Consider the following 71,651-nt stretch of genomic DNA (forward strand, 5'->3'; position numbering starts at 1 on the left):
ACCCCCAAAATCCCCAAATCAGACAAACCGAGCTGCTTCTTCTTCCTGGCACTCTTCTTCTTCGTTACGCCGCCAAGCTCCTGTTACGCCGGTGATAGCGGCGTTATCCAAGCTCCTGTTTCGCCGCCATCACCGACCCCTTTCCACCATCAACTCGTCTTCTTTCTTCGATTTCAATCTGAGCTTGCCTTCTCCTCATGGAGGTTGGGGTTTTCGTTTGGTGTGGATTTGGGGTTTTTGAGGTTGACGTTTCGGGTGGGGGTGGGGTGAGGTTGCAGAACTGACAGTGCTTCTGCGGCCATGGGTGAGGTTGCGGGTTGGGGTTTGGGGTTTGCGGGTGAGGGTTTGAGGGTGAGGTTGTAGGTTGAGGTTTGGGGGTGGGGGTGAGGTTGCAGGTGGGTGAGGATTGCTGAGTTTGATTGCTAGGTTGCATGTGGTGGGGTGGGTTGCGATGGGTTCTGGGGTGAGGAGGGAAAAAAGGAGAAGAAATTGGGGGTTTTGTTGTAGCAGATCAGAAGCAGAAAGAAATTGGGGTTTTTTCTTTCTCATTTCTTCTGTTAACCTCTTTCTCTTCTAGACTCTGCAAGTCTTTCTCTTATCTTATAGATTCCACCCCACTTATGGCTTGCTTCCTCTATCTCCTTCACTGGATCTTCAACAAAGGTGGGTTTGGAGGTTTAACAGCGTGACTTCATGAAGGCAGAGGATGACCAGCGTGAGGTTCTTCTTCCGATTGATCTCCCTTTTTCAACATAGCGAGATTCTTTGCCACCACCACAAGATTCTTTCTTCTGAGTTTCTTGGCCACCACCACCACTTCTGGGTCTCACTCTCCTAGGTTTCTTCTTCCATGGGGCGGTTATGGTGGGGATTGGGGTTTTTTGTTTTCTGGAAATTGATTTATGTGTTTCTGGGTTTCTGTTATGATGTTGAAGATCAGAAGCAGGAAGAAATGGCTTCGGTTCAACGTGGTTCCAGTTCGGGATCAGAAGGAGGAAGAGGATGGTGTCGCTGATTCACCTCCTTTGATCTGGCTATTGACAACAGGAAGAGGAAGAGGGTGGTGTCGCTGATTGAGCGAGCGAGAGAGATGGAGGATCTCGAGGAGGAAGATAACAGAGGAGAGGAGGTGCTAAGGTCTACCTTGACCATGGAGAAGGTTGCGGCAGCTAAGAAGTTCATCGAGAATCATTACAGGGAAGAAGAACTGGTTGTTAATTGTTTTGATTAATTTAATAATTGGTATTAGTTTTGTTATTTGTTTTTATTTTTTAAATAAAATAAAAATTTCTTATCTGTTAATTTTTTAAAATATTTTTTAATCCACGTCACCTCATTAAACCCAGTCAGCATGTCATTTAAGCACTCGCCGGAGCTCCGACCTCCGGCGAGGATTCGCTCCAAAAATATTTCAAAGACGAGGACCAAATGCAATAAATTTTCCGGGGAGGGACTTATCTCAGACGGCGAGACAAAGACAGGGACCAATCTGATAGTTAACCCTTTCTTTTATTAACATGTGTGTATAGAGATAGGGATAGTTACGGTGACTTTCAGCATGTATAGCAATATTTTAGAGTGGCTTGTAGTTGTACCCTGACATCACTTTAAAATTTTAATTAATTTATTTTATCCTATATCCACAATAATATGATCAATTTTAAAATTTAGTCATCAAATTCAAGTGGAAGGAAACAACAGGAACAAACATATATGAAATTTATCTTTTTTTATTACATGCTTAATATAGATGGATCCACTAAAATTATCTAATCTGTCATCCAAAACAGGTACCATCTCTGTTTTTTGTTTTCTCATTCTTCTTTCTCTTTCCAGGCAAGAGTGAAAAAAAAGGGAATGAAAATTTTGACTTGGCACGGTGATCACTAGAATTCTTCTATCTATATATTTTTATAGAGATAATTCTTCTATCTATTGTATCATATGATAATGGCAACTATATAAAAACAACATTTGATTCTTTCAAAAAAAAAAACTTTTGATTAAAACTTGTTAATTTGCATCTAATATATTGACAGTTCACCCCGTCGATAATTATGTTGCAATTTTTCCTACTAAAATGTGTCTATTACCGACGACCTAAGTCGTTGAAACCGTTTTTTATTTTATTTTACTTTCCCGAACATTAAGTTGTTGGTATTACCGATGGTTTCTTGGCTATTGGTAAATAACAATTTTTTTGTAGTCACATTTCACTCTTCTATTTCTATCTCAACCCGAGTGTGGATGGACTTGAGGTGTGAAGAAATGTTTTTCCCACGGTCCTAGTCAAGTTACAAATCTTTGCCAGCATAGGGTATTTTAGCTAGCTTTTTAGCTCACGCCAAATTTGGGAAGCAGTTGAGTGAAATTCAGACAAACAAGAGACTATGAATTGAAATTTGAAACTTCAAGGTCCACTATACTTTTATGAACTTCACCTTTGTTTTTTGAAGACAGTAGTGTATATGTCAAACTAACAATAATGGCCTTTCATCTGCTTTGAATTAGATTGTTTATGATTACATTGTCTTACAATATAGCACTCTAATTGCAGAAGAAAGCGGTTCCAGTATAAAATTTTCGCCCTACCTTGATGACCTATTAAACAAATTTAATATAGCTATTTGTCATAATCATATGATCATAACAGAAAAAGATTCTCGGTAAACAAGTTTGCCTACAACATTATGATTATGATTGATCAAGTTTTGACTTGGCAATGGCAATTATTAAAATACAGTTTGACTTAGTGAATTGTTCTCATCTGAAAATGATAAGTTTCCTTTCACTACAGAATATTTTGGCTTGCTGTTGCTGCATAACTCACAAAAACACCAAATTTTGTGAAGCAGTTGAGTGAAGTTCAAATGGAAAGCTTCAAGGTACTACTTCTGGTATCCTTGTTGTTTTACTTCACGCCCCGGCTCAACGCGTTGGACACCATCTCTGCAGGACAATCTCTCAAAGGTAATGAGACTCTAATCTCACAAGCAGGAACTTTTGAAGCTGGATTCTTCAGCTTTGGAGATTCAAATAGCTTCTTGCACTTTGGTGTATGGTACAAGAATATTTCTCCTAGAACAGTTGTGTGGGTGGCCAATAGAGATACCCCGCTAGGAAACTCCTCATGTGTTTTGCAGTTGAAAAATGGAAGAAAACTTGCTATTCTTGACAGCAAAGGAGCAACCATCTGGGCCTCCAATTTATCAGCAACTGCAAGGAAGCCAGTTATGCAGCTTTTGCAGTCAGGAAACCTTGTTGTGAAAGAAGCAAATAGTTCTGCCGCCGGGAATTTTCTGTGGCAAAGCTTTGATTATCCTGGTGACACTCTACTTCCAGGGATGAGGCTCAGAAGTAGCAAGGTAAGTGGCCAGATTACATCTTTGACATCTTGGAGAAACACACAAGATCCTGCCATAGGGCCGTATTCATTCTTTATCGATACTCATGGCCTTCCTCAAGCAGTTATTACATATGGAGGGACTTTGTTGTTCAGAGCAGGATCATGGAATGGCTATTTTTTTGCGGGGATTCCGTCGAACACGCTGAATAAGTACTTTAATTTCACAGGGATTGTGTTAACTGGGACGAATGTTTCTTATAGATATGAAATTTTGAGTAGTTCCATTATTTCAAGGTTCATCCTCACTTCAACAGGGATTGTGCAGAGTTTTTTGTGGTCAGATCAGACAGAGAGTTGGCAGCTTCTACTAGCTGGCCCTGGTGACCAGTGTGACAATTACGCAATTTGCGGCGCAAATGCTAATTGTGATGTTAACAACAGTCCAATATGTGAGTGCCTGCATGGTTTCATTCTCATGTCACTAGAAAAATGGAACTCTTTAAATTGGTCTGGTGGGTGTGTTAGGAGAACAAAATTGGAGTGTGATAGCAGAGATGGGTTTCTGAAGGTTCCAAGTGTGAAGCTTCCCAACACGTCTCACTCGTGGTTTGACGTGAAGATGAACCTGAAACAGTGTGAGAACAAGTGTTTGAAAACCTGCTCTTGCACTGCATATGCATATTTGGATGTTAGAGATGGTGGAAGTGGTTGCTTGCTTTGGTTTAGTGACATTGTAGATATGAGAACTCTATCACCTGGAGCACAAGACCTTTATGTAAAAGTGGCAGCTTCAGAACTAGGTGCTGCTTTTTTAATTCCATCTACTTATCTTATATCTTCCTTTTCATTCAATCACAAGTGAAATTAAATGAGCTCTAGCCTTTAGGTTATATTATGATTATCATCCCGTTTGTAAGAGCTTTTTTGTGTTGATCTTGTAGCATAATGCTTTATCCAAGTGTTTGGAACTTATTTGAGTTTTGAGCTTATTTTCATAAGCTGTTGATATTAGCTTATGAATAAGCAGTTGTACATACTATAACCTATTTTGAGGTTATTTCAATAAGTTTATCAAAATAGCTTATGAATGAGCACTTATGCGATAAGCGCTTAATTATGCTATTTACCCAAATGAAGCATATATCTTGAACAAAATGATGGAACCTTGAACTCAGTTTTTAGGATGGATGTTGTACATATCACTCTTCTTACAGGTAGAAAGAAAAAAAAGGAATAGAATGAATTTGCTCCATGTCAAACATATATAATTATATATACTAGTTAGTGTTTGATGCCATGGGATGCTAGCTTGCTCTATGTCATACATGTATACTGAATCTTCCATGTTCTGCATAAATAGTGACAAAATTATATTGAAGCATCCAGTTATAAACTTTGCTGTGAAAAATGTGCTTTAGAAACTAGTTTCCTTAGCTTTACTTTTGCTTTGAGATTTTTGAACTCCTCCAAATTTCTTATGGGTTGACTAAAAGTGCTTTTGATCTCCCAGGCCATAAAGGGAACAAAAAGCTTCTGGCAGGAATTCTAGCAGGCTCCATTTCCCTAATCTTGGTTATAATTGTAATAGTAACTGGAGTGGTCATCCTGTGGTGGAGAATGAAACTTAAGAAGAAAGGTAATTAACTAATTATTTAGATACTTGAAATGATCTATCATGTTCTTATGGTTATTGCTAATGTTACACACAAAAGTTATAACACTTCAGATTGCTATATTCTCTATTGAAATTTATGGTTTGGTTACCAATAGATTTTGCCTTGATGATATCACTATCTTTCGACTATTTTTTCAGATAAGAACAAAACAAAAATATGGAGTCACACTGATGTGAAAGAAAATGAAGATATTGACATACCAATATTTGATTTTTCAACCATAGCCAAAGCTACTAACCACTTCTCTATTACTAACAAATTGGGAGAAGGTGGATTTGGTCCAGTTTATAAGGTAATATAATTGTATTTTTTATCTTACCACTGAATTTATCTTCAAATCATAATTTTCAAAATAATTATTATCAGGGAACACTTACAAATGGGCAAGAAATAGCTGTAAAGAGACTTAGCAACAATTCAGGTCAAGGATCAGAAGAGTTCCTAAACGAAGTTGCGCTCATAGCAAATCTTGTTGGTCAAAGACTCTACACTATAGCCTTGCCACCCATTCTATAAACTAGCCTTGGAAATTCATGGAAGGAAATTAATGCATTGTCAGAGGGATAGATGGACGGTGCAGCAATGTTGAAAATGCTAATATGCATACACACACAAATGCATAGAAATTGGTTTCATTTCAGCTTCTATAAATAGCAACGCAAGCTGAAGGAAATATTCATTAGAGCATTTTCAGTATTGAGAGTTAGAGAGAAATTTTCAAGTGTGAGAAAAATTTCTGTGAGAGAAACTCTTGGGGTGTAATTGGGTTGTGGGTTTGTGAGAGAGTGTGAGTGTTTGTAAACACAGTGTATATTTCTCCTTTCTATAAAAGGTCTGCAGCAGCCCGGACACGTAGGCATAATTGGCCGAACTCCGTTATCAATTTGTGTGTGTGCTATTATTCCGCATTTAATCGCTATTCCACGAATCTGATTATGGGGAAATTTTGCGTAGTTTCCTAACAACTGGCATCAGAGCTGGTTGGTTCTTTATGCTAATTTTCCGGGGAGAGTAATGTTCATGTGAATGGTAATTTTCGTGAATAGTGAAAATTGGTTAGTGTTACCAATCTTTCCGGAGGTTTTCATAAATTGTCAGAAGCGATCCAAAGGAGTCAGATTCGAGTGGGAGCAGTGTTATCAAATAGCGGCTATAGCGGTCGCGACCCGCTATAGCGTAGCGGATTTTAGGGCCACCGCAATCGCTACGCCGCGACATAGCGGCCACCGCGAGAAACGCAATTGCGGCCGCGACAGCTGTAGCGGCGCTGGAAGCTGAAGCGGAAATAGCGGATTTTGAGGAATACTGCACGTTTTTTTAATTTTTTAGGGTTTTTAAATATGGTAATTCTTGACTATTGGGCCACCAACTTCCCAATTAACTCCCCATTAATTCTTTTTTTCTATATTTATGCTTCATCATGAAGAAGAATCACGGCAGGATTGAAAAGGTTTTCAAAATCCTAATTCTCCTTCTCTCATCCTCCTTCTACAAGCCCAATTAACTCCCCATTAATTCTTTTTTATTGCATTTCCTTTTTCGGTTTCACTGTTTTAAGAATTGTGTTTGGTTTATGTTGTTTTATGTCTTTTGACATTTGTTTTGAGCTGGTGGCAGCCTTTAATAATTAACATTTGGTTGTTAAAAATGATGATTTTATGCAGTTTTTTATTGTTATGTGATAAGCTGCTGTTTTTTATGCAGTTTTTATTTGTTCATTTCAAATGTTTCTGCTCTAGTATTGCAATAGATGTCTGATAAGCCACTGTTTTCTTATAATATTTTACTTATTTTAACCGCTATGCGGTTTTCGCTATTTGCCCGCGACGCTATCCGCTATATGAAATAGCGGATTTTGGTCTCACCGCGATGGTCCGCGATCGCGATTTGATAACACTGAGTGGGAGCGATGACAGTTGACGAAGGAAAGGTGAAAATTGAGAAGTTCGATGGTGCGGACTTCGGCTTTTGGAAGATGCAAATAGAAGATTATTTGTATCAGAAAAGCATGCATCAACCTCTCACGAGCACCAAACCAACAGATATGAAGGAAGATGACTGGAATCTTCTTGATAGAAAAGCTCTTGGAGTCATTCGATTGACGTTATCCCGTAACGTTGCTTTCAACATTGCAAAAGAAAAGACTACGGCTGGTCTTATGAAGACCCTTGCCAACATGTATGAAAAGCCATCGGCCTCAAACAAAGTTCATTTGATGAGGCGACTGTTCAACTTACGGATGACAGAAGGTGCGTCAACGGCGCAACATCTAAACGAACTCAGTACAGTTACAACCCAGTTGAGTTCAGTTGGAATCGACTTTGATGATGAAGTACGGGCTTTGATACTTTTGTCTTCCCTACCAGATATTTGGAATGCTACTGTCACAGCTGTGAGTAGCTCACACTACTAAAAAAAGCAAATTAGCGAGGGACAAAATCCGTCGCTAAACAAGGAAAATTCCGTCGCTAAAAATTTAGCGACGGAACTCCATCCGCCGTATAAAGTGGCGTCGATAAATATTTAACGACGGATTCTTAAATCCGTCGCTATCGGCGACGGAATATTTCCGTCGCTGGTTTATATATTTCCGTCGCTAACTTGTTTGCCGTATTAGGCCTCTTTCCGTCGCTATTTGCGACGGAACAGTCCGTCGCTATTAGCGAAGGAGAATGATAATCCGTAGCTATTTGCGACGGATGTTTCCGTCGCTATTTCAGACGGAACAGACACCGTCGCTATTTCAGACGGAACAGACACCGTCGCTATTTCAGACGGAACAGACAGTCCGTCGCTAACTGCCTAACATTTTTATTTCCATTCCCTTGCTAATTCCCTCGCTAAATCCCAAAACTAAGCTCATGACTAGAACACAAAATCACCCCTCAACTACAAGAAATTCTTCAGACCATGAGATTGCAGCAAATACCATTTTCGAGACATGTCATCATGGATTGGGAAATTTTTCCATTTGAATAAAAAAGATTATGAACAAAGGGGTATATACCAATAACAGATGGCTAAATGAGAAGAGAGGTTTAATGATATGCATATGACAGATTTTGACAAATTAAACATACTGGATGTTCAAAGAAATTCTTCAGTACCTTGTCTGTGAGATAGCTTTTAATTTGTCAAATAGACAATAGACACCACAGGGAATGCAACATACTGGATGTTTTTCTCCTTTGCAACCGACAAACTATTCCTGCAAATTAATTTTGAAAAAGGAACATCTCATTCAAACACATTCATTTACCAAGGGAATCAAAATGATAGAAAGAAATTGGCATTGAAACTTGGATTATTTTGTTATATGCGTAGTTGCATACTACCCAAGCACTCTAACAAAGGACAGCTAAAAAGAAAAGTTCACATGTAAAAGAAATAGAAGTTTCCATCTCAATAGGTAGGAGATTAGTATAAAATCATGAATTCAATTCACGGTTGGAAAGGAACATCAGAACTATGCTACTAATGGTCAGATTATATGCTCCAGAGTATATGAAGAGAAGTTTAAGAAATCACTTCAAAGTCTGACAAATCTAAAATCATAATACCCAATACAAGTGTACATGTATATGAAGTGGAGAAAATATGGTTAATACATTAAACCTGCAACTTGTGAATTAAAAAATAGAACTATGATGAAAGATCACCTAAAGAAGGCTGTCAATAGCTCTATGTACAAATTGTACCAAATTCAGAATTACATTCAAGTAACAAGAATTAACAAGAGATCATCGTTAGCAGGGAAAGGGTACTAGATCTAAAACATAACAAGGATTTCAAGCTAAAATAAACTTTGAAGGCTTGAATCCTCATATTTAACTCATGCAAGCAAGGTTTTAAAGCAACATATGGTAGCAGTTTAGTAAAGATTGTTGCTGAAAATAGTGAGAACCCATAAAGTTAAGTCCCAACAACAATTTTACACACAAGCACATGTGTCAAACCCTTCAGTAGCTTCAAACTTAGACAGATAAGGATGTACCTCTTGATTCAAGAAGCTTCACATCCACAGAAGGGAAACACAAAGCAGATTGTTCCCTCTATCCAGAGATGTCGAGGCTTATAGAGGAGATGAAACCGCAAGTTCCAACCCAAAGCACTTTGGCGCACGACATCTTAATAAGATGGCTGCTATGCAAAATATTATGCGCACAATTATTTACCACACATTTAAATGCTCAAAAACAGAGAACTGAACAAAACTAAATACATCTTAATCATAGGCAATAATCAAACAGAGCAAAATTGAACCAGGAATATGGGCTGGAAATAGAACTATAAGAAGGGAACTAGTTGAAATTAAACTAATAATGAATGAAACTACTGTGAAAAAAACTAGCTCACCAGCAGGGTAAACTTGACACTTCAGTGTTCTAAGAAACTATGACATTTGTATCATCCTTCTTCAGGATACCGGGTTCATGTTCGCCAAGAAAAAATAACCAATAAGATCAAAAATTTCATATAATAAATGTAAAATGCTATCAAAGATAATAAAGTCCATTTAAAAATTGAGACACTGATTAACCATGAAACAAGTTAGCAAGTCCTATATTGTCAAAGCTTAAAAAACCAAAAAATATCAAGATTCATGGATTCTGAGCAGCTGGAAACTTGGGTAGTTTACCTGAAAGGTCCATTAGAAAGGTATAAAGCTACAATGTCCAGCTAGGAATCACGCTGGACTTGTCATAATTCAGCAAAGCATATAGAAGTGGCCCTCCCTGAAAACAGTAGTTTGATGCCGAGCCAATCATAATCTTGATGAGGAAAAACAGGTTGAAAATTAGCTTCTAGAAATCTGCAGAAAAGGATCAATGCTTCCAGTTATGATTTAAGCCCAGGCAACTACTTGGATTGCATTCCCACTCATAGGATAGCTGATACATGAACCTGAAATAGTTAAATTAATCACCATTTAGATCCTCCTATGTACTCGGTCTAACTAGTTCTTAAATAAGGAAACCATGAAGCACGAAGTATGTGGTAGCTATAGATTTTAATATAATAATCAAAGGTGAAACAACGGATAATCAAACAGAAGTTAAACACCAATAGTTCAATATGCATAAAAGTGTCACTTACCTACTCTGGGAAAACCTAATGCAAAGAGCATTAGGCCAGTCAAAGTGACAAGGGTCGGACTAAGAGCTGAGAAACTTGCCAAATCAACCATTAATAAAACTGAGTTCTTCAACTACATGAAAACTTAAGCATTTATGTTGTCTAGGTGCCTATTTTCAAAGAAATCTCAGTTCATCTTTGCATACAAGAGAAAATGGGAATCTAAGTTGTCTTTGAGTAAGGAATTTGCAATTACACATAATAATTTCTGCTTTCCATCATACTTCATAACCTCTTCATCTCAAGAGTATTAATTTAACAGGATGCAAGCAATTCTTAGTTCATGTCTTAAATAGAAAAGGTAAACAGACAAGTCAAGCTAAGGTTGCAAACTCCCATACAGATGTTACTGATAAGTAGCTATTATCTTCTCACTCTCAAAATAAACCACTCCTCTCACTTTATATGCTAACACACACACGCGTACATACAAAACTGTTTTGTGTCAAACAACAAAATGTTTCTCACCCCCTAGTGCACTAATGACATTACCTAGTGCAAGAAGGCCTTTATTGATGTGTACACCTTTGAAACGAAGACCATCGGAACCAGTTCTTTTAGCTCTCTCTGATCCAGCTAGATCTACCAAATGGAACTTTGCTGAAAGGTATTCTTAACCCATATCCTCATCCGAAGTATCACTGCTGGATGGAGTTTGTGCATCTGTTCTAATGTAATTGTGAAGATGGCATGTGAGCGACTAATCCAAGCAAAAGAAGAACCACAACTTATTAGATTATATAAATATTGAATGTAGTGGAATTGGAAACCATAAAGTAAGAACCCAAATTTGTTGAGAATCTAATGTATATTACAGTTACAATAAAAAGCTAAACTGACCCATATTAGGGAAAGATAAAAAAACACAGTAGAAAAGCCATTTTCAGGAAAAATCAGTACTTAGAAGCAATCCAAACCAAAGGTAAAATTCGAATAGAGAGAGCGTGATCCAGAAATACAAAAATTAGGGTTTTATGTTTTGAAATCGTATCAAGCAGAAGTAAAATCGAATAGAGAGAACATGAAATCTAAGAATAGAAATGAAAGAGGAAGCTCACCGTCATGATCGACTCTGGAGCCGGCTCCACTTCCTATGGTTCAGCCACCGCCTGGGTTCGGCCACTCCGCCTCTGGCTCCGCTTCTCCGCTTCACGCGAACGGTGGAGTAGGAGCGCCGACAAGGACACCGGTGGCGACACTGGAGCAGGAGACGGTGGCGGCCATGAGAGTGTGAGAGTCGAGAGGAAGTTTCTGAGTGTGTTAGGGTTTTTCTGAGAAAGTTGAGTGAATGGATTGTTTTAGTGTTTGGACTTGAAACTTTTAAGTGTTTGTATAGTTAAAATAACATATTTTGGAACGAATTACAAAAACGTAATCTAGTTCAATTGGTTATAATGCCTTCTCTTTTGGAGACAGGTCCCAGGTTCGAATCTGGGAGAACAATTGTTCATTTTTAAAAATAATACTTTTAGCGACGGAACTTCTGTTAGTTTCCGTACGGAACTTCTGTTAGTTTCCGTCGCTAACATCTTAGAAAATTTACCGAGGGATTTAGCGACGGGAAGACATCAGCGACGGTCAAAACCCGTCGCTAAATTGCAAGATAAAATATTAAAATAATATTAGCGAGGGAATTAGCGACGGATCAATAGCGAGTTTATAATCCGTCGCTAAATTATAAAATAACATGTTATTTCCAAAACCATGAATCCGTCGCTGATTTCGTCACATTCCGTCGCTATTAGCGACGGATTTGTGTCCCTCGCTAAAATCCCTCGCTAAATCGTGTTTTTTTAGTAGTGTCATCGGGAAGCAACAAGTTGAAATTTGATGATGTTCGTGACTTGGTTCTCAGTGAAGAGATCTGGCGGAGAGAGTCGGGTGAATCATCAACCTCTTCAGTATTGCATACAGAGTCAAGAGGCAGAAGTTCAACCAGAGGAAGCGGACGCGGTAAATCAAAGGCGAGACGATCAAAGTCTGGAAATCATCATAGTTCTAACAGCTCGAAGACTATCGAGTGTTGGAATTGCGGGAAGACGGGACACTACAAAAACCAGTGCAGGAGTGCACCGAAGAATCAGGAGGCGAAATAAGAGGCAAACGTTGCTTCAACCTCAGGAGGAGATGTTCTGATATGTTCTTTGGAGAACAAGGAAGAGTCTTGGGTGTTAGACTCTGGAGCATCCTTTCACGCAACTCCGCAGAGAGAATTCTTCGAGAATTATGTCCCTGGAAACCTCGGTAAAGTTTACCTTGGTAATGAACAACCTTGTGAGATTGTGGGAAAAAGTGTAGTGAAGATCAAGTTGAACGAGTCCGTTTGGGAACGGAAGAATGTCAGACATGTTCCTAACCTGACGAAGAACTTAATCTCAGTAGGCCAGTTGGCCGATGAAGGCTACAAAACAACTTTCCACAGAGAGTGGAAAATTTCAAAGGGTGCAATGACGATAGCTCGCGGAAAAAGAATTGGTACTCTTTACAAGACAGGAGGAGCATGTCATTTGATTGCAGTTGCATCAAATGAAAATCCCAATCTATGGCACCAGAGACTTGGCCATATGAGTGCGAAAGGGATGAAGGTCATGCACTCAAAGGGGAAACTTCCAGGTCTTCAGTCAGTAGAAATTGACATGTGTGAAGACTGCATATTTGGAAAGCAGAAGAGGGTCAGCTTTCAGACAAGTGGAAGAACCCCAAAGAAGGAGAGGCTTGAGCTAGTTCACTCTAATGTTTGGGGTCCAACAACTGTCCCATCCATTAGTGGGAAACGATACTTTTTGACTTTTATTGACGATCACTCCTGAAAGGTATTGATGTACTTTATAAAACAAAAGTCTGAAGTATTTGAGGCTTTCAAGATGTGGAAAGCCATGGTGGAAAATGACACAGGATTGAAGGTCAAAAAGCTCAGAACCGACAATGGTGGAGAATATGTAGACACCAGATTCAAGAAGTTCTGCTATGAGCACGGGATCAGAATGGAGAGGACTGTGCCGGGTACGCCTCAACACAACGGTGTAGCTGAGCGTATGAACCGATCGTTGACAGAAAGAGCCAGAAGCTTGCGTGTGCAGTCAGGCTTACCAAAGCAATTCTGGGCAAAAGCAGTCAACACAGCAGCTTACTTGATCAACCGAGGTCCATCGGTACCATTGGAGCATAGAATACCAGAAGAGGTGTGGAGCGGAAAAGAGGTAAAACTCTCCCATCTTAGAGTTTTTGGTTGTGCAGCATATGTGCACATTAGTGATCAAGGCAGAAACAAACTCGATCCCAAATCAAAGAAGTGCACTTTCATTGGTTATGGTGAAGATGAGTTTGGTTACCGCCTTTGGGATGACGAAAATAAAAAGATGATCCGCAGTAGAGATGTGATCTTTAACGAAAGAATGATGTACAAGGACAAGCCAAATACATGTGCCAGCAACTCAGAATTGAGTGGGTCAGCTTTTGCAGAGGTGGATGATGACCCAGAAAGTCCTACAGTTGAGAGTCCTCAATCAGAGGAAACAACTGAACCAGGCAATGAGCAGCAGTCTGACAGAACAGAGCATCCTACTCCAGCTCCTGCATTGAAGAGGTCTTCTCGAACTCATGTGCCTAACAGGAGATACATGAGCTACATGTTGTTGACAGATGGAGGAGAGCCTGAAGACCATGCAGAAGCATGTCAGACCGCAGATGCGAGCAAATGGGAGCTTGCCATGAAAGACGAGATGAAGTCTTTGATCTCCAATCAGACATGGGAACTAGCAAAGTTACCTATGGGAAAGAACGCACTTCACAACAAATGGGTGTATCGAGTGAAGGAGGAGCACGACGGCTCTAAAAGATATAAAGCTCGGCTAGTTGTAAAAGGATTCCAACAAAAGGAAGGAGTTGATTGCACCGAGATTTTTGCACCGGTTGTGAAGCTCAATACTATCAGGTCTGTTTTAAGTATTGTTGCCAGTGAAGAGCTCTACCTAGAGCAGCTGGATGTGAAGACTGCATTTCTTCACGGAGACTTAGATGAGGAGATCTACATGCACCAACCAGGTTTCTCAGAGAAAGGGAAAGAGAATATGGTGTGCAGATTAAAGAAAAACTTGTATGGCCTGAAACAAGCTCCAAGACAGTGGTACATGAAGTTTGAAAGCTTCATGCACAAGGAAGGTTTCAAGAAGTGCAATGTTGACCATTGTTGTTTCTTCAAGAGGTATAACTCCAGTTATATCATTTTGCTACTTTATGTCGATGATATGTTAGTAGAAGGTTCAGATATGGCCGAGATCATAAACTTGAAGAAGCAGTTGTCAAAAGAATTTTACATGAAAGACTTGGGACCAGCTAAGAAGATCCTTGGAATGCAAATCACGAGAGATAAGCAAAAGGGAACTTTGCAGTTATCTCAGGCGGAGTACATCAACCGTGTTTTGCAAAGATTTAACATGGGCAACGCCAAATCGGTTAGCACACCTTTGGCTAGTCATTTTCGTCTATCAAAGGATCAGCCTCCTTATATAGAGGAAGAAAAAGAATTAATGGAGAATATTCCTTATGCTTCAGCTATTGGAAGTTTGATGTACGCGATGGTCTGCACGAGGCCAGACATTGGCCATGCAGTGGGAGTTGTAAGCAGGTTTATGTCAAATCCAGGTAAAACTCATTGGGAAGCTGTTAAATGGATTTTGAGGTATCTACGAGGAACTCAAGAAAAATGTTTGTGCTTTAGTAAGGGTGAGATAAAAGTACAAGGCTACGTAGATGCAGACTTTGCAGGTGAAGTTGATCACCGAAGAAGCACCACTGGTTACATATTTACTGTTGGTACGACAGCTGTTAGTTGGATGTCGCGGGTACAAAAGATTGTTGCTCTATCCACTACAGAGGCTGAATATGTAGCAGTAACAGAAGCTAGCAAAGAATTGATATGGCTTCAAGGTTTGTTAACAGAGTTGGGATTCATCCAGGAGAAGAGTGTTTTGCATAGTGACAGCCAAAGTGCAATACATCTGGCAAAGAATTCAGCATTTCACTTTAGAACGAAGCATATTGACCTCCGTTATCACTTCATCAGATCTCTACTTGAGGATGAGGTACTAACGTTGAGAAAGATTCTGGGAAGCAAGAATCCAGCAGACATGTTAACAAAGGTGGTTGCTATTGACAAACTGAAGTTGTGCTCAACTTCAGTTGGCCTGCAGGAATGACAAACCAAAGAAGGCCGCTGCATGATCAAGGTGTGAAAACCGACTGAAGTCAGTCTTCAAGTGGGAGATTGTTGGTCAAAGACTCTACACTATAGCCTTGCCACCCATTCTATAAACTACCCTTGGAAATTCATGGAAGGAAATTAATGCATTGTTAGAGGGATAGATGGACGGTGCAGCAATGTTGAAAATGCTAATATGCATACACACACAAATGCATAGAAATTGGTTTCATTTCAGCTTCTATAAATAGCAACGCAAGCTGAAGGAAATATTCATTCCAACAGAGTGAGAGCATTTTCAATATTGGGAGTTAGAGAGAAATTTTCTAGTGTGAGAAAAATTTCTGTGAGATAAACTCTTGGGGTGTAATTGGGTTGTGGGTTTGTGAGAGAGTGTGAGTGTTTGTAAACACAGTGTATATTTCTCCTTTCTATAAAAGGTCTGCAGCAGCCCGAAGACGTAGGCATAATTGGCCGAACTCCGTTATCAATTTGTGTGTGTTCTATTATTCTGCATTTAATCACTATTCCACGAATCTGATTATGGGGAAATTTTGCGTAGTTTCCTAACAAATCTCCAGCACCGAAATCTCTTGAAACTTATTGGGTGTTGCATTCAAGATGATGAGAGACTTTTGATTTATGAATTCATGGTCAACAGAAGCTTGGACAACATCATTTTTGGTTGAGATTCTATCCTACTTCAATAGTTTGTTTTCTGTAAACATGATCACCAATTTCCCATCATGCTAACTATGCTTAAACCTCTATATATCAGATCAAACAAAAAGCAGCTTACTGCATTGGGTTCAACGCTTTCAAATTATTAGTGGGATTGCTAGAGGAGTCCTCTATCTTCATGAAGATTCAACACTAAGGATTGTTCACAGAGATCTCAAGACCAGTAACATTCTTCTTGATGAACATATGAATCCAAAAATATCAGATTTTGGTCTTGCTAGGATATTTGGGGTAGATGAAGCTGAAGGAAAAACAAAAAGAGTAGTGGGAACCTTGTAAGCATGTTAAGATAACCCTTCTTTCATTACTTTATGTCTTACACACTATTCTTTTATTACTTATTTTTCATTGAGTTACTTTTTTTATTGTTCTATTGCAGTGGTTATATATCTCCTGAGTGCATCCGAGGAACTTTCTCTGTGAAATCAGATGCCTTTAGCTTTGGTGTCATTGTACTAGAGATAATTTGTGGAAAGAAGAACATGGAATTTTTTCACAATTATAATCTTGACCTTCTATGCCACGTAAGTGTAACGATTACGAGTATGTTTGGATGCAGGTCAAAGAGCACTTATCAGAGCTTATCCAACAGTTTTTCTGGGAGATAAGCTCCAATAAGCGCTCTTTAGTCCGTATCCAAATGAGACGAAAGCTCACTTATAAATTCTATGTGTGATTAGCACTAGCTTCCTATGTGAACTTGCTAACTGATAATTTCAATTTTCATGGCCTTCAGGCATGGAGAGTGTGGAGTGAAGAGAAGCCTTTGGAATTGATAGATGAATCACTAGGTGATTCAATGGCATTATCTGAAGTGTTCAGATGCATTCACATTGGGCTCTTATGTGTACAAGAGAGACCAGAGGACAGGCCAGACATGTAAGGTGTAGTTTTAATGCTGAATGGTGAGAAATCATTGCCCGAACCAAAGGAGCCTGCATTTTATCCACAACAATTTGGTTCTCCTTCAAACAATTATGAACTGGGCTCAACCAATGAAATTTCTATCACACAATTAGATGCAAGGTAGTTTGTAAAGACTAGTTTTACAGAGATGAGCAATTGTTGCAGTAGATTTTAACAATTAGTATGAGTTCAAGTTAGTTTCCTGAACCTTCTTGCACAAGCAAGAGCTTCATCCCATTACTGTACTTAAAGACCATCTGTTGTGAAAGGAGATTTTTATAGTTCCTTTTATTCCCTTAAATAAGAACACATGTTACATTGAACTAGTGTAATTTTTTAGTAATAAGCATTTGTAAAAGAGTTGCTCCTGGCATTCCATAATATTTTTAGTTACATGGAGGGGTTAAGCTCCCAGCATTTGGAAAGAATCCACAAACTAACAACCAACCGGTATTAAATAACTTTTTTTTAGTTACAAGGAGGGGTTAAGGTCATGTTAGATATGTTCTTCAAGAAACTGAATCCATAATCTTTCATACATTAATAAGTTCAAGAATCCTCTCACCGTGTGTTGTATTGTAGCTACCTTCTGTCCTATCCTCGTCGTCCATGTGTTCCATTCGCCTCCCTCAGCCACCACCATCAAAGCTACGAAATCAAGAGGTTCTAGCGATGAACCCCTCAAATTGCGTTAAACACTAAGCTATCTGTATCGAAGATCACCTCTTAAAAACTAAGCACCAAGGACACTTGCATTGCCCACCAAGGTTCCATCCTCTTTGCTCAAAATGAAAGCATAAGCTGGTTTTGTTGTGAAACATCCATCATTCGAGCCAGCCCAAATATATTTATCCACCTAAGACCTGCGAGCTAGAGGGATGTGCAGTTGTGCAGGATGGTTTGCTCGACATAATTGATCTTTTAAAACTAAGTGTTTTTTTTTTTCAAATTATCCTCTGATGTGACAATATGAAGCATAAAAATCAGCAATCAGCAAACACTTACAAAACTATGACTCTATGAGTATTTGTCTTAATCTTGTTATATATTATTTTAAAGGAATTGCTCTGGTAGCCTATAAGAATGAGAGGGTTCAGTACCCTACAATTCATTCTTTAGACCATTAAGGTCTAATGTAGGGGATTCAAGCACCTCGATTGCACTGGTAGTAGAGCGAGAAATCACAAATAAAGCACACATCATCTTTGGTCACGCAGTTCGGCCAAATTGCCTACCTCTGCGGCTATAGAGTAGCTATAGCTCCTTTGTATTACTTGTGGCATGAAGCATGTGGTACCAAGTACAACTTTTAGGGTTACATTGTTATCTTATTTATAGTGGATTCTATTGATCTCTATTTTACAATAAAATCCTAATAAATCCTATAACAATCCCTTAAAACCTTTTACAATCCACATTAAATCAAATCCTAATAAACTAAAGATTTTAGCCCAAAATATAATGAGCCAAATCTCAACATCTAAGTTGTAATTTTATTAAAAAATATTACATTAAAATTATGCCAAAACAAAGTAAAAGGTATAGTACCCTTCCCTTTTAAATGGATAAAAAAGAAATTGCCTTATTTTAATGACTTAATACATCATAAGGCCCCTGTAATTGTAAAGGGAATCAAATCCAGGGCCTAAAAAATTTTTGCATCAAATTGGGTCCTTAGAATTTTTTTTTAATTCAATTAAGGCCAAAGTGTGTCAACCTTCAATTTTATCTCAGTCATCAATTCCACGTGGCTTTTATTATTATTTTTTAATGAAAAAAATAATAAAATATTATTTTTAATTCCAACTCAATTAAATAATCAGAAAAAAAAATTAAAAACTTAATAAATAACCTAATCTAATAATCCTTAACTAAACAAACTAATAATCTAACTAATAAACTAATCTAATAATCCTTAACTAAACAAACTAATAATCTAACTAATAAACTAATCTAATAATCTAACCTAATCTAATCTAATAATCCCTATAACCAATCCCTAATTTAAACATTTTCACCCCCAAATTGAACCCCTAAGGCAATTGAATTTCAGAACCCCCAAACTACCTCCAATCTGACTAACTAAACTCCCTAGCTTTTCCACGCATACAACAAAAATCCTTGAGTTGCCTTCAATATAATCAACAAGATTTTCAGCAGCAATTAATAGTAGAAAAGATGCTCACCATTCCACTGAGAACTAGAAACACGCATTGAACATGTAGATGAAAGCTTCATAGGCTGGCCGAGCATACTCTTGGATTGGAAATCCATTCGTATATTGTGAAGGAAAACTTCTTTTTTTTGCCCACTAAACCCATAATCAAACCAAAATCAAACATACTCTTAGATTGGAAAACCACTAAACCCAGAATCAAACCACCAAATCCATAATCAAACCAGCAGAATTTTCTTAAAACCCCACCTGCAAAACCGAATCAAACCAATGAGACATAACCATGTAAACCCAAAATCAAAAATTGGGGGGAAATTGAGAAACAAGTTATGAAGAAGAAATTGAAATGGAATCTGACCTTGATTGGAGGAGAGGGCTTTAAGGTCGAGCAGAGGCCAGCAATAGTGGTGGAGATCGGAGGAGGGGGTGTTGAGGTCGAGTAGAGGCCAGCAGTAGTGGTGGAGATCGGGGGAGGGGGCGTTGAGGTCTAGCAGAGGCCAGCGGTGGTGGTGGAGATCAGAGGAGGGGGCGTTAAGGTCGAGGCAGAGGCCACGGAGGGAGCGAGCAGCGCCGTCGTAGGTAAGGGCGGCTTCATGGTCTTCTTCCTTCTCTTCTTCCTATTCTTCTTCACTCTTCCTTCTTCATCGATAATTCCAGAGAAGATTAGGTTAGGATTTTATTTTTGTAAAGATAGGTTAGTTTTTTATAACTGAAATGAGTTGGAATAAAAAATAATTAAAGATTTAAAAAAAATTAAAACATGTGGCATAAGTTTTCACTTAAAAAAAATTATAAAAGCCTCGTGGATAATGTGACGGACTAAAAATCGAGCCACATCAGCGGCTGACACACTTTGTCCTTAATTGAATTAAAAATAATTCTTAAGGACCCAATTTGATGCGAAAATTTTACAGGCCCTGAAACTGATTCCCTTTACAATTTCAAGGGTCTTCTGATGTATTAAGCCTATTTTAATTTTAACATATATAATTGGTTTAAATACTCTTTTGGTCCTTGAAATTGTAAAGGGAATCAAATCTGGTCCCTGTAAAATTTTCGCATCAAATTGGGTCCCTAAAATTGTTTTTTAATCTAATTAAGTCCTTTTGCTCAATTTTGACTATTCAACTGTCCCGTGGCAAACCTAGTCAGCTAAGGATGGGCACGTGGACTTTTCACATCAATTTTAGTCCCTTAAAAATATTTTAATCAATTTTAGTCCCCGTTCTTCCACCTTCCTCTTCCACCTTCTTCCTCTTCCTCCATAAATCAAATCCTTAAACCCAGAATTCAAAACCCTAAAAAAATCATATGTTTATCATATTCACCTTGTTCTTCCTTTTGAATTTATGGGATTTGAGTTATGGAGGAACAGGAAGAGGAAAAAGGTGGAAGAGGAAGATGAAGGTGGAATAACAGGGACTAAAATTGATTAAAATATTTTTCAAGGGATTAAAATTGATGTGAAAAAGTCCACGTGGCCTTCCTAAGCTGACTAGGCTTGCCACTGGACCGTTGACCGGTCAAAATTGAGCAAAATAACTTAATTAGATTAAAAAAACAATTTTAGGGACCCAATTTGATGTGAAAATTTTATAGAGACCAGATTTGATTCCCTTTACAATTTCAAGTTCCAAAAGGTTATTTAAGCCTATATAATATTCTAATTGTGCATAATATTTTGAGGCGTTATTTATTGTTCCGTGAAATGTGCGGGCAACAATAATATGAAATTGCCAGTCTTAGAGCTAAGTTTTCATCTTTAAAGGCACAAAATGATGGTGAATAGAAAGAGGCAAACAACGTTGAAGAGAAAGATGACTAGCGAAGATGAAAATGAAAATGAAAAAATAACATGAATTTTAAAAAAAAAATAGAGACTACCGATGGCTTAAACTGTCGATTGTTTCCCATGAAAACTGTTGGGGGAGACATGGGAGCTCATGAACCGAGGAGCAAGACACCAAGAGATATCGACGCCACATCTTAACCTAAAATCTTAAGGCATTAGGTTTATGTGTCACATCTCTTATAAAGTCTTCTCCTCACCCATACTTAACCAATGTGAGACTCAAACTCCGTACTTGAATTCTCAACAATCTCCTCCTCAAGTGCGAGTCACCTCTACATTATCATGGCTCCTAGGGGTGGGAATAGGCTGAAGGTATGAAAAACGATAGAAGGGGGGTTTGAATAGTATTTTCAGAATTAAAACTTATCCCACTGAGTTTTTGACAAAACTCTCGAATCAAGATGTAAAGTGCTAAGATAAGAGACAAGGAAAGCACACAAGGATTTTATCCTGGCTCACTTGATAAATCCCTCAAACTAATCCAGTCCACCCGTTAAGGTGATTTCTTCCTTCTTAGAATGAAGGCCATCCACTAATCAGAGTTTGTTACAACTGCACTTGAAACCTACAAGTGACTAACAATACACTGACTTAACTCACACTAAGATTCACTCTCTTAGTCTTCTCAAGGATATAACCAACCTTGGTCTCCTTAAGGAACACTAAACAAACTGTTTAAGAGATTTGGTTTACAAAGAGATTGCTTCTAGAAAAGCTTGTAGTAAACACAATGAATTCAATGAAGAAAGATTGCTAAGAGAATATTTGAATATTGCTTTCCCTTGAACAAAGTTTCTTGAGCGGCATCTTTCATCTTCAGCCTCTTTATACACTCCAAGGATTAGGGTTTGGACGTTGCATGGAATGCTACCGTTGGAGGGCAGATCTGAGAATTCCAGGTTCTGCTGTGGCTGATCATGGTAGGTAAGGTCCTCAGGAATTGTACAAGTCCTTTTGTACTTTGGATAGCGACATGACCTTTATCCTAGGTGACTTCTGATCAGAGCGACGCTTCATGTTGGAACTTGTGAAGCTTGGTGATCAGAGTCAGAGGGAAGCTTGGATCCTCTGACCTTTGTAACTTCTGCCTCTAAACTCAGAGTGAAGTACTTGGTCTTCAGAGCCATCTTGCTTCTCGGACTTCAGAGGCTTCACTTCTCAGCTTCTGGACCTTCAGAGCGTCTGGACCTTCAGAACTTCTGGTCTTCAGAACTTCAAGTGATCTGAATCCATATCAGAGCTTAAATAACTTCAGATCTTCTGAAGCTTTTTCTACTGTTTAGATTGAACATAGAGAGTGCGAAAGCGTTGCAAAGGCTACTCTTGGGCATAGTGCTTCTGATTTATGTGTAATAAGACCAGAGTCAGAGCCTGTCATTTAAACACTCAGAAAACAACGTTAGAGTACCATATTTGTTCATTCACAATAATTAACATGTAATCATCAAAACATAGAGTTGTACTACGTGATCAAAACTTGATCTTACATAGGCTGGGCCTAGGTAGGCTTTGCGTAAATAGGCCTAGGTAGGCTTTGCGTAAGCCTGTTTAAAAATCTTAAGGTCTGAACCTGGCCTGTGGTTTGTCAAAGGCTTTTTTTCGAGCTTGGCCTGGCCTTCTCGAAAGCCTGGCTTGGTCTGGTAGCCTATTTAAAGGTATGTTTCACAACAAGAGTTTTACGCTTGCTAATAAACTTATATGTAAAGAAGCTATCAAACTTATAAGCTAATGATTTAAATTATACTAAAGTGATTCTTTCAACAATCATACTTAGAATTACTAGGTAGAGATGAAACTAAACGAGATTATGTTGGTTTCTTAGAGTTGGAGATCAATTTAAAATCACACTTCATATTAAGGTATTTAAATACGTTATATATCTATTTCTAAATAGACTTATAACTTTGAGTCATTATATAAGTCATTTTGCTTAAACATATATAAAAATGTCAATAAGTATATAATATCAAGATATTATAATAAATTTCTAATATATAAACATCATCAATGGTCAAATATATTTATACTAATCATATTTGCAATGTACCAAAAAAATACTAATCATTTTTATTTAAATAGGCTAGCCTATAAGGCTTAAAAGGCTTTTTAAATGATTTGAGCCTGGCCTTTTTAATTAAATAGGTTTTTCAAAAAGTCTAAGCCTTGCTTATTTACCAATTTGGTCTGGCCTGGCCTGGGCCTATGGTAGGCTAGGCCATAAGACCCTACGAACGGCCTGGCCTATTCCCACCTGTTGAAAGAATTTTTTACCGAACCACTTTCGAATCCTTCAAGATTCAATTGTAGTATAATAAATGGTTTTTATCGTCCTCAGGGAATTGGAAATACAACACCGTTCTTTAGTGAAATTACCTAAGCAATGAGTTCATCAAGGTGGGTTGATTTTTTTGTCAAACGTTACAAAATTAAAGGAAAGAAGTAATAAAACGGGTGTAAACAAGTTGGGAAAACTGTTGGAATCAGAGGTCACCAGTTAACCTCTAAGTATTCTATGATCTCACATATAAACCATGCTCTATGTTCGATTTCATCACACTATGTCTTAACTTCTTCATAGTTTCCTCATGAAAAAGATCATCAACTCACTAACTAATCATCAATTCCTTGAATAATTAAGAAAGCAAGTAGCATTAAACTAAGGTGTTAATTGACTATTGAACTAACCCTATTCCCAGATCTTATGTTCAATAGATGAGATTATCTATTTCAAATTCAAGAACAAAGTTCCCACTTAAGCTATCAAATCCAAGATCAAGTTCTAGTTGATCAATCTAAAACTAGCATTAAGACCAAGATAACCCATTGAAATCATCACAAAGAACATGAATTAATACATGAAAATCAAGATGAATATATAGAAGTTAAAAGATTACATCCAATTCCAACACAAAGAGGTTTAGCTATCCATTTCCATGGAAGCTTTAAAGCTTACAAGATGAAAAGGAAAAGAACAAGATGACCCGTGTCGTCGTCGGCGTGTCCCCAGCTCGACGGAAGGTACAAGAGCCCTCTATCTTCCTTCCTTTCTTCCTTTCCTCAAGTTCCCCTCTTTTCCCGAGTGATTATCTCTGATTTTCTAAATGGATCTCTGCTCTCTCCGGTTGGAATGAAACAGATCTGATCATGATTTTATATTAAACTCTGCAACTTTTTGGCTTAAGCCCAACCACTTCTGCCTTAAGCCAAAAGGTTTCTTTAAGGCTAGGTAATTATCACACACAGCTTTTGTCGTTCTCATGACTTTTTGGGCTTAAGCCATCCATGATTTGGCTTAAGCCAACATTCCTCAAATTTTCCAACTGCACTGTCTCTTCTTTTTTTCTCTTTAGCTTAAGCCAGAACTTTCTTGGCTTAAGCTAAAATCTCCAATTTGGGTTATCAACTTCCTTTGCTTTGATCCTTTTAATCTTTCTACTACAATCACAAAAACAAGCGATTCAATGCATATCACAATCATATTTACTACAGTATCTATATAAAAACTAAATATCTACTATTCTAACATATTGAGGGGTCATTTGAGAGATATTTTTCGCATTTAGAATGGATAAGTGCTAAAACCAACATGGAAAATTGAGTAAATTTCGCACTTATCACCACCCCTAATGGCTCCCCACAGCGTGAAAGCATATCCACCCTTGTACCGTCGTTTGCTGCCCAACAGAACTCGCCGCCTAGCCAAACTGCTAGGAAGACTTTCGACACAAAGACTCGTTACCATGGTCCCACGAATCATCGGCTATGATACCACTTGTTGGGGGAGACATGGGAGCCCATGAACCGAGGAGCAAGACACTAAGAGATATCGACGCCACATCTTAACCCAAAACCTTAAGGCATTAGGTTTATGGGTCACATCTCTTATAAAGTCTTCTCCTCACTCATACTTAAACAATGTGAGACTCCAACTACGCACTTGAATTCTCAACAGAAACCATCGTTGGTAATTACTGACGGTTAAGTCCATATGTAATTATCGTTGACTAGAAACCACCCACAATTACTGACAACTTTAATTTGGCCACAAATGTCGGTAATCATTTATCGACGAGCCATCTACCAAAGGGTCGATGGTCGTCAGTTGTTCGTTAATAAAACCTCATTGTCGATGGTTTTTCATGCGTACGCCCTGACGGTTTTTTGCCATATTTAATATGTTGCTTTCTTGTTGTGTGTGTATTTTTTTTTACGGTTAATGCATTGTGATTAAACTCTTTTAAATAACCAAATTCGTCAACAATATGTTTATTTTAGAGTTTGAGCCTCAAAAAGTATAAATTGTCATAAACCAACTTTCATCTCACCTAACTAAATTGTCACTTCTCCATTCATCTAATCCACTTTCAAACACTATTTTGAAATAAAAGTATCTAAACATAAATTACATTACAACTAACCCCAGTTTAACTTAAACTCTGTTTGACAAACTTACAATCTCTCGAACTATGTTGTATAAACAAACAAAAACACAAAGACTTTGTATTAAAAAAAATGCCAAGACTATTTGTACCATCCCCTTTACTATCCACACCATCCCCTTTTTTTCAATCCCAAAAATACCCCCAACATAGAAAACATACAAAGTAGTGGAAAAAAAAATACTCTCAACCTCACCTTCTTCTTCCTTCTTCCTCTTCTACTCTCACCTTCCCCCATCCCTATTTCATCTTCTAAATCAACACATCACACACCTTAGAGGTAATTGAAGCTCCAAATCAGTGTAGAAGATAAGTGTGTGAGATCAAGAGAAGAATAGAAGCTCAAAATATGTGAGATTTAAGGATTTTTACGGTTTTTTCACGTAAATCTGTGCAGAATATGTGGGTTCTGGTTCGTTCCGCTATTTAAAATGCGGACGTTTTATTGCTACCGCTATCTTAGTAGCGGTAACTTCCGCTATCTTAATAGCGGTAGCTTCCGCTCTTTTAGTAGCGGTAACTTCCGCTATCTTAGTAGCGGTAACTTCCACAATCAAAATAGCTGTAACGTCCGCTATCAAGGTAGCGGTAACTTCCGCTATCTTAGTAGCGGTAGCTTCCGCAATTAAGATAGCAGAAGTTATTGTAATTTAAATTTCGGTTTTTGTTGCAGGTTCTGGTTTTGGTGTTTGACTTGGTGAAGTTTGTTGTCTATTAGGAGCATTATGGCAGCTTGAACTTCTGAGGTTGATAATGAACATGATAGCACAATCCTTCTTCGTTCCAATCAACATATGGTGTGGTGCTAGGTTTTTTTTTTATTTGGGAAAGTTGAGAGGAAGAGAGAAGGCCGTGAGAATGAGAGAGGGAGATGGTGTGGAGTTTTTTTTTAATTGAATCAGTTTAGGTTTTTTAAAATTGGGGGTATAATTGTATTTTTGCTCATAAGGGGATGGTGCGGATAGTAATTGGGGATGGTCCAAATAGTCTTGGCCTAAAAAAAAAAAGTATTTGTCGACAGACTTTAGTTAGGAAAAAGATGGAAAATTTGCAAATTGACAACCAACGTCTTTCACATCTCGTAGACAGTTCTACCCTCATGAGAGACCTTCTGCGAAAGCCCCAGGCAAGTAGCACCAAGACCAATCCAACACAGCACAACTCAACCTCTTCCTCATCTCTACCTTTGTTGTCCTCTTGCAACCACCCCTCTCCTTCTTGGAAAAAACCACTCAATTAATGCACTTCGTCTCCTCTTCCCCTTTCTATATATATATAATATAACCACATTCCCTTCTTCTTCTGCGCCACCCATTCTTATCCATTTCTCTCTTTCTTCTATAATGGCATCACAAAATCCACAACCCCATCATTTCCATGACTCCCTTCCATTCATGGCGAACAAGCTAGGCGGCGACGGCCTCATAGACGAGCTCTGCAACGGGTTCAACCTCTTGAAGGACTCTGAAAAAGGTGTCATCACTTTCGACAGCCTCAAGAGGAATTCTGCTCTGCTGGGCCTGCAAGGTTTCAGCGATGAGGATCTTCGCTTGATGCTCCGGCAAGGTGATTTTGACGGCGATGGCGCGCTTATCCAGTTGGAGTTCTGTGTTTTGATGTTTAGATTGAGCCCTGAACTCATGGAGGGGTCTCAGTTGTGGTTGGAGGAAGCCCTTCAGCAAGAACTTAGAGATGATGGTTGTTGAAATGTTGTTGTTGTGTTTCTTTGGTAACTTTTGGAAATTGTATCGTACATGTTTGACTTGTGAGAAGAGAGGGGCCGGGAAAAAATAGCATTTGACAATTCCTCCATGTATATTTCTCAGCTGAACTAAATTATTATGCCCATTGCTAGCGTTTTAATTAACATGCAAGAGATGTGGGTTTGTACTAGCTCCAAATGATTTGTTTATATATATCAATAAATATGCTCGGTTAGACTTTGTGGTCAGATTAATTGACGAAGTCTACTCCATCCGTTTCATAAAAATTGTTTCTTACTGTGATAATAGTTGATACTAGTATTTGTCTAAAATACTATTTTTTAATAACAAGAAATAATAAATATTCTCATGAATATAGAAGAATATAGTGAATAGAGAAAATTTGAGGTTGATCAATATAAAAGGTGATAGAGGAGAGAAATGAGAGTATAAATGAAAAAAATTGGAAAAAAATGTATTGCCTTTCTAAAAAACAAACATTTAAAAAAAATAGAGAGAGATTAAAACAACAATATTCTTTATGCAACAGATGGAGTACAACATGAATTAGCTCAAGCTTATCATGGGGTTCATTAATAAGGAGATCTTATAGAAAAAGAACAAAAACCATAGGATGAGAAAGCATGTGGAAATAGGAATATAGGATGCAAAATGTTCACATTGTGAACACTAGAGAGAAATTCAAAATCACTCTGGTATGTTCGAGCGAACATTATAAAGGCCTTTAGAGCTCACATATTGGTGAGTCTCGATAACCCTATTTTAGTCGTCCCTTCTTCATGTGGCTAACAACTGTCATGATCAGGAGGAGGTGTGCAAAGAGCTAAGAAGAAATATCATCAACCCTAATTTACTCAGTTTCAAAACAGTTAAAACATTCTGAATAAATCTAGTCCAAACTCTTCGGCCCCTCCGCCGTTGATAAAGTCTATTTAAGCGACCATTTATACAAATCGTCCCATTCCAATCTACAAGCTCATAAGACATTTTGCTTGAAGTATGAAATTCAAGTGGGTCTTAGAGCAATCGTCAATTTCTCATTTCTCAAGATTATCTAATCGTTATAAAAAAAAAAGATCATCTAGCCCATCCCCGTTCAAAAAAGAAGGTGAATGAGAATATTTAAAATCTCTATGAATAATGCGTATCCTAGTTTGATTAATTTCACAAGCTAGACAGTCTTTTCAAACATATTAGGAGTCTATATTTTTTAAATCTTATTGTGAATTTTAAGTTGACACTTTTAGGATAGAAGGAGCCAAGGAGGATCAGATCAGTTTCTTTTGCCGGTTTACATACACACGACATATGATGTGTGGACGTCAAGCTCCTGATAGCGCCGGACTCATCGGCTTATATTTGTTTGATTGTGAAGTTGAAACAAGGACAAGAGGAGAACGGATTGTGCATGTTACAGCTGGATATAGTCCTCTTTTATGTAACACCATAATAAGCTATTGGACAAGTAGGTAGGAACGCAAGCAAGCAAGGAAAGAGAGAGAGGGGCCTTTTTTAAAGTATATATAACCATTCTAAAGGCTCATACCCTAAATGTCACATAAATAGTTTTATATTATTATTTCTAATACATTCATTCCTGACGCAAGAATCTATTTGGGCTGAAGCGAGGACAATGCATAGATCCACCTACCATATGTTGAAATTCAACTTTGTATTATAAAAAATATTGATGGCAACGATGATCGAACTTAGACCACTTAATCATAGAGGATAAAATACTATGTAAAGAGAAACAATATAAAGAAAATAGGATGAAAAGAAAAGAGAAGAGGAAACGAAAGTGTGCTAGAGGTTACATTGTGAATGTTTGATTTAATTTAAAAATAAAATACTTACTCATATTTATAGTAATGGGTAGACTTATAAAGGGAATTACCTAAAGTAAATTTAAGATTTGATAAGATAATCTAAGATATGATAAAGATAATGTAAAATATCTTTTTCACAGTCTAACAAACTCCCTCAAGCGTAAACTGATTTAGCTTTAAGATTGTTACAAATATGCCATTTAGATTGAAAAAAACATAAAAACACTCATGAGAGTGTGGCAGCATTGCCTTTGTCATCGAGGAAAGGGGAAAAAGAAGAGAGACCATTGTGAGAAAGAGTGTTGTTGTGAGTGAGATAAGTAGGCGAGTTTATCCTTCGTCGAAACTCTTTAGGGTGAGACCTTCGTGTGTAATGCTTTTTCAGAGAAAAGATGCGGCCTCGCATCGCTGCTGGGAACGAAGAAGGAGATCATCTCGTCATCGCCAGAGTCTTGGGAGAAGGTTCTCGAACGACAGTTGGGCCTGTGTGTGCACTAGTGCTCATGGGAATAGGAACCCACACGCTTGCAGGGTCATTATCACGGTGAGAATGAGACCAAGGGAAGAAGAGGCTAAATAGGACGAAATAGAGAGAGGAAGATGAGGAGGCTATGCATGTGATTCACGCGAAAAGAGGATGAAGATTGTTAGCGACCCGACTTCAAGTTATGGCTGGCTAGACAGAAGTCGGACGCGCCATTACGCCTGGATGAGGCGACAACGCATATGATCCACACACAAAGGGAAGATAAAGCGCGGAGGCGCGTGGGCTCGCGATCGATAGTGATTGCTTCCAGTGAGTAAATCAGAAACATAACAGAGTTTAAATTTTGAGGAACTCAACGACAGATTAGTGATGCCACAAGTGCTTCAGGTATCATGTGAAATAACCAATTATCCCAAAAAATTACACTATTGAGTAAGGATCACATAAATGGTTTTATATTATTATTTCAAATAATATATTTGGATGACTTGAATCTGTAATTTTTTCGGTTCTATTGAATATAGTAGATATTATGCTTTCTCCTATTTTTGTATGACCAGTTATTCTCTATTTAATTAAAACCGGAAATAATAGTCTATATTATGAGGAGGGAATCATCTAAATGGTCCCTGATGTTGTAGGAGTCGGTCATTTTTCGTGAATTCCATAAGTAGCTCAAAAAGCCCTCAAAATTGCAATCGCCAGTCATGTTTGCCCTTTTGCACTTTTTTCGTTAGTCCTTAGGACGAAATGGACGTTAGGTGACACATAGGATCACACACGTGGCTGCCACGTGTGTAAAATAAAAAAGATCAATTTAAAAAAATCAAATCATCATCTTCTTCCTCAACCCCCCTCAACCAACACCAAAGCCACCCCAACCTACATGATTAATTTGGTATGTCTACACTCTTATATTTTTTACATATTATTTTCACATATTTTTTCTCTTATCTCTCTCCTTTATTTATTTTTTAGTACATTAGAAAGATAAATTGCGTCAATTAATTTGTAGACTTTCCCCCTCTATTTTTCTGGTGGCTTATAGGGTGCAAGTGCACTCTAGGTTTTGCACCATGCAATAGCACCCAAAAAAATAAAAAAATAAGAAAGTTTACAAAAATAACCTTTTGGTCTTCTTCCTTCTCTCCCTTCTCTCTGCCTCATCCGTGTCGGAGATATGAGAATAAAAACTCCACCGATGGAAACTCCGCCAACCGCTTCGTCGCGGTGGAGGCCGTGGTGGCTATGGGCGGCGTGGGTTTTCTGTTCGTTAGATCCCACTCCCACTACTCACTCCATCTTTTCCCCCTATCTTATGGTTATTCCAGATCTCAATTTCCTTCTCTTTATTCATGTGTTCTCTGTTTCAATTTGCTCCATTTTCTTTTCAAAGCTCCAATTTTGATCTGAATTTTGAGGTCCCTTGACAGTAATTTAAAACTAGCCTTGTGGGGTGGAATAAGTAAATGGAATCTGTCATAGTGAATTGTTGTGCGTTTTGTTATGCACCCTTGAATATCTTTGAAGAAGAGGACCTCCCTCAGTTGCAGGGGTGGCTTCTAGAGAAAATAGTACCGATGCATTTTGGTAAAAATAAAAGGGAGACAGAGGCGGCGGTTGCCACGGTGGAAGGATGGTCGGAGAGCGGCTTGATGGCGGAGAAGCCTCAGCAATAATGGTGAAGGAGGAGGAAAAGAGATTGAAGGAGACAAGGGTATTAATGTAAAAATCAAAACTATTATGATTAATTATAATTTTCAAATTAATAGCATCTTAATAGAATATTCTATTTGTGTGGATATAAAGCTATCTTGCATGGTGCAAGATCTAAGAGGTATTGCATCTTAGACAACACCTATTTTTCTCATCACACATTATATTACTTGTCCCATTTCATTTATCTCGATCTATATCTCAGTAAAGAGCCAGGTGTGTGTAGGCATTTGCCATTGCAATATGTAATGGATAGATCACTATCAGATGTACCCAAAAAGATTACTATCAGTGAACGGCTTAAAAAGTTGAAATCTTTCTATCTCCATGAGAAATATCGTCACCTGTGACGCCAATGCAATAATACCCCCCAGTCAAACCTTGAAGATAAAGCAAAACACTCCTTCACTTCTTCGCTACTTCCCAACGGGTCCGGATCCTCTCCAGTGAAATTCTCTCAATTTTTCTCCAGTGGACATTTGTGGCGGTTTTTAACCGCCACAAAAGTTTTCCATCTGCCACAAAATGCTGCTGAAAAAATTGACAGACTTTGTGGCAGCTGGAAACATTTTGTGGCGGTCCAAAACCGCCACAAATGTCCACTGAGAGGATTTCACTGGAGAGGATCCCAGCCCACTTCCCAACCAACTTTCAGTAACTCAAATTATTCTCTTTTCTCTCTCAACTTCCAACTTTGCTTTGCTTTATAACTAGAAGAACTCTTCTTAGTTCTTGCCCATCAACCATGTCTTAATTAATTCTTCAATTCCAAAGAAGCTTCCAACTTCCAACTCCAACACACTCAAATTCATTCAATTCAGCCATGCCTGAATCATCACCACAAACCCACCTCCTAGCCTATCCCTTCCCATCATCCGGCCACATCATCCCCCTCATCGACCTCACCAACACTCTCATCTCTCGCGGCATAAACGTCACCGTTTTGCTCACCCCATCCAACCAAACCTTACTCCCAACCAACCACTCCCCTCTCCTCCAAACCCTCATCCTCCCCGAACCTCACTTCCCTAACCCGAACCAAAAACGCCTCTACACCATCACCACCTTCATGCGCCAACACCACTACCCCATCATCCTTAACTGGGCCCACACCGCTTCACCACCGCCAACCGCCATCATCTCTGACTTCTTCCTCGCCTGGACACACCACCTCGCGGCTGACCTCCATATCCTCCGCCTCATCTTCTCCCCCTCCGGCGCCTACTCGCTCTGCATCTCGCTCTCTCTCTGGCGCGACCTGCCTCAAAACGACAACGCGGAAGACCAAAACCACGTCGTTTCGTTCTCCAATCTCCCGAATTCTCCAGTTCAACCATGGTGGCAGATCTCTACCTTGTTCAGAGACAAGAGAGGTGAACCGGAATGGGAAACTCACAGGGAGAACATGAACCTGAACCTTGAAGCTTGGGGTGTCGTTTTCAACTCGTTTGTCGAGTTGGAACAAGGTTACATTGATCACGTGAAGAAAGAATTAGGCCACGAAAGGGTTTGGGTTGTGGGCCCTCTTTTACTAGCTTCTGATACGACTGAATCGGAAGCCCAAGTATGCGGCGGGTCCAGCACTGTCCCGTGCGGCGATCTCACGGGATGGCTGGACTCGCGCGTGGACGGTTCGGTTGTGTACGTCTACTTTGGGAGCAGGACTTTCCTCACGACGTCGCAAATGGAGGTGTTAACACGCGCGTTGGAGCTGAGTGGGGTCCACTTTGTGTTATCGGTGAGGGAGCAGGGTACGGTGCCGTGTGGGTTTGCGGATCGGGTGCGGGAATGGGAACGGGGACTGGTGATTGAGGGATGGGCCCCGCAGGTGTTGGTGCTGAGTCATCGGGTGGTAGGAGCGTTCTTGACTCACTGCGGATGGAACTCGGTCCTTGAGGGGCTAGCTAGTGGGGTGGTGATGCTGACGTGGCCGATGGGTGCGGACCAGTTCACGAATGCAAAGCTGCTGGTGGATGAGATGGGTGTGGCGGTTCGGGCGGCAGAGGGGACGGTGGAAGTTCCGGATGCAAAGGAGTTTGCAAAGAGGATTGCAGGGGCGTTGGGGAGGACGGAGGTGAGGGTGCGAACTAAAGAGTTGAGAGAGGTTGTCGTGGGTGCGATTAAGAAAGGTGGGAGTTCTTATAACCAGTTGGATGGGTTTGTGAAGGAGCTCAATGAACTTAAGAATGAATGAGCAATTCACCATTTTAAAGATATAGATAAAAAATAAAATTGGAAAAGAGGTGGAGGTGTGTATAATTCAAAACTTCATTTTAAATTGTGTTTTATTATTAATAATAATTTAAATTGTCAAGGAGAAATATATCTATTATTTACACGAGTGACATTTGAAACCTCCTTGGCCCAATCAAGTAAAAGTGTTGAGAAATTAAGTAGTCCTATAAAAATCGGAGATTATGACTGTTCACTTATTTCATGTTCAATTGGTAAGAAAAAGTTAATGGATGGAATGTTATTGGTGTAAATATGTAGAATATGAGATTAAATTGAATATGTTCCAAGTTTAACATATTTATACTTTAAGTATTTGACCTATATGCTTCACTTACACATCATTTTGTGCCTCAATATACTTAATTTTTTACGGGAGAGTAATGGAAGAATCTATTTTTCACAATAGTAAAATAACTCGTTTCAAACATGAGAGACCCAAATGCACAAACACAACATATGAATGACCAAAAGTGTAATTAAGTCTCTGGTTAAAAACGATAAAATTAAAAATGAGATGACAACTCCAGTCCGGTGAGAATTATTGAATATGCTTTTAACCGACGGTGAAAGGGGGAGCAAGTCGGCTCAAGTTCCTTCACGAGCAAGGGAAACACTAAGCTGGGTTGCGGATGAGACTGAAGTGGCTTGATGGTGGAGCAGCATCGGAGGTATTTGTAGGGACTCTGATGCCTAAGTCAACAAGGGAAGAATGATGGTAACGCGAATGTAAAATGAGAATATTAGAACTTCCCTTTGATGTTGGATGGAGGTTGGTATTTATAGTGGTTGTGGGGTGGCACTAGTTGCTTGCTTGTAGAGAGTTGGATCCTATGCCCTGAGGTGGTGATCCTACGGTGGAGGGTAAGGTGGCAGGCCTGGCGTGCTCAGCGCGATGCAAGTCAATCGTCGCACTGTGGGCTTACTTTGTCGAGGGTGGTTACGAGAGGTCGCTTTTGTAACGTCAAAAGGCAATTAACAATCTGAACCCAGAAGGTCCCGTGTTGCGATATGACCGACCGACCGACTTGGTTGTGCTTGTGTCTAGGTGTGGACTACCGGGTGAGTGAGGGTGCATCTCGGCCGAGTGAAACTCCGGTGTCGGTGGTCCCTTGGCTCGGGATTCGAGCTTATCGAGATCAAGCTTGTGATGGGAACCGGTCCATTACGGTCGTCCCTCGGCTTGCCGAGGCCGAGCTATGCGATGAAAAGTCTGCAACAGTCTTTAGCCTTCTTAATCCTCGAAAGTGAAGAGATCTTGTAAGGGAGATACCTGTGTGCAACATGTTTTGTATGACTTTAAAACCATTTGTGCCAATCCTAATTGGCAATCTAATTTTAAAAATAGAAAATGAATCCCTTCACATCTACTCTACTTGAATAGAGAGTGTGAAAGAATATTGTTCATAAGAGAAGTAGTCATCCTGTCCGTTCATTCCTTTCTTGCGTGACCCCACTCTCAGTCATTTAATTATGGCCGTTGATCTTTCCTTTATAGTGTTGGGCGGATTTTATTAGACAAGTCTGACTCGAATACCCTAAGCCCAGTAGTTCCTACGATCCTAATTCTCTCCGGTGGAGGGTATTTGTTTCGTGGAAGATGAAAATGGTGAACGGGAATAGTGGCTGGTGCGTCTTCTGTTCGGGTAATGACGTTTTCTTCTCACTGTTGTATGGGTTAGGTTGATAGTACTTGAAGTGTGTAAGTGTAGTGGGTAGAATTTTGCAGGAAGCGTGTTGAATTTGAATGGGGTAGTCGAGTTAGCCATATTGTGGATGATGAGAAGCGTGTTGTATTTGATGATGAGTGATGCAGAATTTCATCATAATGACATGTCTTTGTGTAGTCGATTTCGTCGTGTTAGGTGTCAGGGGAATGGATTAGGGTTAGTTTGTTGGACGAGATTGTGGAAGTACTGAATATCTGCGTGATATTGAGAGCAAGAGCAGAAAGAGTTATTGTTTGAGGATATTTTATGATGATCAGTGATGCAGAGTGACGAAATTTTGGTCAATCGATCCTGGGTTAGGTGAAAGTGAGTTGGATTAGGGTTAGGTTTTCAAGGAGATTGGGGAAGTGGTGACTATCTGTTGGCAGGAAGGATATCAAATTGAGAGAGAGTTCCTATTTGTGCTCCTGCTGAAGTTTCCTTAGATGTCAGGTCATATCAAGAGGGTTGGTATCCATTTTCATCCAGGCTGTATGTATGTTTTGTTCATATATTTAAATTTAAATATCAATTGTGACTGGTTTTCCTCTACAATTGTCTATAAATACAACCATTGTTTGTTGTCTATTTGCCTTTGCTTATCCATTCCTCTGTTTGCTTCTTGTCCTTTTGTCTGAGAATTAATTTCCAGCTCAATCTTAGTGATGGCTTACACCGCCGGTGCTAACAATCCTCTGCAAAGTTTAATCCCTCGAAGAGAAACCTAGAAAGTCAAGCCATCTCAAGTGTTGATCTTCAAGGTAATGACCTTGTGCTTTTTGAATGTTTGAAGCAAGCTGAAATCCTATTCCTGTAGAAGAAATTGATTACCATGCAACCAACATGTTATAGGTGTACCTGCTGCTACTTCAATCTTTAAATTATTTATTAATGTTTGGTTCAAAATTATGGGTGATCATGAAAGTGTGTTTTTCAATCAGTTTTAATTAAATTTGTTGTTAAATTTATTCTTTTATCCATATATTTTGCAGTCAGTTTCTTCTGAAAACCATGATCAAATTTGGTGTTAGATTCCTTCTCTTGAAGGTAAGAACTTAGAGTAGTAACCAGCTCAAATTCATTGAAGTATAAAATCTTAGGCCTATCTTCTTGCTTTGTCTTTGCAAGCTGCATATAAGGTTCTATTTCTGATGCCTAGAAATACTATACCCAAATTGGAGCTTTCATCTCCACCCAAATCAAATATCCTTCATTCCAATCACCATACCACATGATGGCCTACTTGTTGTCTCTGAAACAACTGTAGACTTTTCTTCCTCAGTGCATTCCCTTCTTTTGGGATCGATTTCGCCTCATGCAGGGAACTGTATCTCGGTATTGTACCTTTTTTTTCCTTTTCAAAAATAGTTGTGGAAGTTCCTTTCAGACATATTAGTGGATTAGCATGGATATGTGATATAGAAAATAAATAGTGGAAGTATGCTGAAAAAGAATGGTTGTATCAAAACTGAAGGATTATAAGATCATGGTTATTGTGTCAATATTTTTTGTCCCTTTTTGCAGATATGGTATGATTGATACAAGAGATTGTGATGGTTATGTTAGTAGATTATCAATTGTTTTCATTGTATACGTTGTCATCTAATGTAGTGGACTGCGTTTGGTTTCTTTGTGCTGCTATCCATGATTAATTAATATGGTTTCCCATATTCACAATGTGATTTGTTTAGTATTAAACAATTGGCATGCCTTGCAGCTTAAACATGACAACTCGTGCATTTTTTAAGGTTGATATTTAAATGAATCACTTTTCTTTTTCCCTTTCACAGAAGAAAGGACACAACCACAAGTCACTAAAAGTTGTGAAGGTTCAGTGGAAAAAACCTTTCCTTTGTACTGTAGGCCAGTTACAGGGGGCATGAACAAAAACTCTGTCTCCAGTATCTTAAGGCCTATGTATCACTCTTTCCAGCATCAAGTAATTGTATTTCAACTGCAGCATCATCAGTATCTTTAGTGATAGGGAGTGCATCTCATGTATGCTAGACTGGATGGTATGTTATGTGCGTTTCCAGATGTGGTAATAGTAACCAAAATAAAATTAACCAGTGTTCCCAAGTTACACTATGGTGGTCACTGAAATTCTTATTGTTTAAGATTAAAAGAAAGTGATTTTACAATTGTGTGAAGAAAAAAAAGATTTTTTAAGTTTTAAGAGCTTTTATGTGAAGTAGAAAATAGGAGGTTGTTAGATGTTCACAATGACATTGAACTTATAGTCTCATTTGTACGCTCTCTTAAGTTATATTTGGTGACTCTGAAATTTTCCAATCATAGTCAAACTTGGAATTTTAGTTTGTTGTTATTCTTATTTGGCCAACATATGTGTTTTAATAGATGCTAAATTGGTAATCCCTGCAGTTATTTGTCTAAAGGTGTCTGATTTATATATACAAGTGTAAGAGTGCATACAATGTTGTGGATTTGTGGTCATGTATCATATAGCATTTTGTCATGTATCATATATTAATCTAAGTCCATGCAATGTTATGTCATATATCACATGACTTCGTTCATTAATGATGTTGGTATCTATAGTATCTTCATCTTTGTCTCATAATGTGCAGGATGTTTGCAAGTTGGTTGAGTATTGTTTTGTTTAGTGTAGCCTTGTGGTTTCAGTAGGTTGGGGAAATCTTTATCTTCATAGCAAACTTTGATCAAAGATCGAAGTAAAAGTAATTATCTTGTATATCCGTACACCGGCAACGGGCGAGGCATAGATCATGTCAAGCTAAACAGAAGAGTTGATGACTCCATGTCTTGGTCTTAAAGGAGAGACGCTCACTGATCCTTTACATGGACCTGCTTCATTTCATCATTTGGAAAATCATTTTACTCTCTAGGCTATGTGCCCCTTTCCCATCATTTTTTTTTCACTCCTTAGGTGTTCAGTGTCCTTCTCTTTTTTCTCTAAGTTTTCTTTTCCTTGTACAACTTTCTTTTGGGCAATCCTTATACCTAGACATTTGAATTTCAAATTGTTTTTCCTCTTCTATGTAACCTCATCTCTCATTTCTTTGTCACATGGCAAACTGAAACCATGCGATTAGAAGATTATTATTAAGAAATATTGAAAATTTTCTTTGGCTGGATGATTTATGTGAATGAAGTGAAACAATCTCACACTTTGCATATTGATTTAGAATTATAGAACTCTTAAATTACCTATTTTGTATCATACTACTAGAGACAAGTGTCCGTGGACAAAAATCAGAACTCAACGCTAAAGTAATTTGTAATTGGAGTGATCAATTTAGGACACGCTTAAGAGACAGATAAAAGTTATTTTTAATTCACATTTGCTCATCTACTACTTATTTTTAATTTCTATATGTATGTTTACATACTTTTGGTTATGGTATTTTCTACATGTCATTGTATTTTAGAATTGATATTATTTAGCTTTGAAATTTAATATGAAGTGAAAGTTAGTTTTTTCTTGGCTTAATTGCACTTTTCGTCCCTGATGTTAGACTCTTGTGCAATTTTGACCCCCTTTATTTAAAACGAGCAATTTTAGTGCACGAAAGAACAAAATGTGACAATTGAGTCCTTCTATTAACCTCCGTCCAATTTTAAACGGAATTATCCTACGTGGCGCTCATCTTATGACATGGATCCTCATTAATTGATGTGAACTCCACTTGGCTGACATATAATTTTTATAAACAGAATATAATTAAAACTTACTAATTAAAACCCATTTTCAGGAAGAAAAGAAAAACTAATTAAAACCTTAATTACAAAATTGAAAATCCCTAAATTATATTGCTGCCTCCATCACCTTCATGACTCCATCATCACGTTCTTCCACCACCACCTTCATGACTCCATCATCAGACCACCATTTCACCTCCATGACTCCATATGTGCCTTCCATCATATTCCCCCTACCTTTCCACAAAATCCTTTCCCTCTTCCCCCTCCTCCACGACTCCCCCTTCTAACGGTGGTTCCCAGCGGATCTGGGTCGAGCGTTGCAGATCTGTTCGTCTTCAACGCCTTCTTCTTTATCTCTGGTTTAGATCTGGATGCTTTTGCATGGGATCGAGAGGGGAAGGGTATGGAGGTTGTCTTCTTCTTCAATTCTCCCTCCCTCTCACCTGTTCATCTTCTTCATCTTGAGTTTGGATTGAGTTTTGGGGGTTTTGTTTCTGCAGTTGTTGTCGGTGGAACACCGGTGTTTCCGGGCCTGGATCGTGGAGGCTGGTGTTTCTGGGCTTGGATCGATGGAGGTTGTGTCGGCTCCGTGGCAAAGGGCAGCGAAGGAGGTTGTGGTGAGGGTTTGAGTGATCTGAAGCGGTTCCACCACCCTTGCGAGGTTCCGGCACCTAGAACATTTGGGTGACGGTGGAGATGATTGAAACTCTCACTTCTATCTTTCTCTCCAACAACCTGCTCGAGTTCAATTTCGACATCCAGAATTTGTGTTGATGGTTGAGGGAGGCGATGGTGAAGAGGGAGGAGAGGAATCAGAGGATAAAGGAGGAGAGGAGTAGAGATTGGGGGGGTTTTGCGGTTGGAAAGAAACTAGGATTTTTGTGTTTGTTTTGAATCTCAGCCTGCATCTTTAACTGTTGATTTCGTTCTGATTTTTCTGAAAATAAACTGGACAATGAATTTTGTTGTTGATCTGAGTTTCTTTTCTATTTTCTCTTCTTATTAGTGGCCTTGATGTTGGTATCAATTTGTTGGTGAAAGTGGCTAGCCTTGATGATGCTAAGGAGGAGGAGTTGGAGGAGGAGGGGCGGTGGTGAGAGTGGCTGGGCTAAGGAGATGGGGTGAGATAGAGTATAGAGAGAGTTAAGGAAGGAGAAGATGATGACTTGTAAGTATTATTAAAAATAAAAGAAAAATAAATATTAAAATGGTAATAAAATATTAATATACTTGACACATCATCAATTTCTGTTAACAGTTTGATGGAAGCTAACAGAAAGACTTAATTGTCACGTTTTGATCTTTGGTGTACCAAAATTGCTCATTTTAAACAAAGGGGATCAAAATTGCACAAGAGTCTAACATGAGGGATGAAAAGTGCAATTAAGCCTTTTTTCTTCGATTGTTAGCCGAAGTGGTAGGACTAATTTGACGTAGGGGATCGAAAGGGTTAAGTGTGAATGGTACAGGGTTCGAAGCTTGTGCATGAAAAACTGTTACAAATAGATCTATTAAGAGTATATTTTTTATTCACTTTGAAGATTGTAATATATGTCATAGTATTTTAGAGTTTATATTATTTAGGCTAAAAAGCATTTTTGGCCCCTGATGTTTCAAGATTGTGCAAATTATGCCCCTTCATCTTTCCAATACATGGTTCGAAGCTTGTGGATGAATTATGTATTAACATTATTTGATAACTAGGATATTTCTAAAAAAAATTAAGATAGTTGTTTTGCTTGAATGTTGTGATGGTCCACTTATTTCATGTGGATTGAGTGAGGCATGGTTTTTTTTTCATTTGTCCTAATTGTGTAGAGTTGTTTTTTTGAAACGTATGTTATTTTTCTTTTTTCTGGGTAAGTATGTTAAATTTTTTTGGTTAACTAGAAATTAGTTGTGCGGGCCAATTAATTTTCTGAAACTCTGAGCGGCTCAATATTTTTTGTTGAATGAGGAAATTTAATTTTTTGTTAAATGTTAGGGCAGGTCTGTGATCTTTGTTTTTCTTTTCCCAGAGACGTGAATTTGTCATAATAAAATTAATTTTCTTATTTTCTCCCTTTTAGTTTGGATTCACTTTCTCTCCTTCCCTTTTCAGTCTTCCATTGTTTGTAATCTGAGCTTCGTTTCGTTTCCTGTTCAATAATGGACAAACTTGTGTTCGTCCCACTTTGTGCAGCAGTTAGGCTTCGCATAAGCGTCATTGTTGTTACTAATTGCCGAACATAGAGAAGAGACATTCAGCTCTATCTCTTTGTATATCTTCTATCATGTGACAAGTAGGTATTTGACAGATTTTATTTTCTAATCTCTTCTTCTTTGTGCATCCAGGTAAGATATTTACTTATTTGACTTATCAATACATATAATGTACTAATTAGTACTCCCTCTGTCCTTAATTATAAGCTAAAGTTGTAAAAATCAAGCTTATTAAGAAAGTCTTAATTGATGCATTGATTTTTGAAAAAATGGTACAATCTTTCTTATTTACCCCTACTTAAGTGGGTAGTATTATGAGAAAAGAGAATAAAAGTGAGTTTCAATTTCACAATTTTGGAATTGGAAACCAATAAATGTAAGGACAAATATGGAAAAAAAAATTACCTTTTGCATAGTTTGGAGTGTATCAAGTGAGAGCAATGTTTATAGTGAGAGATGAGAGCATTAAATCGTGACCCTTTGATTAAATGCTAATTAATGATCATGTGACTTTTTAAAAAAGCATTGTGATTTTATGTTTTAATCTTGCCATTGATGTAAAATTATACGGTCACGATTTAATGCTCTCGTCTCTCCCAATAAACATTGCTCTCACTTGATACACTTCATTGCATAGTTAGCTTATATTTAGTGAAACCACATAGATCTCAATGTTAGCTTATAATTAGGGACGGATGAAGTAGTACAAAAGTAATAGTAATCATGATTTTCATGTACCACCCCCAACTGATCTAAGAGATAATCATACTTGGAAGTAGATTAAAATAATTTTTTCACTTGATCATCATTTGTTTACATGACTAGCGTGGGGCGATTTTCTTGTGTAAGTAGGTCAATTGCTTGAGTCAGTTTGTACAATAAGGAAATTAGTACTCTCTGTGTTTTTTTTATGTGTATTTGACACTGAAATTTCTTTCTGAATATATGTATATTGTTGACCATACTCTGTTGTGAAGAAATTTTCATCATTTTAATTCTGAGGCTTCGTATATTTATAACAGAAACTTTAACATTGTAATTGTGTTCAAGTTATTTTGACAAAGATAAATGAAAATACAACTTTTGATATACGTATTAATGTTCATAATTAGTCGTTGATATCTATGTTTCGGTTAAGTCATATTTTGAGTTGTGATTAGTAAATGTTACAATAATTGGTATGTGATTTAAATAGATGCAGTTAAATAAATTGATTGAATAAATATAATAAATTGAAGAACTACTCGTCCGTGCATCGCACATCGCACGGAGACGGGATAAAATCCTTAATAAAAGCAGAGAGTGTATTCAACACTTACGCGGCCTGGGTCGTATGTGAAATAATTTGGAAAATACTATGTTATCTGTTCTTGCACCATACATATATCCAAAGTATTAGGTGGCATCAATCGCTTCAACACATGATTTATTACTAATTTCCTCAAGCAATCACGGCTGGTTTTCTAGTTCTAACATTGTAGCTTAACATCAGCATAACAATAGAAACATTATTTTCAACATTGACTAAACAAAACAAAGAAAATTTGGAGTGAGCTCTACGTTTCAACAACTTGAAGACAAATAAAAATTGCACAGTCATGTGGCTCTTTTGTACACTGAAAACCTGTCTATGCTTTTATCATCAAGTAATTCAATACCAACTATAATCAAAGCAATTTTGAACTTCATAAACTATATCAATGGCCATTTTTCCTGCTATGCTTGTTATTTCCATGCTTCTATTGTTCCTCTCTCCATTTTCCTCTGCAAAAGATACCATTACAAACCTTGAGTCACTTCCTGATGATGGCACCACCTTGGTTTCTAAAGATGGAACCTTTGAGTTGGGTTTCTTCAACCCCGGTAGCTCCTCGAATCGCTATGTAGGAATCTGGTACAAAAACATCCCAGTTAGAACAGCTGTTTGGGTTGCCAACCGTGACAATCCAATCAAAGACAACTCAAGCAAGCTGATGATAAACCAAGAGGGAACCCTTGAGCTTCTCAACAATAATCACTCAATTCTCTGGTCAACAAATGCAACCACAAAGGCGGCGAGTCCCGTTGCGCAGCTCTTAGACACTGGAAACTTAGTAATTAGAGAAGAGAACAACAACAACAATGAAGAATTTTTTTTTGTGGCAGAGCTTTGATCATCCTTGTGATACAGTGTTACCAGGAATGAAGATTGGATGGGACAGAAAAACTGGTCTTAGCAAGCGTCTCGTCGCCTGGAAAAACTGGGATGATCCATCTTCAGGAGACTTGAGTTCAGATATGGTGATCACAACCAATCCTGAAAGCTTAATTTGGAAAGGCTCAGTTAAGTACTACAGAACAGGACCATGGACTGGTCCTCGTTCAAGTAGTGTTGTTGGATTGATGGCTAATCCACTCTATGATTACAAATTTGTCAACAATGAAGAAGGGGTGTATTACATGTTCACTCTCAAGAATAGTTCTGTGATTTCCATACTTGTTTTGAATCAAACCCGTTCTCTTCGCCAACGCCTCATATGGATTCCTCAGTCCAAAACTTGGACTGTTTACCAATCCTTGCCACAAGATGATTGCGATTCTTATGACGTTTGTGGCGCGAATGGAAATTGCATCATTGATAGATCCCCAAGGTGTCAGTGTTTAGATGGATTCGAGCCGAAATTGCCGCAGCAATGGAATGCAATGGATTGGACAGAAGGGTGTGTGAGGAGTGAGAAGTGGAGGTGTGGGGTGAAAAACAGAGATGGGTTTAGTCTATTTAGTAGCATGAAGTTGCCTGATACTACAAATTCTTGGAATAATGAGAATATGACATTGAAGGATTGCGCCGCCAAATGCTTGGAAAATTGTTCTTGCACTGCTTATGCAAACTTGGATCCAAGTGGAGGGGGTAGTGGTTGTTCTATCTGGTTTGGTGATCTTGTTGATTTGAGGGTTTCACCAAGTGGACAAGATCTGTATGTTCGCACAGACACCTCAGATACAGGTAAAGTTTATGGTCATCCATTATTCTCACAAGTTCTCTTATAATTTGAAGTTCATTACTTTACCAACACGGGTTGACACAACTAGATTTAGATTTAGGTTCCGGGTTCATCTCTCTCCTCCCTATAGGTTGAGGGTTCGAATCTCCTCGGGTTACTAAAATTTCAGTTGGTGGGTAAATCCTCCTTGAGAAGACCCCCCAGCACTCCTACCAGAAGTAGGCCTCTGTTGGCCTTCCTAGCATGTCACTGACGCCATGTCCAGTAATCTGAAGGTGTTTCTCTCCGTTCTACCATTTTTTATCAAAAGAAGGCCATTACTTTTATTTGGGAATCACAAGTGCTTACTTTCTTTGTTTAGGCCTATGTTATGAGAAAACTCATTAAAGAGTGTGAAGCAAAAGCTGTATGAATTCCATAGAGAATTGAGAGAAAATGATTCTCATTAGTTTGAATCTTGTGATACATCAATGATGCTTATTTATAGTCTCTAATAGCACCATTAGTTAGTTAGCTTGCATAACTAGCTAACTCTTACAGTACTAGCTCTAATAGACTCTAACAAATAGACAGTTAGTTCAATTAAAATTCACATCTAATCTAACTCAGCTAACTCAGTTAAAACTAATTCTCTATCTTACTGTAAATGCAGATGCAAAAGATGGGGGTAGGGAAAAGGTAGTCTTGACAGTAACAATCACAGTTTCAGTTGTTCTGGTGATGATGTTATTGGGATTCTCCTTCATTTGCATTACAAAGACCAAGAATAAAGGTAAGTTTCTTTGTCAAAAGGAATTTTTTACTCATTTATGATACATAAACACCCAAATAGTACAGTCATTCCACATACATTTTCTGACATTGATCACACTTAATAAATAAAATAGGAAGTAAATAGAACCATGTTGGTGAAAGAGATAGATGAAGGTGGTGATGAAGACTTGGAGCTTCCTTTCTTTGATGTCACTACGATACTCAATGCAACCAATAACTTCTCAATCAACAATAAACTTGGTGAAGGTGGTTTTGGACCTGTTTACAAGGTAAATTTGACATATGTCTACTAATAAAGTAAAGGGAAACTCATGGATCTCATTATCTTTCTTATTTTTCTTTAACTAAAACATTCAGGGTACATTACTAAACGGACAAGAGATTGCAATTAAAAGGCTTTCAAGAAGTTCTGGACAAGGATTGAAGGAATTTAAGAATGAAGTTATATTGTGTGCCAAACTTCAACACCGAAATCTTGTCAAAGTGATTGGTTGTTGCATTGAAGGAGAGGAAAAAATGCTGGTGTATGAATACATGTCTAACAAAAGCCTGGATTCATTTATTTTTGGTGAGTATTGCAGAGCTTCATATTTAGTATAGTATGAGATCCATATTTAGTATAGTATAAGTATGGATTGTTTTACTTATCATACTTGAAAGAAAGGACTAATCAAATTATTTGACAATCTTGACAGATTCGGTTCAAAGTAAATTGTTAGATTGGTGTATGCGCTTTAACATCTTGTATGGAATTGCTCGAGGGCTTCTTTATCTTCATGAAGATTCTAGATTAAGGATCATACATAGAGATCTTAAAGCAAGTAATATTTTATTAGACAATTATATGAATCCAAAAATTTCGGATTTTGGCATGGCTAGAATCTGTGGAGGTGATCAAATTGAAGGCACAACAAATAGAATAGTTGGGACATAGTAAGTATCTTATATATATATATACCTCTAGCTTAAGTTTTAATATGATTAGTTTAGCATTAAAATTAATTCTTCTGTGAATACTTTCAGCGGTTATATGGCACCTGAATATATGCAATTGATGGATTATTCTCTATAAAGTCGGATGTATTTAGCTTTGGCGTATTATTGCTAGAAATTGTAAGTGGAAGGAAGAATAAATAGAGCACTTACCTACCATGACCATGATCACAATCTTATTGAACATGTAAGTAAAAGAATCATTGGCTTTCCTATCATACATTAGTAGTGGATTAATTACAATTTTATTGAATTTTTGTAGGCATGGAGATTGTGGAAAGAGGGCAATGCACACGAATTGATAGATGATTGCATGAGTGACTCATGTATTAAATCTGAAGTTTTACGCTGCATTCAAATTGCTCTTTTATGTCTACAACATCATCCTGATGATAGGCCAAACATGACTTCAGTGGCCGTGATGTTGAGCAGTGAAAATAGTTTACCTGAACCAAAGGAACCTGGTTTCTTAATTAAGAAGGTGTCAATTGAAGGAGAACATTCTTCTGGAAAACAGACATCTTCTTCAATGAATGAAATAACTATATCTATAAATGCTAGATAGAGGAATTAACTTATCTTTTTTTTTTCTTTATATTATATGTGAAATTATGTAACTTTTACTTTGAATATAAAATATAGATTAGACATTAATTACCTTTTAATCTTATTTATAGTGAAATTTGTGTAATGTGTTATATTTTGAACAACTATCTCAACACATCTTTTTTCAATATCAAAAACAAGAAAGAAAAATAAGATACTCCCTCCGTTCCTTATTATAAGTCACATTTTTTGAAAAAAAATTGTTCTTAAATATAAGTCACTTTCTCATATCTAGGAAGCATTAAATATTTTTTTCCAAATTCACCCTCATATTTAATATGAAAGAGATGATGAACTTTTGAAATATTAACTTGGAGAGAGAAAATCATAGGAAAGTAAATAAGGGTAGTCTAGGAAAACTAATCATTTCCTTTACAAATTTATTATTACGAACTACTTTTCTTAATCTAAGAGAATTAGTTTTTTATGACTTATAAATAGGAACAGAGGGAGTAATATTCTTTACTTTTGGTTGACCACTCATCATTTGCTTATGTTGGTACTCAAAAATGTGCAACGGTTAGAAAATAGTCGAAACACCCTACTTGCCAGCATAGCACACGAGCCACGTGGAACTTTAGGCGATGGGATGTGAGCAGCCGATCAAGTAGGACATAAATCAGCTGAAGAGTTGAACTTGGACAATATCGAAGAAAGATACACATGCCTGAAGTCCATAACAGAGATATTTTGTAAAGGTTGGTCTATGCATGAAAAAAAAATCATCCAATGGTTCATCCCTTAAAAATATGGAAAGCGGTTAATGCTAGAAGAACCAACTGAAGAAAGAAGCTCGACTTAACCAAAGGTTCTAGACTGATAAGAGGAAGTTACTTCCAATACCTCCATGAAATATAATTATGCTGGGAAACATGGTAGAGGCGGGAGTTATTAACTATTGTAGGTTAGTCGAATTTGACTCTATAAATAGAGGAAGAGTCATTTGTACAACACACAACTCATCAATCAATCAAAACTACAAATTTCCCGCATTTATCCTTTCCTTTACATTTCAACTAGATATTATACCCGAGCGTTGCACGGGTTTACTTACAATATTTTTTAACATTAAGTAAAAATTATTATAGTTTAACAAAATAGAAATTAAAATATTTTTTAATTATAAATAAAAAATTATGTTAAGTATTTTTTAATTATTATAGAAATTTTTTATGGCAGCTTGAGGTTATGTATTTGCTGTTCTTATTGACATTTTGGTTGCTCGCTTGTGTTTTGAGTACTTTTTTTCTCTTCCCTAAAGTTTTTCCCAATGGGTTTTTCCTATGAATGTTTTAATGAGGCTCAGGCATAAGTTGTTTTAAGCACCAAAATGTTTAATGAATTGGCAAGGCTGCAGGGGACATTCTTGTATTGATTTAGCCCCTATTTTTCATGAGAGGGTTGTTCTCATGTACATCTATCTTTTAATAATAATATAATTTCTTTTGTTTTCAAAAAAAATTGTGTTAAGACATTTAAATAAATATTATTATAGTTTTTTTTGTATAAATAATTAATACTACTCAAATTTAATTATTAGCATAGAAATCATTTTAACAATTAAATTATTTATTTATTTAATAATATGAAAAATAATTAATTTAATTTGAAATATTTAGATTTCGTAAGAAATGTTAAGTAATAAATGTTTAATGTCATAAAATAAGTTTTAATATCATTTTATACCTGGAAAATCATTTACTCTGACATGTCAAGACCAAGAAGTGATAATTTTTTTTTTTTTGCAAAATCAAATTTATTAATCAAAAGAAAGGCACGAGCCTTATACATCCAGGTACAAAGCCTGAAAAATAGGTGGATCACGTCTCTAACACAGTGATATTCCAAAGCTACCATACAAATAGCAAGTACCAGATCCAATGAAAGAAAAAAAAGAAAAGAACATAACATAACAGCCTATGAACCAATCCCAAATGACACCCAACAGGTTAGGAACAAAAACAGAAACTTAAAAAGCCTTTTAATAAAAAAAAAATAGCCTAAAATATTATTTTATGAATTTAATTTTTTTCAACTTATTTGGTTTGCGAATGTTTTCTCACAGCCAATAGCCATGATACTAATCCCTTGAAACTCTACGATCACGTTATGTGAATATGTCAGATCTCTCACAACAAACATTTATTCGACTTTGGTCATTATTATTTTTCTCGATTATGCTTCTCGAGTAATTTTTACTAATATATCATAGATAGAAAATATATTTAATTTTTTTAATAATGCATTTGGTTTTCAATTTTAAATTTTTTATCCATATTATTTATTATTAAATAAGTTTTATTTTTAATATTTGTCAAATGCAAAACTAAAGATAATTTCATGTTTTTCTAAGTTGTTGAATGTTGTTATTTAATGTAAGTAGTTGAATATTTTTGACAATACAATTTTTTTTTCAGTTTTTTATTATTTTTTAATATATTATTACAAAGAAAATTTATTATTTCTTAATGTATTTTAATACAATGGTATGAGAGTTTTATGATTTAATGTATTTAATGTAAAACTCAAGTCTCCTTTACATATAAATATAATTTTTTTAATTTTAAAACTATTTTATCTAAATTATTTGTTAGTAAGTATTATTTTCTTATTGAATTTAATTTTTAATATTTTCGAAATACAAAACTCAAGTAAATTTTAAGTTTATGAATGTTTTTATTTAATGTAAGTAGTTGAATATTTTTTTACAATATAAATTTTTCAATTTTAATTTTATTATTTTTGAATATATTTATTACAATTTTTTTTGTTTTGTTTGGATGCTTTTAATACATTGCAACACTTAAGTTTTGCTTATGTATTTAATGCAAAAACTCAAGTGTTCTTTACATATATATATATATATATATATATATATATATAGAAGATAGATATATTTTTCGATGTACCAAAAAAAATATAGAAAATAGATATTGATAGATAGATAGATAGATATATAAAAGATAGATATATTTAAAAGTATTATATAAATTATTTATTAATAAATATTATTTATTATTAATTTTAATTTTTAATATTTGGCAAATGCAAAGCTCAAATCAATTTTAAGTTTATAAATATTGTTATTTAATATAATTAGTTGAATTTTTTTTTTCAGTTTTTAATATATTTAATATTTTTAGTTATTTTTTAATATATTTAATATAAATGTATAGGAGCTTTATGATTTAATGCATTTAATACATGCAAAACCTCAAGTCTCCTTTATATATATATATATATATATATCTTTCAATAAACAAGTTGTCAAACATATGGCTCTTCCTTTCCCAAAAAAGCGTTGGGTAGATCAGAACAGATGCTGGATTGAATATTTTCCAAAATATTCTCAATCCTTGATTTGACAGAAGGTTGTTGCAATTGAACCTCAAAAAGGAAGTTCCGAACAAGTTGTCCTTGATTTTTAGGAACCAACTTCTGAAACTATATATAGATGTTGTTACTTCTCAGCCTTTAAGATTCATTTATAGTCTTTTAGCCATTTACACTTCTAGCACTTCATTTATGCCCTTTATTTTCAGCCGATTTAAGTCTTTCTTTACCTATTTTTGTCTAGCCTTAATTAGTAGTCATTCTATCGATACAAATCCTTCAATAGCGATCTCTAAGAGCTTTTTAAAGTGTCTTAGGAATCTGCATTAAAAATATATATAGTCTTTTCCTCAAATAATCTTTTGATTATTGAATTATTACGTTGGTTTTTCAATCTACAAAAATGATTACCTAACCCAAAAAAACTATTTGTGAACCAACATATATACTTATTCTAGACTGATAGAGGATTTTTTTTCTTGTCAACGACTGATATAGGATATAGTGGCCCAGCTTAATTCATAATTTAATGAAAGAAGCTCTTTCATGTCTTCATCATATTAATTTGTCAATTGTCATACCTCACCTTAATCTATTTCTCCTTTGAAAGAAAATAAGAAAATCAATAAATGTTCATGCATGCCGTGTGTAGACTTGGATACGAATACGTAAATTTGGGAGACTATTTTGGATCTGTCAATTCAAGCAACTTCATTAAGGTCAACTCAAGAAAACTTTTTGCCGAGATATGCAAATTGTGATGATTCTTACATTTTATTAAAAAAATGATAATTTTAAGTATAAAAAAAATATGATAATTTTAACCTCATTATTATATATCAATAATATCTCTTACAACGTACGGGATTTTTCCGAGATATGCAAATTGTGATGATTTTTACATTTTATTAAAAAAATGATTTTGGCAGTTTGGAAAAATAACATATATACAATACTTTTTTCACTTTTTGTGTTTAGTAGCGGATACTGCTAAATACATATGTGCAGAGAAACAGGGCCGGCCCTGGGCCTGTGCAAGCAGGCCCACAGCCCAGGGCCTCCAAAAAAGAGGGGGTTCAAAAAAAATTCGAATACTTTTTACAGCGTTTTTACTTAAAAAAGCGCTTTAAAAAGTCAATCTTTTACAGCGCTTCGTACCGCTGTATACTATTTAATAGCGGAGAGAGGTTCGAAGCGCTGTAAAAGGCCTTTTTTGGCTTAGTGTTCCAATTAAACTTTCTCCAAAAAAAAATTTAGGGGTCCATTTTTATTATTAACCCAGGGTCTCCAAAATGTCGGGACCGGCCCAAAGAAAGATGCATTTAAGGATATCATACTATCATTCTATCAACCTCTCAAGTAAGAAATTGATTCTACGACATTTTTTATTTGTCATTTATCTCTTGTTTTGTTTCTTCATGTATGCATCATCTCACTTCGTATATATTACATTCAGTTTTCAGCAAAAAATTAAAGAATATTACATTCAGTTATTTATTTATATATATGTATTGTGTTACAATGTTTTACTTTGAATAAGATAGATGTTTAAGAAAATAAGATGTAAGAAAACGCATTTTATGTGGATGAATCAAAATTCTTAGTAAAATTGGTTAAACAATATATTCAGGCTTTCAATGATCATATATTTTTATTTTTTATTTTTTTACTAATTTACTTATATGTTTACTGTTCTTACCGTTTAAATTTTCTAAATCCATCACTGCATATCTCGATTCAATATCAAAGGACTGTTATATATTTTCACCTATTTTCTCCATATTAAACCAATTCTTTGCATGTTTCGATATCAACTAAAAAATTTAATATTAGATGTACAACAGTACAAGTAAACTAAAATTTTAAATTATATGGATTACGGTCCAAATCTTGTAATTCCCACTTGTCCGATTTCTATACCAATTCCACTCCAAATAAAATGGGAAGCGTGTGAATGTTATAATGTTATCTTCAATTTCACAAATTGACCCCAAAAATTGTTTTAGAAATTTTTTACTTTGAATAATAAGATGTATAAGAAAATAAAATGTAAGAAACAATTATGTGTGTATGTATGAATTAAAATGATTAGTAAAATTGGTTAAACAATATATCACGTTTTCAACGATCATATATTATATATTTTCTTTCAATTTACTTATATGTTTACAGCTCTCTCATAGTTGGGGAGGGGTAGCTCAATTGAGCTAAGGAAAATAAAGGGATTTGCAGGTGAATGGTCAGTGTTCAAATCTTGGCGGAAAAATTAATTTACGAACAATTAACAACTAACTTTAACCTATAAAAAAACTCTCTCATAGCTTAAATTTTATGATATGTCACTGCGTATCTTGATTCAATGTCAAAAGGACTGAGAATATATTTTTTACCGATTTTCTCCGTATTGGACCAATTCTTTGCATGCTTCGATATCAACTACATTTTTTTAAAAGTGATGTTCAAAAAAACTGAAATTTTAAATCAATTGGATCATTGTCCAAATTTAGTAATTTAAACTTGTCCGATTTCTATAAATGGAAAGGCGTAGGACCGTAGAGTTGGAAAGCAACAGGAGTGTATAAAATATGTAAAGATAATATTAGATTGTGTGGTGAGGGTGAATCCACATGAATGAGAAGTAAGAAAGTACACAAAATAATATAATATAAAAGAACTTGTAAAGTTGTACTGATCCAGGGAGAAAACATTCGAGAGAGAAAGTAAGGGACTATTAGAAACTAGGGTTAAATAAAGTATATAATCGTCCCTATATTTTGAGCGAGTTTTGAAAACCATCCATTGCAGGAAAATTATATGAAAACCATCCTCAGACTATTGAAAATAATTTCAACCCATTCCTCCGGCCGCCTCAGGTCCGGTCAGCTCCTTACGTGGCTGTCCACGTCAATTGGGTTAAAAAATATAATCGTCCCTGCACTTTGAGCGAGTTTTGAAAATCGTCCCTCGCCGAAAAATTATCAAAAAACCATCCTCAGACTATTGAAAATAATTTCAACTCATCCTACAAAATGCATAGCAACACAGGTCATGAACAAGCAACACATGGTGATGAACAAGCATGCATAATTTCAAGCAAATTTCAAGTATCAAGCATCACTAAACCCAAATCGCACACTGTCAATTCGAACAAACGAAACTCTAAAATAGAAACAAGGTAGAAACAATCGGCCGATTCAACTCCAAAATAGAAACCAACAACAACAACACACAACTCGCAAAACCAACAACAACAACACATGATGCTCGCAATTCGTATTCAACACCCTCTCAACAACAAAATCCCTAACTTTCAACGGTTAAACGAGAAGGATTGAGAACAAACCTCACAAGCTTCCTTCCCAGTTCTTCATCGCAGCCTCGGTGTTCTTCGTGTTCTTCGTCGCCTTCTTCGTCCTCAGCTCTTCGAATCACCTTCCCCAGTTCTTCGAAGGGTTCAAACGATGATGGTGAATGCAAAGGAGAGGGATGGGTTTCAGACAGAAGCTCAGACAGAAGGGATAAGATGTTGATTTTGTTGTTTAGAGTTAATTAGGGGGAAAACTACGGATTTAGGGTTAATTTGGAGATTTAGGGTTAATTGTGTTAATTCAGATAATTATGACATATTTTAATTTTAAAAAAAAAGACATGTAATCCTCATTAATTGACGTGGACAGCCATGTAAGGAACTGGCCGAACCTGAGGCGGGCGGAAGGATGGGTTGAAATTATTTTGGCTAAAAAGCACTTTTGGCCCCTGATGTTTCAAGCTTGTGTAAATTCTACCCCTACTCTATTTTTGTCGATGTTTCTACCCTCATGTTTTCAAACAGTGCACCGTCTACCCCTCCATCAGTCAGACGTTAAAAAACTAACGGAATGAGCTGATGTGGCTTTTTTTATATATTTTTTTGACTTGCCACGTGGAAATTACAAGTGAAAATGGAAAAAATGGACAAGAGAGATTCAAACTCAAGACCTGTAAGTAGCAAAACATGCATTTAACCAGTTCGGTTACATACATAATTGATATATACATCAAGCAAATTTAATTTATATCATTTCCTTGATCATCATTAACTTCATATACTCCTCTTCATCTCTCCAATCCACTCAGGGACCTCTCCTGAGAAAGCCTGACTGACGGAGGGGTAGACGGCGCACTGTTTGAAAACATGAGGGGTAGAAACGTCGACAAAAATAGAGTAGGAGCATAATTTACACAAATTTAAAATTTCAGGGGCCAAAAATGCTTTTTAGCCAATTATTTTCAATAGTCCGAGAATGATTTTCAGATAATTTTCCGGGGAGGGACGGTTTTCGAAACTCGCTCAAAGTTCATGGACGGTTATAGTTTTTAACCATAGAAACTAATAATATATTAAGTGAGAGAGGGACCATTAGAAAAAATACCAAGTACTGGCAAGAATTTTCAAAATGAGGGAGGGACCATGGCCACGGTGGGCCACGGCTTCCCTCCGCCCCTGCATACACAATATAAAGTTTGACAGCCATTGATGATTTTTTAAGGTATCTCGATCGGTGTTTTTGTGCTTTATGAACATGCACCTAAGTCGCGGAATGCAAAATAGCTGGAAGAGCCAGCAATATTTATAGTTGAACAAAATATTTGAATAAAATGACTTGCTTGACTCAGTTTCTAATAAGTTAAGTTGTCGGTTGATAGGCACGAGAAAGGAAAAATAATTAAAGAAAAAATAAGTGACAGAGGTAATTAGGACTATCCAAGAAATTGTTGGGCCAAAGAAAAGGACAAACAAAGGAGATGGTTAAAGTTCAGGAGATAAAACTCCACATTTGGTAAAATAGCAAACCATAAGTGGACCAAACACTACATTTTTCACACAAAATCCTAAGGCAATGGGTGTATGAGTTCTCACACTTATAAACCACTCAAACTTATATCTATCTTTCGATGCGAGACTTGCACACACTTAATACACAACAGAAATCACTATTGACCGAAACTCGATTCATCTGATAAAACTGTCACTCGAGAAACCGAATCCAAACAACATGTAGCCACTAATCGGTCGGTGACAGATCTAGTGTTTTGATGTTTTTTCACTTGACAAAACCGACTATTTTGACCCGAGTCCGACCGATTATCATCTCTTCCCTCAAATCTATCTAAATGGTTCACAACTTCACATTACCCCCACTACTAACTTTGTTACCTAACTTACATGTTCCCTCAAATCTTTATCTTCTCTCTAACAATCATAAATTTGAACGAGTCATTAAAGGCTAGTGAGGTTTTGTCAAAGAGTTCCTTCATTCAAGTAGAGTTTCATTCTATGTCAGGGTCGTGAACCGTCAAGGCAGAGCCAACTTCAAGTACCATCTTAATTTTTTATGATTTTTTTAGGATTAAAAACCCGTATGAACCCAACCGACAAAACCGTGACCCGCGCAAACCGAACCCGAACAACCCGCGACCACTAATCAGTCGGGGGCGGGTCTAGTGTTTTGTTGTTTTTTCACCCAATTATACCGACTATTTTGACCTGAGTCCGACCAAAACCGACTGATGGACATCGCTGGAGGTAATATATGATTGTCGTGATAAGAAGAGATAAATAGAGTTTATATGAGCTATCATTAGTATAGGTGTTTATATAAAGAGGATTTAGGACTTTATGTACTCATCTAATTTTTTGGTGTATTGTTTGGTGTTTTCTAAGGTGAAAGAGCAAGATATGTCTTTCACCCATGAAAGAGAAAATTGATCTAATATAGCAGGTCACCTTAACCTGCTGACTCTCTTGTCACTAGTTCTCACAGTAATCGATAAACACATAACCATGAAATTTGCTCCATTCTCGTATACAATAATTAAACTCTTGAATTTAGAAATGAGGTGAGCAAATACGAATCATTTTTGTCAAAAGATGGAGATGTGAAGTGAGGCTAAGGTACCTTACCTGAGTTTCTGAGTTTTGGGATGAAGATATGAATTTATGGGTTTTGAAATAATTATGAAGAGAGAAGGATCCGATTTGATGAATTTTTTTTTTGGAGGGACTGAAATAAATGTGAAAGTCCAAATGGAAGCCTATGTGAACTTGAACCGCGACCATTTTAGATTAAAAAAAAATAAGGACTAAAATCTGTATGTTTTATATTATATTTAGGCATCATTTTAGGTTCATGTGTATAAGTCAAGGACCAAAAATATATTTAACCCAAAATAAAATATAAAAAATTCAATCAATTTATCTTAAATGTGATTGGTCCACTTAGGCCATGGCTAATTTAACCCAAATTTTATCATGAGTTATTTAGATAACCCCACCTTTTAAAAGTGTCAAATCTCTCAGCGCTTATAAAATTGTATGATTAAAATTCTATCATTTTCACTTTATTTTCTCTAATTTAATGTTTTTTTTTTGAAACTGGGTTTCTCTAATTTAATGTTACATTTTAGAAAAGTGTGTCCTATATAATATGTATCTAATTATCTTTAAAATTTGAATTCCACCTTATAAATAGACACCTTTAACTTCTTTTGTTTGAGAATCAATATCAATATCAATATATATTAGAAAAAAACAACTTCTAGCATGACGTGTCGCTCTCACAGGCCAAGTTAGTGACGTGTCGCTCCCAGATTAATTCTCACCTAATATTTTACATGTAAGTTCTTTCTCCTTGGCCTCACTTGCCACATGTGCCCTGATTTTTCCTTACCTTATTTCTCCTTAGTAAAAAAATACATTTTTAAATTTTAGATTTGATTAGGATTTAGGTTTTTTATTTCTTGATTTTATCTTAATTTATTTTTGATTTATTTTTAGAGTATTAATTAATTTTTATGGTATTTTTATTGAATTTTTGGATTTTTAATTAATTCCAGATTTTATGAGTTTTTATTGTGATTTGCTAGGTTTTTATAGTTTTTATCTATTTTTATTTAGTACATTTTAAATTTTAGATTTGATTATGATTTGTGTTGTTTATTTCTGTATTTTATCTTAATTTATATTATTATTTATTTTTAGAGTATTAATTATTTTTATGGTATTTTTGTTGAATTTTCGGATTTTTAATTAATTCCGGATTTTATGAGTTTTTATTGTGATTTGCTAGATTTTGATAGTTTTTATCTATATTTATTTAGTACATTTTTTAATTTTAGATTTGATTAGGATTTATGTTGTTTATTTCATGATTTTATCTTAATATAAAATCTGTGATAAGTGATTTAAATCAATAATACATCCCATCAGCAAAAACCCTCTTAAAACCCTGCCTACCTCCACTATCTCCTCCATGAAATTCATCTCCTCCATGCAATTTTCATCTCATCTCTCCACTGAACGGAACCACCCCCACAAAATCGTCTCATCTCTCAACGGAACCACTTTGCCATCGACTTGCAATCGCATCCCTCCGATTTGCTGCCTTGGACTGATTGGGAAGGTTGCAGATGGAGGTTTTAAATTATTTTCTTCCTTTGCTTGCATAATATGTTATGGTTTTTTTCAATTTTATTTTACTTTACCTTTAACTTTCATTTACTCATGTTTGACTTCAAGGTCAATTTCGTTCATCACTTGCCATGCTAATTTCAAATTCTTTTCTTCAGGTTTTTTTTATAGATATTCCACCAAAAGAGATTCTTTGGAAGTCATGGATGGTGAGTCCATTTTATATTCTATATGGAATTTTGCAATATTTTGATTTGTTTTTTATGTTTTCTGATTCTCCTTTGTATGTGATTTTATTTTATTCGTTTTTCTTAATTTGCATCTAAAATTTGTGCCCTATGTTATAGGAGGTGAAACATTGATCTGTGTATGTTTTGATTAACCTAATCATTGTCAGTGAAGTGGATTGAGGGAGTGAAAGAATTGAGGGGAGAGAAAGGAGAAGTTGTAGATTTTTTTCCTTGCAACTTTTTTATTTGGTAATTTTTTCTTTTTGCCTGCTTCTTGCACTGAGGAAATTAATTATTATTGTTGGTGCTTGCTGTTACAACAACAGAACTACATATCATGGATGAGATTTTACTGCTTATATTCGTTCGCTCAAGCTATACTATTGAGGTTAGACTTTTAAAACTGGTGCTATCCTTTCTAATATGCTAAACGCCTAAACCAATGTTCTAACAATAAATTGATTTCCTTGGCTTCCCTGGAAACATTTGACATGAATTTATCCGTAGGTACAGAACGACAATGAGGTGCATACCTCTTTCTGACTACACTCTCTGATTCTCAGCTAGCTGAAGATGAAACATGATTGATGACTCAAGATCTTATCTTGCTCTCATTTCAAGTAAGCCACGAAACATGTGAGACCAGTACTCATGGAGGTTTTTCTTAGTCCATTATATGTAGATATTCACCAGATACGAGATAAAGATGTGTGTTTGGTGTTGCACTACTGTGATGCATATGTATATATTCACCATATAAGAGATAGAGATGTGTGTTTGGTGTTGCACTACTGCGATGCATATATAGTTTTACTGACTTAGTTCATCAATTCTACATCTATCTATCATCATTACATATTTTAAAAGTCACTTTTCGAAGGCAATATTAGATTTTATAATTAATCATTGTTCTACTATGGTTCAATTAATCAAACTTTAGTGTGATTGGAAGTCTTGCTTGCATGAGTGTGTAATTATCACATTACGATTTAGTATCAGCATATGTTTTTATTTGGTTATTGTACTTTCAACAATAGTGCTACATAAAGCAAATAGTTGTTTTAGCCGTTCAACAAATACAATGGGTCTATAATTTCTAGAGGGGTTTTCTTCCATTCATCTTCTTTAGTAGCATGTGATTAGTTTCCCCTTACAAATAGATCAGATTGGTTATGGAAACCACTGGAAGGCCATAGCCAAAAAGTGGCTTCAATTCATTCTTTGGCTTTCATATCTGTCTGCAAATTTGATTGCTATCTTTGCCCTATCATAGCTAGATTGATGTTGCACATATTGCTATTATGTTTGGTGGTCTTTAGTCTATCCTACTCTAACATGTCTATCAATCTCACTTCATGAGTTCTTGATTTTCTGTTACTTAGAATGCAGATACGGCTGGAAGCTGCTGATTTGGAAGCAAGTTTCATTTGAATTAGCATGAGTTCATATTAATTCATGTTAAAGTTGGACAACAATCAGGAATAACACCTAGGATTGCTGCTGATTTGGAAGCAAGTTTCATTTGATTTTTTAATTAGAAATAAATATTTTAAAGATTTAAATTCAAAATGTGATACCTTCTTACTTTATGAAGTGCTTTTTTATGCCAGAGAATAGACTCTGGTTGCAGTGAAAACAAAATTCGCATATGATGTTAGGTACTGTGTGGAATTTGTGAGTGTGTTTGTGGATAATTTATAAGAAAAACGGTGGTGATAGTGAGGTAGAGAAATTTGAGAGAGATTTTGATGTAAATGGAGATTTTTCTTTCTTATGAGATTGGACTTTTAACCCTTATCCACACCATTCGAAATTTTCATTACTATTATTTTCGACACTTATGTCACTTACAAATAATAATTAGGTTCTGATGTAATGTATATTCTTTGTAATGGAGAATTAAGTAGTTGTTTTTAAGAGTCTTTTATATATAATTCAGATGCAAACAGTATGCACTCAGCTATCACTTGAGCACTAGAGCAAGTAAAGAGAGCATACTACGACTGCTTTACTATTCTGAATTTTTTTATCGCAGAAATGCTCCGGTAAGTACAACAAGCTCTAAAGCAGAATAGCATGATGAAACTACTAGATATTATTAATGAACCAAACCTTTCAGTTCCAAACTGTCAAGACCTTCGCTAGAAATTTGTTCTAAAGTACGCCTATTAGTACTACTATAAGAGCAAAGCAACATGCTTCTTATATTGGGAGATAGAAAAAAGCAGAGGTTGCCTTAGTAAGCTTTCTCACCTGGATCAACATAAAAAACAACTGAAACTCGATCGATGAAAGTTGGAATGGCAAGGTTTACTCTTAAAGTCTTCGGCAGGAGGAGGATACAAGAGATCGACCTTAAAGCAAGCAAGGTATGGTGGGTGTCATCATCTTCATCGATATTACCCACCAGATAGACTTGAGAAAAGACTTTCAGGCATCCTGAGAGTAAGGAGAAGCTGGATCTAAATGTATTAGAAAGAGCCTAAAAGCTTTTATATATAGGAAGAATATTTTACATGAAAATACTTCTACATAAAAATAAATGTTAATAAGATTTCATCGGAATTTTTTTTTTTTGTTACAAGAAAAACATAATATAATATAGTTTGATGTTAATTTTTTACTACATAATAATATAGTCCACTTTAATTTTTTTGTACAAATTATTATAGGATTTAAATTCTCCTACGGGAAGAAATATATTTTAACAAGAAAGTACCTTCATTAAGTATTAATTAATGTATCAAATACAATAACAAATTTCGCGGTACATTCTTTTTTTTCTAAGATTAAAATGTGTTCTGAATGCTTTATTGGTGATTCTTCATATCTATAATTTGTGTTATTGTCTTTAGGCTCATGAAGAATGTGAAACGACTTCATGTTGATATGGGTCAAACTTAGTTTATTTTATTGTGTAAAAAATGAACTCGCATAATCACGTACATAAAGAATCTTTTCTCTTTTTTTCATTGTAGATTAAATCAGCTATTGTTTATTAGCCATCATTAAACCACATCCCCTAATATGTTTTGCATAATTTGAGATTTGGTTAACCAATTTTTTTATTAGTTATTCAATTGTACGAAGTTCAATCTATGCAACAAGGGTTTTAATTTAAGACTTTTTGTCCACTTTGCTCATCATTTCATACTCTTCTATTTTATCAGTTGTTTATTATATTTTTAATGATCAAGGTATTAATTGACCTATCAAATATAATAGATGTATTCCCCGTGCAACGCGCGGGCAAAAAACACTAGTTTGTATAAATAAAGCTGTATAATATAGGTTAATTTCTATGTACAGACAGTGTAAAATTTTTTACAGTGTCAATCAATCATATTTTTAGAATGTGAGAAAATCTCTCTTTTTATTTAATTTCATTAAGATGTGGCACATCATTAAAATCTGATTGGTACACGGTGTAAAAAAACTTTACACCGTCAGTGCATCATCCTTTTTCTCTTAGTTTAATTTTTTTTTGGTACATCTCTTAGTTTAATTTGAATACAACAAAATATATACTAATCTTTGAAAAAATAGGTCATTGATCATTTGTTCACCAAAAATAAATTAATAATACTGTATTATCACCGTTGATTCTTTTCGATTTTCATGTTTTAAAATTTTTAGGGTTAATCATCAAATTGGTCCATATCTTTGTAAGGACGTTTGAGTTTGGTCTCTCGCTGAAAAATATTATGGTTATCATCCCTCCGATTGCAACAAGTTTGCATTTAGTCATCGTCAGAGGACGGAGCTCCGGTTAGATTGTTGAGTGAACAATAACGTGGATATTGACACGTCAGCTCCGGCCTTACAAAGACAGAAACCAACTTGATGATTAACTGGAGCTCCGCTCTCCAGCGAGGACTAAATGCAAACTTGATGCAATCGGAGGGATGATAACCATAATATTTTTTGGCGATGGACCAAACTCAAACAGCCTTATAAAGACAAGGACCAATTTAATAATTAACCCAATTTTTTAACTAACAAAATCTTTTTGTTTTTTTAACTAACAAAATCTTTTTGTTTACGGGGTAATTAATAGGTTCTTACATTTCATATATCATTCCCATCGTAGTGAATAATGGAAGTGTTGGTATATTCTTGGAATCTAAATCATGATTAATATCTATGTATAATAAGTTTTTTTTAAAAGCCATAGTATGATATTAATAAAAAGGCATAAGGGGTGCCACCCTTAAATACAAGAGGTAAGTAATAAAGAAATGACTTGAATGCACGTTTGGTTCCTCACTTTTACATTTTCACGATTTTGGTCCCTAACAAAATTTAATTACATTTTAAGACCCCAACGTTGTTCTCCGTTAGCAACTTTGGTCTTCCGTCCAATTTCTAACGGAAATGCTAACGTGGCATTCGTAAATAATATTTTAATTGAAAAAAAATTAATTTCATTAATCAAACTATTTTCTATATTGAAAAAAAAAACAAAAAAAAAGAGAAAACAGATCAACGCATCACATCTTCTTCTTACCCAACCACCATCTTCGCCTATCCAAAAAAAACCCAACCACCACCTTCAACCTCCAGCCCTCACTCACACACCACCACCGCCACTCCCATGTCACGGTACTCCTCCTCCTCCTCTTCGTATTCTTCTTCTTCTCACCACCATCCAAATCGCCTCTACTAGGAACCGAAATCGCCCTCTCATAGCCTCTTCTTGCAAAAACCTGATGATCAAATCCAAGTCGCAGATCCTAAAGATCACAACATTGAGCATTGTGTTGTGGGTCGGTGGAGCTCCAATGAGATTTGAAGAGCTGGTTCGACGAAGACCTTTGCGGTGGCCATAACCTTCGATGGTGGTGTCACTGTCGAGGAGAAGAATCGTGGTTTGATTCAGATGGAGGTGTGATTCAGATGAAGGTCAAATGGGTTCTGAAAAAGTTTGAAGCTTTAGGGTGTGTTTGGAGAGTTTGATGACTGAAATGGATTGAAAAAAGGGTGAATCTGAATGTTAATTTGTGCTTCAAAGGTTGATCTAAATGTTGGGTTGGTGGGGGGTGTTTTTGGTGGGTTAAGATGAAGTTGGAGGAACTCTGCGGTGGTTGAGTGGTGGTGGTGCTTGGGTGGTTGAGTGGTGGTGTTGTGGTGCGCAGGTGGTGGTTGAATGGAAGAAGATGATGAGGTTTATTTTCTTTTCCTTTTGTTTTTTTTTTTCAATAAAGAAAATAGTTTAATTAAAGAAATTAATTTATTTCAATTAAAATATTATTTATGAATGCCACATCAGCATTTCCGTTAGAAATTGGACGGAATTGGGACGGCAGACCAAAGTTGCTAATGGAGAACAACGTTGGGGGTCCTAAAATGCAATTAAATTTTCTTAGGGACCAAAATCGTGAGAAATGTAAAAATGGGGGACCAAATGTGCAATTAAGCCTAAAGAAATAACAGAAGTTGGAAAACAGAAAAAGAGAAAAGAAAACATAACAGAACAGGGGTAGGAGCACAAGAGGAAAATGAAAAAAAGGTCTAAACAAATAGTAGATCCTCCATCAAAGCCCCTCAAGGGAGAAACACCAGTTGTACTTTGGATTCAACTCAGGTATGTCTGCAATTGAATGGTTGAACCCTTCCTTCAGTCAAAGTGTTGAAACATATCAGCAAGTCCCTCACTTACTTAACTTGTGTATTGCTTGAAGACACAAAATGGGTTGAGATATCTCTTCTGTTTGTTGCACCCTTCCTCCATTGAAAATTAATCCATTTCGATGCATCCAAAGCGACCAAGTCATCGCGAACCACACCAATCTGTAAGCTCTATTCTGTTTTGCTGTCAAACTCAGCCAAACATGTTGCAGAAAATGATTTCTGCATCTTCTCGGGGATATTGTGTTGTGTGGGTCACCAAACAAGTGAGCCCACTACAACTTATTATTAAAAGAAAAAAAAAAGAAGAATTAAAGAAAGAATGGGTCGTAGCCCATGTATTGCAATTAAAGGGTTTATACCCTTATTTCCTTGGTCTGCAGCAAATGTCATGTGGTGATGAGAAATTGGATTTCTCTAGAAAGTAGCTAGTCAAGCTACTGTACCGTTGTGAGAAATTAAGAGGAAGAATTCCTTGGGAAAAGAAGGGATTGATTATCCACCACTGAATGTACCGTTAGAATGGTACCGTTAGAAGATATGAGAATTCTCTATAAATAGAGAATTGTGAGTCTGCAGCAATATGACACACACAAGAGATAGAGACACAGTAAGCGAGAGAGAGAAAAAGAAGCCTCGCAGGAAAAGAAAGAAAAAAAAGGAACGAAACAGTGAGTGACAGAGAGAAGAGAAGAAGACTGGTTCATTGGCAGAAGAGTGATACAGCAAAGGTGCTCTGATTAGAGTGAAATTACAGTGTGTGAATCCTATCAATGTGCTGGTAATATTAGTATTTTTCTTCTGGTGTTTTGCCTTTTCTTTGTACTGTTTCAGTGTGCCCTTGGGGTAAGATTTACTCTGTTGTTATCCACCTTATTGGTGAAGATTGTAATTGTTCTGTTGATCCCTGGTGGCTCCAGGAAGACTTGTGGTGTATCCCATTAATTTATTAGTGGAGAATTTTACTGGCTTGGTCCCGTGGGGTTTTTACCTCTTTGAGGGTTTTCCCCACGTTAAAATAATTCTGGTGTCTCTTGCATTTTATCTGTTCTGTTCTGTGTTTACTAATTGTTGCCTGAGTTGTTTGTCTGTAGCCTATTTTATTTGCACGCAGGGGAAAAGTCGATCCAGGAGCTTCCGCTAATTATTGTCAGTTTATATTATTTGTCATCTTTCCCCAACAACTGGTATCAGAGCTCCGGTTGGAGTTCTGTTTGGTGCTCTTAAAATGGGTGAAGGTGATGTTGCTGGTACTATGCTGAAATTGGATTCTTCCAATTATTCTATCTGGAAATCCCGAATGGAAGACTTGCTATTCTGTAAGGACTTGTATGATCCCATTGACGGAGATGGCACTAAACCAGCAGATAAATCTGATGCAGATTGGACAAAGGCAAACAGGAAAACTATTGGTATGATCAGGCAGTGGATAGATCAAAGTATCTATCATCATGTGGCTAGTGAGACTAATGCTCACAGTTTATGGAAGAAATTGAAGGACATGTTTGAGTCAAAAAATGCACAGAACAAGGTATTTCTATTCCGAAGATTGGTGAATCTGAAGTACAAGGATGGTTCTTCAGTTGCTGAGCATATGAGCAGTTTCCAGAATATTGTGAATCAGTTGACCACAATAGAGATTGACTTATCTGATGAGCTACTTGCACTGTTGTTGCTTAGTTCATTACCAGACAGTTGGGAGACATTGGTGGTATCTCTGAGTAACTCCACCAATGGAAAGATGAGTCTTAGCACTGTTAAAGAAGCTCTTCTGAATGAAGAAATCAGGAGAAAGGGACACGAGATGTCTAGTTCATCGGCTCATACAGAAGCTTTAGTTGTTGAGTCACGGGGGAGAAGCCAACATAGAAATTTTCATAAATCATATGACCGGAGCAAGTCAAGAGGAAGTTCAAGGACAAGAAAAGATATCAAGTGCTTCAATTGTAACAAAATGGGACATGTGCAAAGAGAGTGCAGATTTCTGAAAAGAGGTAAATCATGGGAAAGAGGCGATGATAAGAAAGAAGATAAAGAGACTGCTGCAGTTGTATCCGATGGTGAAGTTGTTGCTGTTTTTCAAGATGATTATGTTAATCTCACATGCCAAGATAATGAATGGGTTGTTGATTCTGCTGCCTCATTTCATGTTACTCCTCATCGTGAGTATTTTACATCATACACTGCTGGAGACTTTGGGCAGGTGAAGATGGGTAATCAAGGGGTGAGCAAGATTGCTGGCATTGGAGATATATGGGTAGAAACTAATATTGGATGCAAGTTGCACTTGAAGAACGTCAGACACATTCCTGACATGCGCCTCAGTTTGGTACTTGATGAAGAAGGTTACCATAACTTCTTTGGTGATGGCAAATGGAAGTGCACCAAGGGGAATTTGGTGGTAGCAAAAGGAGTGAAGAAAAATACTCTTTATTGGACTTCCACAAAAATGGCAGCACCTCAAGTGAATGCAATTGAGGATTGTTCTACGGAGCTATGGCATAAGCGGCTCGGTCACTTGAGTGAGAAGGGACTTGCTACTCTTGCAAGGAAAAATCTGCTTCCGGTGAAAGGTACATCTCTTAAAACTTGCTCTGATTGTATTGTTGGTAAACAACACAGAGTTTCTTTCCACACTCACCCTCCTCACAGGAGGTCAGATATCTTGGATTTAGTTCACACTGATGTTTGCTCTATGGGTGCTAAATCCCTTAGTGGTTATTCATATTATGTAACATTTATTGATGATCACTCTAGAAAAGTGTGGGTTTTTGTTTTGAAATCCAAAGACCAAGTACTTGATGTGTTCAAACACTTCCATGCAAGTGTGGAAAGAGAAACAGGTAAATTGCTGAAATGTGTCAGAGCAGATAATGGTGGTGAGTACAGGGGGCCATTTGAGAATTATTGCAGGGAACATGGAATCAAGCTTGAGAAGACAGTTCCGAAGACTCCACAGCATAATGGAGTTGCAGAGAGAATGAATCGCACTATCAATGACAGAATCAGGTGCATGCTCTCTCATGCAAAGTTGTCTAAATCCTTCTGGGGTGAAGCATTGAGAACTGCAGTAGATTTGATCAACCTTTCTCCTTCAATTCCTCTTGATGGCAATGTTCCTGAGAGGGTATGGCGAGGGAAAGATGTCTCATACAAGCATTTGAGAGTATTTGGCTGCAAGACATTTGTTCATATTCCCAGAGATGAGAGATCCAAGCTTGATGGTAAGTCTAAACAATGTATCTTCTTGGGTTATGGTCGTGATGATTTTGGTTACAGGTTTTGGGATCCAGTTGACAAGAAAGTTATCAGAAGCAGAGATGCTGCCATTGAAGATATTGACAAGAATGAGAAGCAGAAACAAGTTGTTCACAGGTACATTGATGTTGAGTCAGAGCCTCCTGCTAGAGTCACTAGTGACGAGGGAGATGTGAATGCAGATGTGAACAATGCAGTTGATGTTCCTGAGCCCCATGTTGATGAACCAATTGAGCAAAATCCACCACAGCAATCTCCAGAGCCTCCCGTGAGAAGATCGACTAGAGATCGTCATCCTTCACAAAGATATTCTCCTCATGAGTATGTGATGCTAATTGACGGGGGAGAACCAGAAAGCTGTGAAGAAGCAATGTCACATGAAGAGAAAGAGAAGTGGACCAAAGCCATGCAAGAAGAGATGAAATCCTTGCATGAGAACCACACATTTGAGATAGTGAAGCTACCTAATGGTAAGAAAACACTCAAGAACAAGTGGGTGTTGAAGTTGAAATCAGAAGAAAATAGCTCAGAGCCAAGGAACAAGACAATGTTGATTGTGAAAATCCATACTGACGAGAATGGTTCAGATATGATGACAAAGACCTTACCTATGGAGAAGTTTTCTACTCGTAAAAAGAAAGCAGGTTTGGTTGCCTATGACCTCACTTGATTGGTGAGGGGGAGAATTGTTGTGTGGGTCACCAAACAAGTGAGCCCACTACAACTTATTATTAAAAGAAAAAAAAAAGAAGAATTAAAGAAAGAATGGGTCGTAGCCCATGTATTGCAATTAAAGGGTTTATACCCTTATTTCCTTGGTCTGCAGCAAATGTCATGTGGTGATGAGAAATTGGATTTCTCTAGAAAGTAGCTAGTCAAGCTACTGTACCGTTGTGAGAAATTAAGAGGAAGAATTCCTTGGGAAAAGAAGGGATTGATTATCCACCACTGAATGTACCGTTAGAATGGTACCGTTAGAAGATATGAGAATTCTCTATAAATAGAGAATTGTGAGTCTGCAGCAATATGACACACACAAGAGATAGAGACACAGTAAGCGAGAGAGAGAAAAAGAAGCCTCGCAGGAAAAGAAAGAAAAAAAAGGAACGAAACAGTGAGTGACAGAGAGGAGAAGAGAAGAAGACTGGTTCATTGGCAGAAGAGTGATACAGCAAAGGTGCTCTGATTAGAGTGAAATTACAGTGTGTGAATCCTGTCAATGTGCTGGTAATATTAGTATTTTTCTTCTGGTGTTTTGCCTTTTCTTTGTAATGTTTCAGTGTGCCCTTGGGGTAAGATTTACTCTGTTGTTATCCACCTTATTGGTGAAGATTGTAATTGTTCTGTTGATCCCTGGTGGCTCCAGGAAGACTTGTGGTGTATCCCATTAATTTATTAGTGGAGAATTTTACTGGCTTGGTCCCGTGGGGTTTTTACCTCTTTGAGGGTTTTCCCCACGTTAAAATAATTCTGGTGTCTCTTGCATTTTATCTGTTCTGTTCTGTGTTTACTAATTGTTGCCTGAGTTGTTTGTCTGTAGCCTATTTTATTTGCACGCAGGGGAAAAGTCGATCCAGGAGCTTCCGCTAATTATTGTCAGTTTATATTATTTGTCATCTTTCCCCAACATATTGAACACCCTCCCATCCATGGGTAACATCTTGTCCACAAACCGGAGGCGAATTGGCAAGTAACGAATAAGTGGTCTGCTGTCTCCATATCCTGTGAATAGAAAACACAGCATAAATCCTCATCAGCATCAGACAGAATTCTTCTTTTCAGTAAATTTGTCTTTGTTGGCAATCGGTCTAAAATTATCCTCCATGCAAAGACGCTCACATTGGAAGGAGCACGCGAGTCCCACAACAATTTGTAAACCGGGTCGCAATGTTCTGCAGGAATTCCTTTAATCACCTGATAAGCAGAATGCACAGAAAAAAAATACCATCTTGTTCCCTACTCCAAACCCAATGATCAGGTGTCCCGTTCAGCGGTTGGAAATTCCTGAGGTTATGTTTGGATGGGGGAATATTTGAGGGGAATGTAATTTTAGAGGGTATTTCAAATCCCTTCAATTAAAATACCTTATTTGGATATCTAATGTGGATATTTCTCAAATTACTAGTAATTAAATGAGGTATTTTACTCAATAGGATTTAGGGTAATTGAAATCACCTCCAAATAGGAGGAATTTCAAATTCTTCATCTCTCCCTTAACCCTATCTAAATTCAGTAAAAAAAATTAATCTCGGCTAAAAACCCTAAAATCGGCCATAAACTCGAAAGTCAACCAAAAACTCAAAAATTGGCCCAAAACCCTAAAAATTGGCCCGACACTCAAAAATCGGCCGAAAACAGAAAGATGGTCCAAAACCCTAAAAATCGATCCGACTCTCAAAAATCGGCTGAAAACTCGAAAGTCAGCACAAAACCCTAAAAATTTGCCGATAACCCTAAGAATCGGCCAAAAACGTGAAAGTCGGCATGAAACTCAAAAATCGACCCAAAAACCCTAAACTCGGCTGAAAACTCAAAAATCGGCCCAAAACCCTAAAAATCAGCAAAAAACTCAAAAATCAGCACAAAACCCTAAAAATCGGCCTGACACACAAAAATTGACCGAAAACCCAAAATCGGCTCATAACCCTAAAAATTGGCCGATAACCCTAAGAATCGGCCGAAAACGTGAAAGTTTGGCCGAAACTCAAAAATCAACCCAAAACCCTAAAATCGGCCGAAAACTCAAAAATCGGCCAAAAACCCTAAAAATCGGCCCAAAACTCAAAAATCGGCCAAAATCGACCTGACTCTCAAATATCGGCCGAAAACTCAAAAGTCGGCACTAAACCCTAAAAATCGCCCCGACCCTAAAAAATTGACCGAAAACCCAAAATCGGCCCATAATCCTAAAAATTGGCCGATAACCCTAAGAATCGGCCAAAAACGTGAAATTCGGCCCGAAACTCAAAAATCCCCAAAACCCAAAAATCGGCCGAAAACCTGAAAGTTGGCCCAAAACCCTAAAAATGGGCTCGATTCTCAAAAATCGGCCGAAAACTCGAAATTCGGCACAAACCCCTAAAAATCGGCCGAAAACCCGAAAGGTCAGGTTTTAGGTTTTTCGGTCAATTTTTGAGTGTCGGGCTGATTTTTAGGGTTTTGTGCCAACTTTTGAGTTTTCGGACGATTTTTTAGAGTCAGGCAATTTTGAGGGTTTTCGGCCGATTTTTGAGTTTCCAGTTGATTTCTGGGTTTTGGGGATTTTTGAGTTTCGGGCCGAATTTCACGTTTTCGGCCGATTCTTAGGGTTATCGGCCAATTTTTAGGATTATGGGCCGATTTTGGGTTTTCGGTCAATTTTTTAGGGTCGGGGCGATTTTTAGGGTTTTGTGCCGATTTTTGAGTTTTCGGCCGATTTTTTCGAGTCGGGCCGATTTTTAGGGTTTTCGGACGATTTTTGAGTTTCGAGACGAGTTTCACGTTTTCGGCCTATTTTTAGGGATTTCTTGCCGTTTTAGGGTTTTGGGCCGCTTTTTAGGGTTTTGTGTCGACTTTTGAGTTTTCGGCTGATTATTGAGAGTCGGGCCGATTTTTAGGGTTTTCGACTGATTTTTAGGTTTTCGGTCGATTTTTGGGTTTTCGGCCGACTTTCAGTTTTTCAGCCACTTTTTAGGCTTTTATGTCGACTTTTAAGGTTTCGGTCTATTTTTGAGAGTCGGGTTGATTTTTAGGGTTTTCGGCCGATTATATTAAGATAAAAACAATTAAATGAAGGAAATTCATTTATATTACCCAAACAAAGAATTTTACAATTGAGCGAATTTCAACATTTTATCCAAACAATAAAATTTGAAATTCAAGGGAACAATTGAATTCCCTAGCATTTAAAATCCCTTGAATTTCTACAATCCCTCATCCAAACACAACCTAATAGTTCTTCGAAGATCTCCAATCATCAAAGCTTCTCGCTCACTAAGGTAGCGCCTCCATCTAAAAGCCCAATTTAGTTGCCCTGCGTTCCACTCTGTCATGTCTCTTAGGCTGCAATTTTTCTGTATTGAGAGGTGAAAGAGCTTGCGATGGCTGGTTTTCAAGAGCTCATCTCTGCACCACACGTCTTTCCAAAACCTCACTGTGTTCCCGCACCCGACTTTTCGCTGCAAACCTGTGTCAAACCAGCAGTCATTTGTATTAGAGGGGTAGCACACTTTAACTAAGTCTCTCAATCACCTTGTTGCAGAGATCGTCACCTCGCTTCAAGAATTTCCATCTCCATTTTCCCAAAAGAGCCAAGTTGAAAGCATCCCAAACGGAGACTTCACAGAGCCGAACTTATCTCAATGAATAGATATTTATGATAATAGCTATTATGAGATTTCCAGCTATTTTCACACCTAATCTCATCGAAACTAACAGAAAAGGAAAATGCTCTAATTATAGCATATATAATCATATAAGATAAATAAGCAACTTGTAAACATGAGAAAGTTGAAATTGAACAACTAAGCTAGCTAGTATGCCAAATTATGTATTTAACAAATACAACTATACAAGGCATCATTGCAGCTGATATAAATTAAACCAACACAATTGAACCCTAAAAACTAATAAAATCATATAAATCTTTGGTAGAACCCCAGCCTATTTTCCAAAATCAGATAAATAAGATACAAACTTGAGCAAGTTTAGGGAAAGAAAGCAATTGCCTTGTCGCGGGGAGGGAGGGAGGGAGAGAGAGCAAGAAAAATGCAAAGCAAGTGCAACTGGTGATAGGGGTGTACATGGGCCGGGTCAATCCAATGAAACCATCCAACTCAATCCGATCAAATGGTAAAAATGCGGGTTGGATTGGGCAAACGGATCTATCGGATGAATTTTATTGCGATCCAATGATCTTTGGATCGGATATCGGATTTCATAATAATCCATCTAACCCAACCCGAAATCCAATCATATAATAATATATTATTTAATATATATTTTTAATAATTTTAATTCTTACCTAACCTACTAGTAGGGTATGTGATTTATGGAAACTTGGAGTCCTACTACTAGAGTGATCTTTAAGAGATTTGGAGACTAATTTGTTTGTAATTACTTGTCATATTTAAAGAATTAGAATACTTGTTTAGTTACGTGTTATTGTATAGTTGTTTGTAGAAGAGAGTTATGTACTTATGATGTAATTGCATGTTAGAGACTTGAAGTACTTGTTTTTTAATATTTTTCAATATTCCATATTTATTTTTATTTTAATATAGTGATCCAATCAATCCATCCAAACCAACCCGAAGTTTGTCGGATTGGGTTGGTTCGGGTTCGTAGGTGAAAATTAACGAA

General features: G+C 36.8%; 5 protein-coding genes, 2 long non-coding RNA genes and 1 pseudogene across 10 annotated transcripts; 7 read left to right on the forward strand and 1 right to left on the reverse strand.

Annotated features, from left to right (window-relative positions):
• The first annotated feature begins 2,788 nt into the window (after window positions 1-2,788).
• LOC130718331 (G-type lectin S-receptor-like serine/threonine-protein kinase At4g27290) lies at window positions 2,789-5,905 on the forward strand. The gene is made up of 4 exons (XM_057568909.1): window positions 2,789-4,146; window positions 4,857-4,982; window positions 5,160-5,314; window positions 5,389-5,905. Exons 1-4 carry the CDS (start codon window positions 2,871-2,873, stop codon window positions 5,536-5,538), a joined length of 1,707 nt encoding a protein of 568 aa, XP_057424892.1. The 5' UTR covers window positions 2,789-2,870; the 3' UTR covers window positions 5,539-5,905.
• A 133-nt stretch (window positions 5,906-6,038) lies between these two features.
• LOC130718333 (uncharacterized) lies at window positions 6,039-11,425 on the reverse strand. 2 transcript variants are annotated; one of them, XR_009012592.1, is made up of 6 exons: window positions 11,217-11,425; window positions 10,651-10,858; window positions 9,662-9,927; window positions 9,379-9,437; window positions 9,017-9,162; window positions 6,039-8,230 (listed from the first exon to the last, which is right to left on the reverse strand). It is a non-coding gene; the product is annotated as an uncharacterized LOC130718333 (long non-coding RNA). The 2 variants fall into 2 exon arrangements; XR_009012591.1 differs by lacking the exon at window positions 9,379-9,437.
• Window positions 11,426-12,605: 1,180 nt separating this feature from the next.
• On the forward strand, window positions 12,606-12,968 carry LOC130719857 (uncharacterized mitochondrial protein AtMg00300-like). The gene has a single exon (XM_057570458.1). It carries the CDS (start codon window positions 12,606-12,608, stop codon window positions 12,966-12,968), a length of 363 nt encoding a protein of 120 aa, XP_057426441.1.
• Window positions 12,969-15,477: 2,509 nt separating this feature from the next.
• LOC130718332 (cysteine-rich receptor-like protein kinase 34) lies at window positions 15,478-17,434 on the forward strand. The gene is made up of 4 exons (XM_057568910.1): window positions 15,478-16,042; window positions 16,137-16,374; window positions 16,479-16,623; window positions 16,836-17,434. The coding sequence occupies exons 1-4, from the start codon at window positions 16,009-16,011 to the stop codon at window positions 16,980-16,982; spliced, it is 564 nt and encodes a 187-aa protein (XP_057424893.1). The 5' UTR covers window positions 15,478-16,008; the 3' UTR covers window positions 16,983-17,434.
• Window positions 17,435-26,649: 9,215 nt separating this feature from the next.
• On the forward strand, window positions 26,650-27,429 carry LOC130721516 (calcium-binding protein KRP1-like). The gene has a single exon (XM_057572319.1). It carries the CDS (start codon window positions 26,816-26,818, stop codon window positions 27,176-27,178), a length of 363 nt encoding a protein of 120 aa, XP_057428302.1. The 5' UTR covers window positions 26,650-26,815; the 3' UTR covers window positions 27,179-27,429.
• A 4,622-nt stretch (window positions 27,430-32,051) lies between these two features.
• Window positions 32,052-33,442, forward strand: LOC130719858 (flavonol 3-O-glucosyltransferase UGT89B1-like). The gene has a single exon (XM_057570459.1). It carries the CDS (start codon window positions 32,052-32,054, stop codon window positions 33,420-33,422), a length of 1,371 nt encoding a protein of 456 aa, XP_057426442.1. The 3' UTR covers window positions 33,423-33,442.
• Window positions 33,443-34,944: 1,502 nt separating this feature from the next.
• On the forward strand, window positions 34,945-38,327 carry LOC130717774 (uncharacterized). Of its 3 annotated transcripts, XR_009012389.1 has the most exons (3): window positions 34,968-35,930; window positions 36,162-36,216; window positions 36,960-38,327. It is a non-coding gene; the product is annotated as an uncharacterized LOC130717774 (long non-coding RNA). The 3 variants fall into 3 exon arrangements; XR_009012387.1 differs by having other exon boundaries at window positions 34,945-35,930; window positions 36,162-38,286; XR_009012388.1 differs by lacking the exon at window positions 36,162-36,216 and having other exon boundaries at window positions 34,945-35,930; window positions 36,960-38,286.
• Window positions 38,328-42,611: 4,284 nt separating this feature from the next.
• On the forward strand, window positions 42,612-46,452 carry LOC130721440 (G-type lectin S-receptor-like serine/threonine-protein kinase At4g27290; annotated as a pseudogene).
• Window positions 46,453-71,651: the final 25,199 nt, after the last annotated feature.

Source organism: Lotus japonicus, chromosome 5 (assembly GCF_012489685.1).
Source record: "Lotus japonicus ecotype B-129 chromosome 5, LjGifu_v1.2".
Lineage (NCBI taxonomy): Eukaryota > Viridiplantae > Streptophyta > Magnoliopsida > Fabales > Fabaceae > Lotus > Lotus japonicus.

Bases quoted from the DNA above. Each gene is read 5' to 3' on its own strand.
- LOC130718331 (XM_057568909.1), top strand. From the start codon at position 2,871: ATGGAAAGCTTCAAGGTACTACTTCTGGTATCCTTGTTGTTTTACTTC. The intron at 4,147-4,856 runs GTGCTGCTTTTT...TTGATCTCCCAG, and splicing joins AGTGGCAGCTTCAGAACTAG to GCCATAAAGGGAACAAAAAG. The intron at 5,315-5,388 runs GTAATATAATTG...AATTATTATCAG, and splicing joins GATTTGGTCCAGTTTATAAG to GGAACACTTACAAATGGGCA.
- LOC130719857 (XM_057570458.1), top strand. From the start codon at position 12,606: ATGACGATAGCTCGCGGAAAAAGAATTGGTACTCTTTACAAGACAGGA.
- LOC130718332 (XM_057568910.1), top strand. From the start codon at position 16,009: ATGGTCAACAGAAGCTTGGACAACATCATTTTTG. The intron at 16,043-16,136 runs GTTGAGATTCTA...TCTATATATCAG, and splicing joins CTTGGACAACATCATTTTTG to ATCAAACAAAAAGCAGCTTA. The intron at 16,375-16,478 runs GTAAGCATGTTA...GTTCTATTGCAG, and splicing joins AAAAGAGTAGTGGGAACCTT to TGGTTATATATCTCCTGAGT.
- LOC130721516 (XM_057572319.1), top strand. From the start codon at position 26,816: ATGGCATCACAAAATCCACAACCCCATCATTTCCATGACTCCCTTCCA.
- LOC130719858 (XM_057570459.1), top strand. From the start codon at position 32,052: ATGCCTGAATCATCACCACAAACCCACCTCCTAGCCTATCCCTTCCCA.